Source organism: Rhinoraja longicauda, chromosome 36 (genome assembly GCF_053455715.1).
Source record: "Rhinoraja longicauda isolate Sanriku21f chromosome 36, sRhiLon1.1, whole genome shotgun sequence".
NCBI classification, from domain to species: Eukaryota; Metazoa; Chordata; class Chondrichthyes; order Rajiformes; family Arhynchobatidae; genus Rhinoraja; species Rhinoraja longicauda.
Genome location: NC_135988.1, coordinates 637,948 through 710,036, shown reverse-complemented (window position 1 = coordinate 710,036; position 72,089 = coordinate 637,948). Strand labels below are relative to the sequence as shown.

The following is a 72,089-nucleotide window of genomic DNA, read 5'->3' as shown; positions in this document are numbered from 1 at the left end:
ACACGAATTTTGAAGCAACCAATTTCACCGTCGTGCGAATAGATGGATGGGCCAAAGTATGAATGGCGTCGAAAACCTGACGACGCCAGGCTGCCGGAACAACAGGCCGCGGCTGTCCTGTGGAGATGTCACATAGGACAGTGATACCGGCGGGTCCCAAAGGAATTTCTTCGAGCACCAGACCCGTGATGGCAGTTCGGTATGCCTTCATCTCTTCGTCTGCCAGCTGTGCTGCCGCTAAAAGAGAATAATCAATTCCTGAAACCATGTCTTGAGCGGCTATCACCGCTGGGCGAGACAAGGTGTCCGCGACCCGATTACTTTTCCCTACGATGTGGCGGATGTCCGTGGTAAACTCCGAGATCGCCGTGAGTTGGCGCTGCTGCCGAGCGGACCAAGGATCTGCAACCTTGGCAAAAGCGAAGGTAAGGGGCTTATGGTCGGTAAAAGCGATGAAGTTTCGGCCCTCCAGGAAATACCGAAAATGTCTAACTGCCATATGTAAAGCAAGCAGCTCCCGGTCGAATGTGCTATATTTACATTCCGCCGAAGTTAGCTGGCGGCTGAAAAAGGCAAGAGGTTGCCAGTGTCCGTCAAAAAATTGTTCTAGTACGCCACCGACCGCAGAGTCCGAGGCGTCCACAGTTAGTGCCATAGGGGCGTCGACACGTGGATGCACTAACATCGTCGCCCGAGCCAATGCTTCTTTCGCCCCCTCAAATGCCGCCACGGTCAAGTCAAGTCAAGTCAAGTCAATTTTATTTGTATAGCACATTTAAAAACAACCCACGTTGACCAAAGTGCTGCACATCTGATTAGGAAAAAAAAAAAGAAACATACAGTGGCAGGCAGCCAAACACAACGGCGCAGCGTCGGACCACTGTACGTCCCGCCACTTGCCTGACAACAGATGAAATAAGGGCACAGTATTCTCGTCGCCTCCGGCACAAATCGGTGGTAGAATTGAACCATGCCCACAAACTCCTGCAGGCCCTGCACTGTGGATGGTCGTGGAAACCGGCGAATGGCCTCCACCTTGTCTGGTAAGGGTACCGCGCCATGCCGCATCACCCGGTGGCCCAGGAAATTGATTGCTCGGAGGCCGAACTGGCATTTAGCCGGGTTGATCACCAGCCCAAATTCATTGAGGTGACGACACAACAGCCGGAGGTGGGCGCTATGCTCCTGCCGTGAACAACTTGCCACCAGGATGTCATCCATATAGATGAAAGCGAAATCGAGCCCCCACCCAATGGTGTCCATCAGGCGTTGGAATGCTTGCGCGGCGTTTTTAAGGCCGAAAGGCATACGCAGGAATTCAAATAACCCGAAAGGGGTGATGATGGCGGTTTTCGGCACATCCTCCGGTCGCATGGGGATCTGATGGTAACCCCTGACTAAGTCGATTTTAGAAAAGAACTTGGCCCCGGCCAGATGGGCAGAAAAATCTTGAATGTGTGGGATGGGATACCGATGTGCAATTGTGGCGTCATTTAGGCGGCGGTAGTCCCCGCAAGGCCTCCAACCGCCGGACACCTTGGGCACCGTGTGCAATGGAGAAGCCCATGGGCTGTCCGAGCGTCGAACAATTCCCATGGCTTCCATCTTCTGAAACTCTGCTTTCGCCATCTGCAGTTTGTCGGGGGCCAGTCTGCGGGCACGAGCATGAAGCGATGGTCCCGAAGTGAGGATATGGTGTTGAACCCCGTGCTTGGGGTCGGTTGCGCTGAATTTAGGGGTCAGAATTTCTGGGAAATCGGCCAAAATTTGGGCGTTGATGTTATCCACCGCTGCCACCGGGTCGCTGGCTGGCACAGCGGACGCAGGAGGACGTAAGGGAATTGATTCTAGTGCAGATGCATGGACCAGGCATTGACCTCGCACATCCACCAGCAGAGATTGCGCCCGGAGGAAATCCGCGCCCAACAGTGGCTGGTGTACGTCTGCCACGGTAAATGTCCAGGAAAAGTGGCAAGCACCGAATATCAGGGGAATGGTATGGATGCCATATGTCCGTATGGGGCTCCCATTAGCGGCGGTCAATAAAGGACCCCGATTGCCAGCACATGTGTCCATCCCGGACGGAGGCACCACGCTGATTTCGGCCCCTGTATCCACCAGAAATCTGTGGCCTGACCGCCGATCCCAGGCGTATAGGCGATGGAACTTGCCGACCGCCGCGGTGATTACCGGCGGCCGGCCCCAGCATTTCCCGGAAACGTACAGGGCGGACGGCACTGGCGGGCCGCCGAGCCGCAGCGCTGATGGTAGAAACACCATGCCCCGTCACGGGTTTTTCTGGCAGGCTCGGACGGCTCCGTGGAGTCCCTGGCCGGTGTGGATCGAGATCGCCGCGTTTTCCCGGACATTGTGGACACTTGGCCTAGCACCCCATTCTCTGCCACGCGGACACCCACAGCTCGTCGGCACGCTCCCCAAAAGCCTGAGCGTCTTCGAAACTTACCCCTGCCAGGAGCGGAAACATATCTTCTGGAAGCTGCTGCAAAAAGGCATATTCAAATAACATGCAGGGCTGGTGGCCGTCCATGAGCGAGAGCATCTCACTCATTAGGGCCGAGGCTTCCGGTCACCCAGCCCGCCCATGTTGAAAATACGGGCCGCTTGTTCCATCCGACTGAGCCCGAAGGTGCGGAGTAGCAGTGCCTTGAGGCCCTTGTATTTCTCGGCTATCGGTGGATTCTGCAGGTAGGGAAGTATTCGCCCGGCTGTGTCTTGGTCAAGTGCATCGACTACGTAATAGTAACGGGCCTCTTCAGCTTTGATTTTGCGGATGTAAAACTGCGCTTCGGCCTGTTGAAACCATACCCAAGGCTGGGCGCTCCAGAAGGTAGGTCGTTTCAGTTCGACACCGTCCAGTCGGGCCTGCTCGGCGGTGGTGGCGGGCTTGTCGCTGTCTGCGTATTCGTACATGCTGAAATTCCAAAATGTCTATTTTGGACATCGGTAGGTCACCAGATGTGGCGGACATGGAGCTGTCCGTCCAAGAATGAGGCAGCACACTGAGTTATCCAACACCACTTTATTCTGTGTGTCGCACCCTCCTTCCCCACTCTCTTATCAACTGCTCTTGGACTCCTCGTGACCTCTCACGAGCCTCTCACGAGCCTCTCACGAGCCTTTTGGCGGCACGGTAGCGCAGCGGTAGAGTTGCTGCTTTACAGCGAATGCAGCGCCGGAGACTCAGGTTCGATCCTGACTATGGGTGCTGCACTGTAAGGAGTTTGTACGTTCTCCCCGTGACCTGCGTGGGTTTTCTCCGAGATCTTCGGTTTCCTCCCACACTCCAAAGACGTACAGGTATGTAGGTTAATTGGCTGGGTAAATGTAAAAATTGTCCCTAGTGGGTGTAGGATAGTGTTAATGTACGGGGATCGCTGGGCGGCACGGACTTGGTGGGCCGAAAAGGCCTGTTTCCGGCTGTATATATATGATATGATATGATATGATATGAGCCTCTCACGAGCCTCTCACGAGCCTCTCACGAGCCTCTCACGAGCCTCTCACGAGCCTCTCACGAGCCTCTCACGAGCCTCTCACGAGCCTCTCACGAGCCTCTCACGAGCCTCTCACGAGCCTCTCACGAGCCTCTCACGAGCCTCAGGTTATGTACTGTGTGTGGCCCACCACCAGGGGCCGCTACAGTTTCACCATTTTCCAAAGTGTAGATGCGCAAAGAGGGTCTGGAGAAGGATGATGGTGTCATTGTAATGATTCACCCCAAACACCTGCGTAACGGAGCACTCTCCGATTTACAAGCTGTTCCCAAGATCACATTGATGTTCCTGGATGGACGTCGAATTGTTGGAAGATCATCAACTGGACGAAAGATGCTCTTTGGTCTGCCCAAACTGGTTAGCGCTCTGAAGCTTGACGCATCTGATGCCACGTCTCCCTGGGAGGGGGATCACATTCTCGGGTCCTTCTGCTGCCAAGCATTGACGGGCAGAGTCCAGTGAGCCACCCATCAAACAAGGGAAGGGATATAATCCCAGGTGGTCACATGAGTGCTTTGATTAAGAATAGGTGCAAACACTCTTGAAAATGGATCTCGTGCACGAGTAGACAATAAAAATATATGAAAAGTTTTTGGAATTTTTTTGTATACATTTTTATTATGAACAAAGATTATGTTTGGAAAAATCTGTTAATCAATATACTAAAACTCTCGTTTGTTATTTTGTTTGTGACTGAACTTCAGCCAAAACTGTACACGATAGTGCGACAATTTTAGGCCCACCTTAGGTCACTTTAGTGATAATACAATTAGTTTTATTGAAATCGGTGTTATATTTTTAAAGTTATTCACATTTTAAAGTTTAAAAGGAGGGGAGGGGGAGGGGAGGAGGGAGGAGGGAGGGGGGGAGGGGGGAAGGGGGGAGTGGGGGAGAAGGGGGGTTGAGGAGAGAGGGGAGGGGAGGACAGGGTGCTGCACCATTGCAGGAGAGGTTTGGGCCCACCGGGTCCACTTTGTCTAGTTTTATTCTAAAAGTACAGTTTTAAATTAAACACCTATTAATTTTATTTGTAACGGCAATGTAAATATGAGATAGCTTAAATAATTCTGCTTCCAATCTAGGAGCAAAGGTTCATGAGGCACCATTTTCAGTTCCTCGAGTCTATTGGGAGTAGAGGCAATGTTTTCACTCAGCTGCTGTATTATTTTTAATACACTCCATCATCAGCGGTCCCATGTCCTTTAATATTTTCTGATATTGCATGAGTGCCTGACAGTAAGAGTCATTTTCTGTTACAAATGACGGGAAGAGGTTTATGGGCTCTGCTTTTAGAAGAAATTCTGGAATTCCAATTTCTTGAGGAAATGTTTGATTTCCAATCATAAATCTGTGAAGGCGTTTCTCATCCAAACATTTCCCAAGATACTTTAACAGATCTCTGAGCCGATGTTCCAGGTGATATTCGTGCCAGTTTGAATATGGCTGACTTAATAGCAAATGCATCAGGACAGTCTTAAAGAGATATGAGCCAAGAACACATCGCCGATCTGGTGAATGGCACAGTTTTTCAGTCAGAACGATCAGTATTTGAAGGCACTTGAGGTGACAGGAGCATTTGGGGATATTCTTGGTCATGATTTCGAGAAACCTGTACTCACAGACAGCACAGGAAATGTGCCAATAGGTAGTGGGCATTGTACTATTCTTGGTGAAATTGGAAAAACAAGGCACAAGATGGACATCGGAACCCTTCAGCCTCACAGCAGGAAAGACTTTGATGTGAATACTTCGTCCTGACTGATATTGTACTTTTATACCACAGCAACCAGTAATATTACGGAAGGTCAGTTCAAACTCATTTTGATGACAAATTTTGTTCCATGATTTGGATAATAAAGCCCTGAACCATTTCACTACCTTTTTATAATCCAAATACCACTCGGAATCCATGATAGAAGCAAGACAATTGGAATGAACATCAGATTCAGATCCTTTGCTGTGAATAAGACAAAGAATGTCCCCTTCAGGTTCTGTGGTTTCACATTGGCAGGCCAGGTCAGCGTTGTTTGCTGTAACCATGTGAATCCTTCCCAAACTCGGTTTCTCACTTGGGATGTCATAGGAACAGATCTCTGGTTTAAAACAATAACCATCCTGGAGAAAAATTGGAACCAAAACATCATATACAGATGGTGTCTTGCAGCCCCATTTTTCAAACTGACTCCCAATGCCCACACAGTCTTCAAGGATCAGCTCTGAGCTCTGACAAAGATTCCGACTGGCTTCTATAAGACTGTCCACAAAACATTCTGCAAATTCACAGGTCTCAATTGGCTCTTGGCTCCCATTTTGAATGCAGATGTTGTAGAACTGATCCAGCACATTTTGATCAGGGGTATTCAAAATGGTGTTGTGAGGTCTTCGAGGAACTTCATCTCGCATTACTTCCTGTTCTTCCTCATTATCATAGTCCTGGGGATTATGTGGCAAAATGTCACCTCTCCAGAGACCCAAGATCTGAATTATGACCAGTATGAGCGTAATATAGGTGTTCCAGTTCATCTTTGGTGATTCGTCCCTATCTGCAGCTAAGTTGATCTTTTTATTAGACTGATAGTTACCTTTTCCCTCCATTTCCCTCTGAACCTGTTCTATCTGCTGTTGGTACTGGTACTCATGCTCCCTAATTCTATTCCGGACCTCTTCTGTCTCCACTTCATCACTCAGGATGCGGGGATGGTACAAGCTTCCTGTGATCATCAGAACACACACGTTGAAAAACTTTAACGCAGTTGTCATACTATAAACAAAAAGCAGATAACAGATATTCAGAAGGTGTGTGTGTGCATTTCAAATGGAAACTTACAAATAGTACATCTATCAGAGACTCTACTGTTTTGAGATATTGCAATATTTCATCATCATTATTTCATAATTTTTGTGCCTTCCTGCTCCACAATTTGACTTTCACCGAGTGGGCAGGTGGATGGTAACTAGTGAAGTCAGGAATCAAATGATTATTATTTGAACATGAATTAACAGTGAGAAGACTCATTAGAAATAGTTAGAAATCATGGAAACATTCTCATCCGTTGAGGGTGGCAAGGTGGCACAGTGGTAGAGTTACTGCCTTACAATGCCAGAGACCCGTGTTCGATCCTGACTGCGATATCCTTAAGAGCTCTATCTAGCTCTCTCTTGAAATAGACAATAGACAATGGGTGCAGGAGTAGGCCATTCAGCCCTTCAAGCCAGCACCGCCATTCAATGCGATCATGGCTGATCCCTCTCAATCAGTACCCCGTTCCTGCCTTCTCCCCATACCCCCTCACTCCGCTATCCTTAAGAGCTCTATCCAGCTCTCTCTTGAAAGCATCCAACGAACTGGCCTCCACTGCCTTCTGAGGCAGAGAATTCCACACCTTCACCACTCTCTGACTGAAAAAGTTTTCCCTCATCTCCGTTCTAAATGGCCTACCCCTTATTCTTAAACTGTGGCCCCTGGCTCTGGACTCCCCCAACATTGGGAACATGTTTCCTGTCTCTAACGTGTCCAACCCCTTAATAATCTTATATGTTTCGATAAGATCCCCTCTCATCCTTCTAAATTCCAGTGTATACAAAAGCCTAGTCTCTCCAGTCTTTCAACATACGACAGTCCCGCCATTCCGGGAATTAACCCAGTAAACCTGCGCCGCAAGCCCTCAATAGCAAGAATATCCTTCCTCAAATTTGGAGACCAAAACTGCGCACAGAACCCCAGATGCGGTCTCACTAGGGCCCTGTACCCAGAAGGACCTCTTTGTTTCTTTTGTAAGGGGAAGTGCAGCAAAGTTAAATAATGAAGAGACATCTAGCAATATGTTTAATAAAACATGCTGGAGGGATCCTGATTGAGAAGGGAAAAGTTTCAAACTGATGTGGAAGAGGCGCTAAACGAGGGAAGGAAGGTGACGGGCCATCTGTAACCTGGCCTTAATGCAGCGGCTTGATGCCGCGTCCAGGGGCGCTCTGAGCCCGTCGCCCACCGTGGCAGGAAGGCATCATCCGCCCACCGTCTCTTACCTGGTCGCTTGTGTCTCGAAAACTCCACTTGACACAGAGCTGGGGCGTCGCTACACAGGCGCGGTTCACACTGCTGTGTGTGGGAAGCGCCGCCTGCCTGCACTCACACCGCTGACCCGCGACAATGCCGCCCCCTGTGATGCCACTGGCCGTCAAACAGCTGGGGGATCCCGGGCAACTGCCTGCAGGAGCGCCTGTGTCCTCACCTCGACGCGTCAGCAGCCCGGCTGTCATCGGCGGCTCCCCCACAGGCTGAAAGTCAATGAATCCGCGCCGCCGGTGCATCAGCTGCCCCCACATCTCGTCCAGCTTTATGCCCCCCCCCCCCCCCCCACAATCTGCATGAAGGATCCTAACCTGAAACATCCCTCATCCATGTTCTGCAAAGATGCTGCCTGACCCGTTCACCTACTTCACTAATTGGTGTAATAGGGTGGTTGCACGGCAGGCGAGGTGACGGACTCTGACCCGCGCCGTTGCCGCGCATCGGCGTCTGGAGGGCAAGCCGTGTTCTGCAGTTCAGCATTTCCCATGGACATCAGCAAAGCGGAGCCGTCTTCTGTCCCAGCAACCGTTCAGCGCATCTCTTCCAACTTTCTCACCACCACGTACAATTTGTATGACGGGTCCCGACCTAAAACATGCCCTTATCATTGATCTCAAAAGATGGAGTCTGACCCGCTAAACTCACTCCAGCAATTTGTGCCTTTTTCTATATAAACCACCATTTGCAGTTTCTTGTATCTCCCCTTGGATTTCCCTGGCAGCCCATTCCGAAACATTTGGCGATCTGTACCATAACGATATATTAAAAATATATATCAAATGGTTTTCTGCAAATGCAGTAAGATTATTTAAAGGAAACTTTTAAATGGCCAATGGCGTAATTTAATTTATGTGGGCAAATTAATCAAGTCTGCTGATTTGGAACGGAAACTGTAAAGAGGACAACAAAGACACATGACCCTCTAAGAGAAACATTTCTCCTTATCTCTGTTAACAACCGTGTTTAATCAGTGACCCCCCCCCACTTCTCCATTCTCCAACGAGAATCACCCTCTCCTCAGCACCGCAATGGCCCTTCAGGATCAAGTCCATTCTGCATCTGCTGACCCAATGGGCCAAACCTGTACTCTACCCGAACGAGATGGGATTGGTCCAGAGAAGGTAATGGACAAAATACTGAATGCATACATGATGGATATACCCTCCCCCCCAGATTGTGCTTCGTGAAAGGTTGAGAAATTGGAAATAATTGTTCCTCATAGACTTCTACATCATAGTCCAATACGTGGGTGGGAAATAGAAGGCTTACCCATCATATCTGGAGTAAGGCAAGCTCTTCCGCGTGTGTATGTTGTATATTTGCTCAACCCATCAAGAAGGATACAGGCATAGAGAGACGGCGATGACAAGTTGCAGGGGCTCTCTGGTCGAAGCTTCCCTGTACATGAAAGACATCGCTAACTTCTGCTCAGACTCAACGTCACTGTATATTTATCAGTAGAGCCAGGGTGTTTTGGCGCAAAAAATCTCTGAAATAGGCAGGTAAATAGGCATAATAACATTACAAAAAAGACACGAAAAAGGCATTTATTGACAAAAAAAGGCATAAAAGGCATGTATTTCCACCACCAAAATATGGTTAAAAATGATAATATAAAGGCATACTTCATTAAATGACCAACGTTGCCTGGTTGCACATAACTACTAGCATTATTTTCAAATTATCTGGTATTAAACTATGCCGTCTGCCGGACAGAATATGCTTCAGTTCTGAAAAACTTCGTTCTATCCCAGCTGAGGTCCGGGTGGCACCCGCAATGGCTGCCTCGCCAACAGTCCGTCTCGTCCTCTCCTATGTTGTTTTATAGTATGTGTTAGTTATGTATGGGGAGAAGTTGGGCACAGGTTACTGATTGTGGATGATCAGCCAGCCAATGAATGGCGGTGCTGGCTCAAAGGGCCGAATGGCCTCCTCCTGCACCTATTTTCTATGTTTCTATGTTAAATGTATGTTTTAGTGTTCTTTAGCTTATTTTATGTGGGGAATGGGGGGGGGGGGGGGAGGTTGAGGGAAACGTTTTTTTAATCTCTTACCCCGACAGAGATGCGATTTTTTCCCGTTTCGTATCTCCGTCCGCACTGCGGCCAAACATCGTGGAGTTGGCGGCCTCTTGCTAGAGATCGACCTTGAAGCTCCAACAGGAGCTTGCAGGACTTAACATCATGAAGCTGGCAGTCCCTGTTGGGATCGATTTTGGAACACCAACTGCGGGAGCCTGCGGACTTTAACATCGTGGCCCTCGTGGTCCCTGGTTAGAGAGACGACGTCGGGAGCTCCAAACCGCAGGAGCTTTGACCGCCTCGACGTGCGAGCTTCGATCGCCCCGACCAGGAGCTTCGATCACCCCAACGTGGGAGCTTCGATCGCTCCGACGCGGGAGCTTCGATGGTTCGCTGCGAATGGTTCGACTGCCCCGACAGCCGGAGGATAAAGAGGAAGAAGTTACATTGAGGAATGTGGGGAATCCGCTGTGGTAGATGTTTATGTTAACGTTTATGTAGTTGTGTGTCTTGTTGCCTTTTTGTAGTATGGTACATCGAATATCATTGTACCTTAATTGGTACACGTGACAATAAACAGATCTTTGAACCTTTGAAGTGTCTCAAAATCCTCCAAGAAGTTCTGATCAAGAGTCTGCTCCATCAAGCAGGATGAGACGTGCTTGTGATCCTTCTTCCAAAAGGTTCACAGAGAGAGCTCCGTGATCCACAGTCTTAAAGAGCTCGGTAACATCCTTGCAGACTGACATACTCAGGATCTGCAGATCCTTCCACGCCGGTCCGTATGACAGAAATACAGTATGACAGTGCAGCCTCTTCAATTTTCTATCCGCTATAATGAGGTCTTGGAGGACCGCAATCGGGAGTGTCCGTGTCCACTACTGACAGTGGAGGAGCTGACTGGCTCCATCCAATCCTTTGCCTTGAATAAAACTCACGGGAGCAATGGCTTACTAGTGAGGTTGTACTTGGCTCTGTGGGACTGGGTGGACCTGGACCTGCTGGAACTGTACAATGCGGTGCTGGCTCGAAGGGCCGAATGGCCCCCTGCACCTATTTTCCATGTTTCTATTCTGGCTGGCTCCATGCTTCTATTCTGGTCAGACTCCATGAGGAAGGGCATCATGACCCTTATCGACAAACAAAAGAGGAAGAAGGATGACCTCAGGAATTGGAGACCCATCTCACTGCTAAATATGAATAATGTTAGTAAGATCCTCTGAAAAACCATTGCCAACTGTGTCAATTCTGCTTTGGCACAGGTGATCCAAACCAGTGCTCTACGAGCACAAAAACCTCAGACAGCCTTATGGTGCTCAGGGATCCCATTGCTTCCGTGTGTGAGAGAGAGGGGTAGACACCTGCCAGAACATATTGAATTAGGAGAAGGCCTTTGATAGTATATCGCACACGCACATCACGGACATGCTCTCCAAAATGGGTCTTGGCGGTGAATTTAGGATTGGATCCAATCTTTCAGGCAGGGTTGCCCACTCTCCCCTTCTTGTTTGTGTGTTATGGAGAACTCTTTGCTGTAACTAGGAAAATTAACAGGGGAGAGCCGGTGGATGTGGTGTACCTCGACTTTCAGAAAGCCTTCGACATGGTCCCACATAGGAGATTAGTGGGCAAATTTAGAGCACATGGTATTGGGGTAGGGCACTGACATGGATCGAAAATTGGTTGACAGAGAGAAAGCAACGAGTGGGGATAAATGGGTCCTTTTCAGAATGGCAGGCAGTGACTAGTGGGGTACCGCAAGGCTCGGTGCTGGGACCGTAGCTATTTACAATGTACATTAATAACTTGGATGAAGGGATTAAAAGTACCATTACAAATTTGCAGATGATACAAAGCTGAGTGGTTGTGTGAACTGTGAGGAAGATGCTATGAGGTTGCAGGGTGACTTGGACACGTTGTGTGAGTGGGCGGATGAATGGCAGATGCAGTTTAATGTGGATAAGTATGAGGTTATCCACTTTGGTAGTAAGAATAGGAAGGCAGATTATTATCTGAATGGTGTCAAGTTAGGAAAAGGGGACGTACAACGATATGAGATCTGGGTGTCCTAGTGCGCCAGTCACTGAAAGGTAGCATGCAGGTACAGCAGGCAGTGAAGAAAGCCGATGGAATGTTCGTCTTCATAACAAGAGGAGTTGAGTATAGGAGCAAAGAGGTCCTTCTGCATTTGTACAGGGCCCGAGTGAGACCACACCTGGAGTACAGTGTGCAGTTTTTGTCTCCAAATTTGAGGAAGGATATTCTTGGTATTGTGGGCGTGCAGCATAGGTTTACTAGGTTAATTCCCGGAATGGCGGGATTGTCATATGTTGTAAGACTGGAGCGACCAGACTTGTATACACTGGAATTTAGAAGGATGAGAAGGGATCTTATTGAAACATATAAGATTATTAAGGAGTTGGACACGTTAGAGGCAGGAAACATGTTCCCAGTATTGGGGGAGTCCAGAACCCGGGGCCACAGTTTAAGAATAAGGGGTAGGCCATTTAGAACGGAGATGAGGAAAATCTTTTTCAGTCAGAGAGTTGTAAATCTGTGGAATTCTCTGCCTCAGAAGGCAATGGAGGCCAGCTCTCTGAATGCATTCAAGAGAGAGCTAGATAGAGTTCTTAAGGATAGCGGAGTCAGGGGGTATAGGAAGAAGGCAGGAACGGGGTACTGATTGAGAATGATCAGCTATGATCACATTGAATGGTGGTGCTGGCTCGAAGGTCCGAATGGCCTACTCCTGCACCTATTTTCTATTGTGTATTGAATCATTCAGGGAGGGCAAGAGCATGAGGTTTGACATTGCCAGGCAGCAGTGGGACTCACATTACAGCCTCCCCGTATTTGAGCAATATCACTAGTTGTGAGGTGTTGTCAGAGCTGGTGCAGTTGGCGCAGGTGTGTCCTGTCCCCAGCTTCTCTGCTTTGGCTAACACCAGTGCCGTCTTCCCCGTTATCTGCGGATTAATGATGGATTGGGACCGACCGGTCACATGTCCGCAGATAAAAGTTTACCAAGCATCACCGTCATCCTTTGTGTTTGGCTGCACCAGGTTATATATAGCGCCAAAGCACATGGGCACCAAGCGTCATTACTTGTTGACATTCTCCCTATCCCCATCGTTGCATAGGCTGAGCCTGGCATTGCTGCCCTGTATAATGTGCCATTCAGCTCAAAATTGTTGTACAACTTGTCCTTTGTGATAAATGTCTTCCAACATCTGTGACCACAGGTGCGATGGGCACTGGTCAGCATGGAACATCCTCTGCAGGTACTGCAGGACATGACTAATTCAATCCTGTAATGTTGTTCCCTGAGCAGGCTGCCTAGTTTGTCTGATGAAATGTATCTTTGTCAAACTCACTAAGAAGCACCAAGACATCACTTTGCTGGTGGCGAGAAGAGCCCGCCCAGCCAGATCCTACCTGCACAATCGGCGTATTTCTAACAGTGCAGGTTGCTGTCGGACAGCTGCCAAGGGTGTGAGACGGTTGTCCACCTCTTCACCGAGTGTGGATTTGCCTGGAGATCAATGAAAGTGATGGTTCATCCCAGACAGCAGCGGAAGAGTGGACACTATTTGAGAGGCTGTTCTCCAGGAAACATTGATGTTTCCAGATGGACATCAAGTGTTGTTGGAAGACCATTGACTAGTTTAAAAAGCCTCTTTTGTCTGTCCAAAACTTGTTGGTCTCTCAGCACAGCGAGATGTTGCCACCTGGCCCTTTCCAGACTGCAGGAGTGAGAACGGAGGGACGCACTGAAGCTCGGTGCGGCTGATGCCAAGTGTCCGTGGGAGGGGGACCACAGTCAAGACTCCTACCACTGCCGGACATCGAGGGCAGTGTCCGGTGGAGACACCCCTCAAACAAGGGAAGGGATATAATCCTAGCCAACCATATGAGTTGCCCGTGTGATTTGTTTAAGGATAGGTGCAAACACTACTGAGTATGACACAAGTGCATGTTTATACGCAAAGAATATATGTAGAATTTTGCATATAGACGTTTTTTGTATATACTTTATTAAGAACAATGATTACTTATTAACTTAAATAATTCTGCTTCCAACCTGCACCAAACGTCCCTGAGCCAACATTTGCAGTTCCTTGTGTCCACTGGGACCAAAGGCAATGTTTTCACTCAGCTGCTGTATTATTTTTAATACACTCCATCATCAGCGGTCCCATGCCCGTTAAGATTTTCTGATATTGCATGAGTGCCTGACAGTAAGAGCCATGTTCTGTTATAAAAGACCGGAAAAGGTTTATGGGCTCTGCTTTAAGAAGCAATTCTGGAATTCCAATTTGCTGAGAAAGGTTTGATTTCCAATCATAAATCGGTGGAGTCGTTTCTCGTCCAAGCATTTCCCAAGATATTTTAACACATCTTTGAGCCGATGTCCTAGGTGACATTCACGCCAGTTTGAATATGGCTGACTTAAAAGCAGATGCACCAGGACAGTCTTAAAGAGATAGGAGCCAAGAACATTTCTCTGGTCTGGAAAACTGCAGTTTTCAGTGAGAACGATCAGTATCCGAAGACACTTGAGGTGACAGGAGTTTTGGGGGATATTTTTCGTCATGATTTTGAGAAACCTGTACTCACAGACAGCACAGGAAATATGCCAGTAGGTAGTGGGCACTGTACTATTCTTAGGGTAACCCGAAAAACGAGGTACATGATGGACATCGAACCCTTCAGCCTCACAGCAGGAAACACTTTGATGTGAATAGTTCGTCCTGACTGATATTAATAATAATAATAATAATGCATTACGTTTATATAGCGCTTTTCATACAGTCAAAGACGCTTTACATGGACTTAAAGAACATAGGGAAGTGAATAAATAGATAAATAAGCAAACGAATAGAGAAAGGAGACAGAAGGTGATGTGACCTTCAGTGGTTGAAGGCAGTACTGAACAGGTGAGACTTCAGTGATGTTTTGAATGTGGTGAGTGAGGAGGAGTCTGTGACGGTTTGGGGTAGTGAGTTCCATAGGGTGGGAGCAGCGATGGAGAAAGCCCTGTCCCCCCCCCCCCCCCAGGATCTGAGTTTGGTCCGGATGTGGGGGGATAGGAGATTGGCAGCAGCAGAGCGGAGGGTGCAGGTGGGAGTGTGCCTGTGGAGGATGTCAGTCAGGTAGGATGGGGCCAGGTTATGGAGGGCTTTGTAGGTCATGAGGAGGATTTTGTACTGGATTCTCTGGGGGATGGGGAGCCAGTGGAGTTTGTAAAGGACGGGAGTGATATGGTCACGGATCGGGGTGTGGGTGAGTAGACGGGCAGCGGAGTTTTGAATGTATTGAAGTTTACTGATGATTTTTGAGGGTGCGCCATAGAGGAGGCTGTTGCAGTAGTCCAGACGGGAGGTGATGAAGGCGTGGATGAGGGTTTCTGCAGCTGTGGAGGAGAGGGATGGACGGAGACGGGCAATGTTTTTGAGGTGGAAGAAGGCTGTCTTTGTGATGTGTTTGATGTGTTTGTCGAAGGAGAGGGTTTGATCAAAGATGATTCCAAGATTCCGGATGTGAGGGGAGGTGGATACTGGGAGACCATCAATATTGAGGATGAAGTTTTGGGTGGATTTGGTGAGCGTTTTTGGACCAATGATGATGATTTCAGATTTGTTGCAGTTGAGTTTGAGGAAATTTGATTGAAGCCAAGATTTTATTTCAGTGATGCAGTTTGTCAGTGTAGAGTGTGTGGTGGTGGAGATTGACTTGGTGGAGATGAGGAGCTGGATATCATCGGCGAAGCAGTGGAAGTTGAGACCATGACGGCGGATTAATTGACCAAGGGGGAACAGGTAGAGGATGAAGAGGAGGGGGCCAAGGACTGAGCCTTGGGGGACACCTTGGGGGAGGGGAGCGGTGGGGGATTTACAGTTGTTAATGGAGATGAACTGGTGCCTGTCAGAGAGGTAAGATTTGAACCGGGATAGGGCTGTGCCGGTGATGTTAAAGGAGGTTTCAAGTCGGGTGAGGAGAATGGAGTGATTTATGGTGTCAAAGGCGGCGCTGAGGTCAAGTAGGATGAGGATGTTGAGGTTGCCAGCGTCGGAGGAGAGGAAAAGGTCGTTTGTGATTTTGAGGAGCGCAGTTTCAGTACAGTGGTTGGAGCGGAATCCGGACTGGAAAGTTTCATACAGGTTATTGGTAGAGAGGTGGTATTTGAGTTGGGAAGCTACAGCACGTTCCAAAACTTTGGACAGAAAGGGTAGGTTGGAGATTGGTCTGAAGTTGTTTGGGGTGTCAGGGTCGAGACCAGGTTTTTTCAGAATGGGGGTGACAGCAGCGATTTTGAGGGATGGCGGGACGATGCCAGTGGACAGGGAGGAGTTTATTGTTGCAGTGATAAGTGGAGAGAGAGCAGGAAGGCAGGCCTTTTAAACCAGTAATATTACGGAAGGCAATTTCGAAATCATATTGATGACAAATTTTGTTCCACGATTTGGCTAATAAAAGCCTGAACCATTTGACTACCTTCTTATAATCTAAATACAACGCGGAATACACGACAGGTTTTACTCTGACAGGGCAGGTCGGCGTTGTGGGGTGTAACCATGATAATTCTACCATAACTCTGTTTTTCAGGTGGGATGTTACAGGAACACATGTCTGCCTTAAAACAATATCCACCCTGGAGAAAAATAGGAGCGAAAATATCATATACGGATGGTATCTTGCAGCCTCATTTTTCTAACGGACTCCCAATGCCCACACAGTCTTCAGGGATCATCTCATCGCTCCACGGACAAAGATTCCGACTGCCTTCCATAAGACTGTCCACAAATCATCGTACAAATTCACACGTCTCAACTGGCTCTTGGCACACATTTTGAATGCAGATGTTGCAGAACTGATCCAACACAGTTTGATCAGGGGTATTCAAAATGTTGTTGTGAGTTCTTTGATGAACTTTGTCTTGCTTTTCTTCCTCCTCTTCCTCGTTGTTATAGTCCTGGGGTTTCCGTGGCAAAGTGTCATTTCTCAATAGACAATAGACAATAGGTGCAGGAGGAGGCCAATCGGCCCTTCGAAAGCCCAAAGATCTGAATTGTGACCAGTATGAGTGTAATATTACTTTATTACTTTAAGTTTCCTTTAATTGGTCGTGCCTCTCACATTCTCTGCCTTCTGCCGGCTCCTCCAACTACTCAGTTTAAACTTTCCCGCACTTTTTAAACTGCCAGGCCAAAAACAAGAACCGCTTACCCTTTAAACGCTGCCATTCACTGCTGCTTCTCACCTTCTCTGCCTTCTCCATCTGCCACATTAGGCAGGACTGCCACGTCTGAGTACCACGAAGAGTTGACCGTGCGGCAGACGGCCCCGTTTCTCCCTTTCCCCGATGCCTGTGTTCGGTCCATACGATGGATGGAGAAACATCCAGGCTGGACTGCTGAGTCTGGGGAACTGGGCGTCAGCGGTGTCTCTGTGAAACAGAGCAAACATCATTCTCTCAGATCCCGTTGATATAGGAGCCTTAACCTTAAGTCCTCCACTTTATTTTCCTGTGACTGAACATTGGCTGGTAGAATGGTAGGGATAGGGGGTAGTAGTCCCATGTTCTTCAGTCTTACCTGTAGTCCTGCCTGTCCGCCACCTTTCTGGACACAATGGAGACCTCTCCGGTGTTTCCAGTTACTGTACTTACTGTTCCTGCGATCCACCGCGAGGTCGGTGATTCCGCTGTGATCGGGGAATTCCCTTACAGTCAGCAGCTGCGTTGCCATTGGTAAAGGGCAACCGCGCCAATGCGTTTAAATGCATTGGCAGCTTATTAGTTACACCACTGATTTGTGCTGTTTATTTTATACAAGTAACCTCAGACCAGCTATATTTGATTATTTTCTGCTGCGCCGCTTGCAACATGTAGCCACAGACCGGCGTCATCTTAGATTATTTTAGATTAGAGTGTTTGGAGATTTTTTTGTATACATTTTTATTATGAACATAGATTACTTTTGGTAAAATCAATTAATTTTATTCTAAAAGTTTAGTATTAAAATTAAAAACCTATTATTTTTTTCTTAACGGTAATGTTAACCGTAGCTTAAATTATTCTGCTACCATTCTGGAAGCAAAGGATCATGAGCCAATATCTACAGTTTCTTGTGTCTACTGGGAGCAAAGGCCATGTTTTCAGTCAGCTGCTGCTTCATTTATAATACACTCCGCCATCAGCAGTCTCATGTCCATTAATAATCTAAATCTAAAATCTAAAATCTAAAAATATTTTCTGATATTCCATGTGTGCCTGACAGTTCTGTTCCAAATGTTCATGTTCTTTTACCAATGACTGGAAGAGGTTTACAGGCTCTGCTTATAAAGACAATTCTAGAATTCCAATTTTCTGAGGAAATGTTTGATTTCCAATCACAAATATGTGGAGCCATTTCTCAATCAAGCGTTTCCTAAGATATTTCAACACATCTCTGAGCCGATGTTCCAGGTGACATGCATGCCAGTTTGAATACGGCTGTCTAAAGTGCAGATGCATCAGGGCAGTCTTAAAAAGAGAGGAGCAAAGAACACATCGCTGGTCTGGTGAATGGCACAGTTTTTCAGTCAGAACTATCAGTATTTGAAGGCACTTGAGGTGACAGGACCATTTGGGGATATTTTTCATGCTTTTGAGAAACCTGTACTCACAGACAGCACAGGAAACGTGCCAGTAGGTAGTGGGCACTGTACTATTCCTGGGGTGCCAGTAGGTAGTGGGCACTGTACTATTCCTGGGGTGCCAGTAGGTAGTGGGCACTGTACTATTCCTGGGGTGCCAGTAGGTAGTGGGCACTGTACTATTCCTGGGGTGCCAGTAGGTAGTGGGCACTGTACTATTCCTGGGGTGCCAGTAGGTAGTGGGCATTGTACTATTCCTGGGGTGCCAGTAGGTAGTGGGCACTGTACTATTCCTGGGGTGCCAGTAGGTAGTGGGCACTGTACTATTCCTGGGGTGCCAGTAGGTAGTGGGCACTGTACTATTCCTGGGGTGCCAGTAGGTAGTGGGCACTGTACTATTCCTGGGGTGCCAGTAGGTAGTGGGCACTGTACTATTCCTGGGGTGCCAGTAGGTAGTGGGCACTGTACTATTCCTGGGGTGCCAGTAGGTAGTGGGCACTGTACTATTCCTGGGGTGCCAGTAGGTAGTGGGCACTGTACTATTCCTGGGGTGCCAGTAGGTAGTGGGCACTGTACTATTCCTGGGGTGCCAGTAGGTAGTGGGCATTGTACTATTCCTGGGGTGCCAGTAGGTAGTGGGCACTGTACTATTCCTGGGGTGCCAGTAGGTAGTGGGCACTGTACTATTCCTGGGGTGCCAGTAGGTAGTGGGCACTGTACTATTCCTGGGGTGCCAGTAGGTAGTGGGCACTGTACTATTCCTGGGGTGCCAGTAGGTAGTGGGCACTGTACTATTCCTGGGGTGCCAGTAGGTAGTGGGCACTGTACTATTCCTGGGGTGCCAGTAGGTAGTGGGCACTGTAATATTCCTGGGGTGCCAGTAGGTAGTGGGCACTGTACTATTCCTGGGGTGCCAGTAGGTAGTGGGCACTGTACTATTCCTGGGGTGCCAGTAGGTAGTGGGCACTGTACTATTCCTGGGGTGCCAGTAGGTAGTGGGCACTGTACTATTCCTGGGGTGCCAGTAGGTAGTGGGCACTGTACTATTCCTGGGGTGCCAGTAGGTAGTGGGCACTGTACTATTCCTGGGGTGCCAGTAGGTAGTGGGCACTGTACTATTCCTGGGGTGCCAGTAGGTAGTGGGCACTGTACTATTCCTGGGGTGCCAGTAGGTAGTGGGCACTGTACTATTCCTGGGGTGCCAGTAGGTAGTGGGCACTGTACTATTCCTGGGGAAATTGGAAAAACGAGGTACAAGATGGACATCGGAACCCTTCAGCCTCACAGCAGGAAATACTTTTGTCCTGACTTATATTGTACTTTTAAACCACAGCAACCAGTAAGATTACGGAAGGCATGTTCAAAGTCATATTTATGGCAACATTTTGTTCCAAGATTTGGCTAATAAAACCCTGAACCATTTCACACCTCAATTATTTTCAGGATCTCTATATTACTTTGAAGTTTGCCAAGGTTTGAGTATTCCGTTAGGTTGAGATGCTTCTTGAATTGGATGTGCAAAATATGGGGCGTAAAAACCACAAAGTCCTTCACTTGTTGGATTGTCCTCTGACTGAGACCATTTTCTGTAGCGAAACAGAGCACAACATTGGATATCTCATAACCAATATCATTTGAGCAGAGTAACAGTTTTCGTAAAACACAATATGAAACCGGGAGTTGAGAGTGTTTCACACGACAATCTTCGCTGACCTCTTACATCACGATAACTTTGTGTTTGAGATTTTGCAATCTGGCACGGAATTACTTATATCTAATTACCGCTGGGATTTAGCTCGAATGACTTGATTGTTTAACATCTGTTTTAGACACATTGAACGCTCAGCGTTATAGCGGGAAAACAGTGGGGTATAAATAGAGGACGAGCCTCAGAGATTGTATCGGAGAGTCCGCCGGCAGCTCGAAAGAAGCCTGGCTCTCACAAAACATGTTTACATTTATTGATGTGAGAAAAGTGTTTTATATGATCATTGCTGTTATCGGTGTTCCTGGTAAGAACATTGGCAAACGAACTTTTGTGATTTTTGTATGTATCTTTCAATTCATCGCATCTCCGACCGTATTGTAATAAGAAATAACCTTCACGCAGAAGTCAGGAATAAGGTCTGTTATCGTTCATTCGTCCCTTTTTGCTTTATTCTATTACTCGGCCGAAAGTACACTGCACTTGACCGGACTCTGGAATGAAAACCTGAGAGAAGTTTAGCATCGCAGATTTGCAGTATGCATTAGTTGATTGTGATTTCAATTCGCTGTGAAAAACTCTGATTCGCGGCACTGTTGGACTTTGATCGTGTCGGAATTGCGAGTTTTTCAGACTATTGAATGCTGTCCTTTATTAATAATTATCTTTAAACGCTCTCCAGTTAATAACTGTATAAGGAGCGGATGGAGCCCTGGCATTCATGATGTATAAGAAAATAACCGCAGATGCTGGTACAAATCGAAGGTATTTATTCACAAAATGCTGGAGTAACTCAGCAGGTCAGGCAGCATCTCAGGAGAGAAGGAATGGGTGACGTTTCGGGTCGAGATCCTTCTTCAGACTGGCGTTCAGGAGATCAGCGGAACGCTGGAAACACCACCGGGCGAGCAGAATTGCCAGATAGTGGATTATTAGATTGTTACTGCACATCTGTTTGCTTCTCCATCGACTTGATCGAGGAGAAAGTTAAGAACCAACAAGATTTCGTTTACGGTTTGTCGCGGCAAAAAGCGCTGGCTTTTTCCATCTGATTTAGTAAACATCGAACATTTGTAGTAAAACTGCCGGTCCGTTTCATTGCACTATCCCTTTAAATAACAGATTTGTTTAACTATTTGAAACTAATCTCGACAGTAAATTAAACGCATGTAATTTAAGCAGAGGGTGAGACAGAATCAATGGCAAGAAAAATTGGGTTGATTCAGATCCGGGAGCCTTCATTGGAGTAAAAGGCATCCCTAATTAAAAGGTCACGGTGTGAGACCGTTCACCTAGCATTATAACACTGCGCTGCCGTTAGCTTCACCATCTGTTAACCAGGGTTGAAAGGCATGATCTGTCCTGGGAGGATGGTGCTGAATGCGAGCGGCGTGTTGCGGTTGACAGAACACGCTCCGTTTTCTTTATGAAACCAAACGTTTTAACAGGACAAAATTTAATAAGGCCTCTAGAAAGCATGTATTTATTGTAAAACGTTGTGCATGTTTACTCCTGCTTTGATTACCCGAAATTCTGTATGATGCAATGGATAGGCGGATTGTCCTCATCGGCAGTTGCAGGAACCCTCCGGGCACTGGCCGTATCAAAGAAACAGATGTCCTGGATAGTAGGCAGTTGTTCTATCGGTACGCCAGCACAGCATAAGTTACATTTCAAGATATTATACAAAGGAGAAAAAAATTGTCCCATTCACCCGGAAACTGGAGCACGTAAGGTTTGCAGTAGCGCAGCCAACGGTGTGTTTACAAAAATGTGGGCACCAAGGCACCTCTGCCAAGAGCGCGGGAAAAGACGGTGGACGTTTTTCCTGTATATTGTTGTCGTTAAAGTCTCAGATTACTCTCCATTCTCGCTTCTCTCCGCTTAAACATGGATGGGCAAGGCCCTAACTGATATCGCATCAAAGTTTAATCATTGTAAATGTGAAACTCCTATCTGTCCAGGGTCTCATGAAACAATTAGCCAGTAACATCAGTCTTTGCTCCTCCAGTGAATTTAGTGGCGATTGTGATCCTGTCCCGAGGAAGGTGCGGGCTCTCCTCCTGCACCACGCGTTACCTGGTGGCCATGGCAACGTCGGATTTACTGACTATAGTTACTGAGGTTATACTGTGGCGGATCAGTTATTATTATTTCCCTGGAACATTTCTGGACATCACCCCCGTGTGCAGTCTTGTATCTGCCCTGGGATATTCAGCAATCGATTGTTCTGTATGGTTTACAGTCGCTTTCACATTTGATCGATTTGTTGCCATTTGTTGCCAGAAGCTGAAAACAAAATATTGCACCGGGAAAACTGCGAATGCGGTTCTCGCAACAACCAGCGCTGTACTCTGTTTAAAAAATGTACCTTACTATTTCGCATATGAGCCCGGGAAGATGGTCGATAACGTACCCTGGGACTGTTATCAGAAGCCGAACTATTTTATGGATCCCGAGTGGGTGGCTTTTGACTGGCAGCACACTGTTCTAACCCCATTGCTCCCTTTTGCCTTGGTCCTGCTGCTCAACGCACTGACAGTCAGGCACATTTTATTGGCAAGTCGCGTCCGTAAGGTCCTGAAAAGTCAGAACCAGAGGGAGAACCGCAGTGACCAGGAGATGGAGAGTAGGAGGAGGTCTGTAATTCTGCTGTTCGCCATATCCGGCAGCTTTATACTCCTGTGGTCAGTAAATGTTGTTGACTTCATTTATTACACTTTTGTGGTACTAGGGCGCAACAATTACAACGATTCAGAATACATGTTTTCGCAGTCCGGATATATGTTGCTGACGCTGAGTTGCTGCACGAACACGTTTATTTATGCGGTAATTCAGTCCGAGTTCAGATGGCAGTTCATGAACGCAGCAAAATGTCCGGTCACCTTAAGTTTTCATTTAATTAATAGGCTAAGGAATTAAGTGCGGCGCTGTGATGGATCACGTTTTCTCCAATTCAGATTTACCAGCAAGGGCTGAATATGAGAACGTAGCAGTGGGAAGAGTACTCGCAATTAGAGTGGAGAGATAGAGCATGGAAACAGACCCTGTGGCTTGCCGAGAGCGCGCGGACCACAATCTGGAACCCAGGCTCAGGGCCATGAAACGAATCGTCCAGAGGTGTCGTGTATTTCACCCACCGGTCACATAAAAGGGATAATGGTTTTCCAGATATTGGGAAATGAAGGTTAAAATACCTCTGTAGAAAAAAATAGGAATGACAGACTACAGGGAAACGTTGATCTGGTGAATTATTTCAATAATGTAAAATTCGCACGTTACAGTTGTGCCGCGAGGTAATTTAAACGTCTGTAGGTTCTGTGATTCATGAAAGCACTTTGGTCTCTCTCAGAGTGTTTTCAATATATTCAGTTGAGGACGTTAATAAACTGACTTGTCTCAGAAACTCACCACTGCTGTACGAGATGTGCTTTGTGTCTGTCCCATTCTGAACTATCCTAAGAAGTCAAATGGGCCCCAAGTGAAAACCAGATTCAGAGTGCAGGTCAAATGCACAATTCCTTCCAAATTACACTGATGCGGTTTGCCCACATTCGGACCAGAGCCTTCTATGCCTTGCCTTAAGTGCAAGTCGAAATGGCTTTAAAAGGAGAGATTCTATCTGATCCCCCTCTGTATTACATTCCGGATATTGCCATTCTCTGTCTACAAAACATAATCATAATCATAATCATAATTTATAAGCCAAGTATGTGTGGCAACATACGAGGAATTTGGTTTGCCATACAGTCAGTCCAAAAAAGCAACAAGAAACACAACGACATAAAAAATTGACATAAACATCCACCACGGCGGCTCCTCCATATTCCATAGGAGATTAGTGGGCAAAATTAGGGCACATGGTATTGGGGGTAGGGTACTGACATGGATAGAAAATTGGTTGACAGACAGAAAGCAAAGAGTGGGGATAAATGGGTCCCTTTCGGAATGGCAGGCAGTGACCAGTGGGGTACCGCAAGGTTCGGTGCTGGGACCCCAGCTATTTACGACATACATTAATGACTTAGACGAAGGGATTAAAAGTACCATTAGCAAATTTGCAGATGATACTAAGCTGGGGGGTAGTGTGAATTGTGAGGAAGATGCAATAAGGCTGCAGAGTGACTTGGACAGGTTGTGTGAGTGGGCGGATACATGGCAGATGCAGTTTAATGTAGATAAGTGTGAGGTTATTCACTTTGGAAGTAAGAATAGAAAGGCAGATTGTTATCTGAATGGTGTCAAGTTAGGAGGAGGGGGAGTTCAACGAGATCTGGGTGTCCTAGTGCATCAGTCAATGAAAGGAAGCATGCAGGTACAGCAGGCAGTGAAGAAAGCCAATGGAATGTTGGCCTTCGTAACAAGAGGAGTTGAGTATAGGAGCAAAGAGGTCCTTCTACAGTTGTACCGGGCCCTGGTGAGACCGCACCTGGAGTACTGTGTGCAGTTTTTGTCTCCAAATTTGAGGAAGGATATTATTGCTATGGAGGGCGTGCAGCGTAGGTTCACTGGGTTAATTCCCGGAATGGCGGGACTGTCGTACGTTGAAAGGCTGGAGCGATTGGGCTTGTATACACTGGAATTTAGAAGGATGAGGGGGGATCTTATTGAAACATAAAAGATAATTAGGGGATTGGACACATTAGAGGCAGGAAACATGTTCCCAATGTTGGGGGAGTCCAGAACAAGGGGCCACAGTTTAAGAATAAGGGGTAGGCCATTTAGAACGGAGATGAGGAAGAACTTTTTCAGTCAGAGAGTGGTGAAGGTGTGGAATTCTCTGCCTCAGAAGGCAGTGGAGGCCAGTTCGTTGGATGCTTTCAAGAGAGAGCTGGATAGAGCTCTTAAGGATAGCGGAGTGAGGGGGTATGGGGAGAAGGCAGGAACGGGGTACTGATTGAGTGATCAGCCATGATCGCACTGAATGGCGGTGCTGGCTCGAAGGGCTGAATGGCCTACTACTGCACCTATTGTCTATTGTCTATTGTCCCCAATGTGATGGAAGGCAATAAAGTCTGCTCTTCTTTCTTCCTTTCCTCCCGGTCGGTGCAGTCGAACCATCCGCAGCCGGCGATCGAGCTCCTATGTCGGGGCGGTCCAAGCTCCCGCATCGGGACGGTCGAAACTCCTGCGGCTTGGAATCCCCGAAATCGGTCCCTAACCTGGGACAGCGAGCTTCACGGTGTTAAAGTCCGCAGTTCCCGCAGGTTGGAGCACCAAAGGCCGAACCCTGGCAAAGGGATAGCCCAATCCGAGATGTCAATATCCGCAGGCTCTGCGGAGATACCGCGAAGTCCCAAACAAGAGGCCGCCAACTCCACGATGTTAGGCCGCAGTGCAGGCGGAGATACGACAGGGACAAAAGGCGCATCTCCGTGGAGGAAAGAGATAAAAAATGTACTTGGTGAGCGTTTTTGGACCAATGATGATGATTTCAGATTTGTTGCAGTTGTGTTTGAGGAAATTTGATTGAAGCCAAGATTTTATTTCAGTGATGCAGTTTGTCAGTGTAGTGTGTGGTGGTGGAGATTGACTTGGTGGAGATGAGGAGCTGGATATCATCGGCGAAGCAGTGGAAGTTGAGACCATGACGGCGGATTAATTGACCAAGGGGGAACAGGTAGAGGATGAAGAGGAGGGGGCCAAGGACTGAGCCTTGGGGGACACCTTGGGGGAGGGGAGCGGTGGGGGATTTACAGTTGTTAATGGAGATGAACTGGTGCCTGTCAGAGAGGTAAGATTTGAACCGGTATAGGGCTGTGCCGGTGATGTTAAAGGAGGTTTCAAGTCGGGTGAGGAGAATGGAGTGATTTATGGTGTCAAAGGCGGCGCTGAGGTCAAGTAGGATGAGGATGTTGAGGTTGCCAGCGTCGGAGGAGAGGAAAAGGTCGTTTGTGATTTTGAGGAGCGCAGTTTCAGTACAGTGGTTGGAGCGGAATCCGGACTGGAAAGTTTCATACAGGTTATTGGTAGAGAGGTGGTATTTGAGTTGGGAAGCTACAGCACGTTCCAAAACTTTGGACAGAAAGGGTAGGTTGGAGATTGGTCTGAAGTTGTTTGGGGTGTCAGGGTCGAGACCAGGTTTTTTCAGAATGGGGGTGACAGCAGCGATTTTGAGGGATAGCGGGACGATGCCAGTGGACAGGGAGGAGTTTATTGTGCAGTGATAAGTGGAGAGAGAGCAGGAAGGCAGGCCTTTTAAACCAGTAATATTACGGAAGGCAATTTCGAAATCATATTGATGACAAATTTTGTTCCACGATTTGGCTAATAAAAGCCTGAACCATTTGACTACCTTCTTATAATCTAAATACAACGCGGAATACACGACAGGTTTTACTCTGACAGGGCAGGTCGGCGTTGTGGGGTGTAACCATGATAATTCTACCATAACTCTGTTTTTCAGGTGGGATGTTACAGGAACACATGTCTGCCTTAAAACAATATCCACCCTGGAGAAAAATAGGAGCGAAAATATCATATACGGATGGTATCTTGCAGCCTCATTTTTCTAACGGACTCCCAATGCCCACACAGTCTTCAAGGATCATCTCATCGCTCCACGGACAAAGATTCCGACTGCCTTCCATAAGACTGTCCACAAATCATCGTACAAATTCACACGTCTCAACTGGCTCTTGGCACACATTTTGAATGCAGATGTTGCAGAACTGATCCAACACAGTTTGATCAGGGGTTTTCAAAATGTTGTTGTGAGTTCTTTGATGAACTTTGTCTTGCTTTTCTTCCTCCTCTTCCTCGTTGTTATAGTCCTGGGGTTTCCGTGGCAAAGTGTCATTTCTCAATAGACAATAGACAATAGACAATAGGTGCAGGAGGAGGCCAATCGGCCCTTCGAAAGCCCAAAGATCTGAATTGTGACCAGTATGAGTGTAATATTACTTTATTACTTTAAGTTTCCTTTAATTGGTCGTGCCTCTCACATTCTCTGCCTTCTGCCGGCTCCTCCAACTACTCAGTTTAAACTTTCCCGCACTTTTTAAACTGCCAGGCCAAAAACAAGAACCGCTTACCCTTTAAACGCTGCCATTCACTGCTGCTTCTCACCTTCTCTGCCTTCTCCATCTGCCACATTAGGCAGGACTGCCACGTCTGAGTACCACGAAGAGTTGACCGTGCGGCAGACGGCCCCGTTTCTCCCTTTCCCCGATGCCTGTGTTCGGTCCATACGATGGATGGAGAAACATCCAGGCTGGACTGCTGAGTCTGGGGAACTGGGCGTCAGCGGTGTCTCTGTGAAACAGAGCAAACATCATTCTCTCAGATCCCGTTGATATAGGAGCCTTAACCTTAAGTCCTCCACTTTATTTTCCTGTGACTGAACATTGGCTGGTAGAATGGTAGGGATAGGGGGTAGTAGTCCCATGTTCTTCAGTCTTACTTGTAGTCCTGCCTGTCCGCCACCTTTCTGGACACAATGGAGACCTCTCCGGTGTTTCCAGTTACTGTACTTACTGTTCCTGCGATCCACCGCGAGGTCGGTGATTCCGCTGTGATCGGGGAATTCCCTTACAGTCAGCAGCTGCGTGGCCATTGGTAAAGGGCAACCGCGCCAATGCGTTTAAATGCATTGGCAGCTTATTAGTTACACCACTGATTTGTGCTGTTTCTTTTATACAAGTAACCTCAGACCAGCTATATTTGATTATTTTCTGCTGCGCCGCTTGCAACATGTAGCCACAGACCGGCGTCATCTTAGATTATTTTAGATTAGAGTGTTTGGAGATTTTTTTGTATACATTTTTATTATGAACATAGATTACTTTTGGTAAAATCAATTAATTTTATTCTAAAAATTTAGTATTAAAATTAAAAACCTATTATTTTTTTCTTAACGGTAATGTTAACCGTAGCTTAAATTATTCTGCTACCATTCTGGAAGCAAAGGATCATGAGCCAATATCTACAGTTTCTTGTGTCTACTGGGAGCAAAGGCCATGTTTTCAGTCAGCTGCTGCTTCATTTATAATACACTCCGCCATCAGCAGCCTCATGTCCATTAATAATCTAAATCTAAAATCTAAAATCTAAAAATATTTTCTGATATTCCATGTGTGCCTGACAGTTCTGTTCCAAATGTTCATGTTCTTTTACCAATGACTGGAAGAGGTTTACAGGCTCTGCTTATAGAGACAATTCTAGAATTCCAATTTTCTGAGGAAATGTTTGATTTCCAATCACAAATATGTGGAGCCATTTCTCAATCAAGCGTTTCCTAAGATATTTCAACACATCTCTGAGCCGATGTTCCAGGTGACATGCATGCCAGTTTGAATACGGCTGTCTAAAGTGCAGATGCATCAGGGCAGTCTTAAAAAGAGAGGAGCAAAGAACACATCGCTGGTCTGGTGAATGGCACAGTTTTTCAGTCAGAACTATCAGTATTTGAAGGCACTTGAGGTGACAGGACCATTTGGGGATATGTTTCATGCTTTTGAGAAACCTGTACTCACAGACAGCACAGGAAACGTGCCAGTAGGTAGTGGGCACTGTACTATTCCTGGGGTGCCAGTAGGTAGTGGGCACTGTACTATTCCTGGGGTGCCAGTAGGTAGTGGGCACTGTACTATTCCTGGGGTGCCAGTAGGTAGTGGGCACTGTACTATTCCTGGGGTGCCAGTAGGTAGTGGGCATTGTACTATTCCTGGGGTGCCAGTAGGTAGTGGGCACTGTACTATTCCTGGGGTGCCAGTAGGTAGTGGGCATTGTACTATTCCTGGGGTGCCAGTAGGTAGTGGGCACTGTACTATTCCTGGGGTGCCAGTAGGTAGTGGGCACTGTACTATTCCTGGGGTGCCAGTAGGTAGTGGGCACTGTACTATTCCTGGGGTGCCAGTAGGTAGTGGGCACTGTACTATTCCTGGGGTGCCAGTAGGTAGTGGGCACTGTACTATTCCTGGGGTGCCAGTAGGTAGTGGGCATTGTACTATTCCTGGGGTGCCAGTAGGTAGTGGGCACTGTACTATTCCTGGGGTGCCAGTAGGTAGTGGGCACTGTACTATTCCTGGGGTGCCAGTAGGTAGTGGGCATTGTACTATTCCTGGGGTGCCAGTAGGTAGTGGGCACTGTACTATTCCTGGGGTGCCAGTAGGTAGTGGGCACTGTACTATTCCTGGGGTGCCAGTAGGTAGTGGGCACTGTACTATTCCTGGGGTGCCAGTAGGTAGTGGGCACTGTACTATTCCTGGGGTGCCAGTAGGTAGTGGGCATTGTACTATTCCTGGGGTGCCAGTAGGTAGTGGGCACTGTACTATTCCTGGGGTGCCAGTAGGTAGTGGGCACTGTACTATTCCTGGGGTGCCAGTAGGTAGTGGGCACTGTACTATTCCTGGGGTGCCAGTAGGTAGTGGGCACTGTACTATTCCTGGGGTGCCAGTAGGTAGTGGGCATTGTACTATTCCTGGGGTGCCAGTAGGTAGTGGGCACTGTACTATTCCTGGGGTGCCAGTAGGTAGTGGGCATTGTACTATTCCTGGGGTGCCAGTAGGTAGTGGGCACTGTACTATTCCTGGGGTGCCAGTAGGTAGTGGGCACTGTACTATTCCTGGGGTGCCAGTAGGTAGTGGGCACTGTACTATTCCTGGGGTGCCAGTAGGTAGTGGGCACTGTACTATTCCTGGGGTGCCAGTAGGTAGTGGGCACTGTACTATTCCTGGGGTGCCAGTAGGTAGTGGGCACTGTACTATTCCTGGGGTGCCAGTAGGTAGTGGGCACTGTACTATTCCTGGGGTGCCAGTAGGTAGTGGGCACTGTACTATTCCTGGGGTGCCAGTAGGTAGTGGGCACTGTACTATTCCTGGGGTGCCAGTAGGTAGTGGGCACTGTACTATTCCTGGGGTGCCAGTAGGTAGTGGGCACTGTACTATTCCTGGGGTGCCAGTAGGTAGTGGGCACTGTACTATTCCTGGGGTGCCAGTAGGTAGTGGGCACTGTACTATTCCTGGGGTGCCAGTAGGTAGTGGGCACTGTACTATTCCTGGGGTGCCAGTAGGTAGTGGGCACTGTACTATTCCTGGGGTGCCAGTAGGTAGTGGGCACTGTACTATTCCTGGGGTGCCAGTAGGTAGTGGGCACTGTACTATTCCTGGGGTGCCAGTAGGTAGTGGGCACTGTACTATTCCTGGGGTGCCAGTAGGTAGTGGGCACTGTACTATTCCTGGGGTGCCAGTAGGTAGTGGGCACTGTACTATTCCTGGGGTGCCAGTAGGTAGTGGGCACTGTACTATTCCTGGGGTGCCAGTAGGTAGTGGGCACTGTACTATTCCTGGGGTGCCAGTAGGTAGTGGGCACTGTACTATTCCTGGGGTGCCAGTAGGTAGTGGGCACTGTACTATTCCTGGGGTGCCAGTAGGTAGTGGGCACTGTACTATTCCTGGGGTGCCAGTAGGTAGTGGGCACTGTACTATTCCTGGGGTGCCAGTAGGTAGTGGGCACTGTACTATTCCTGGGGAAATTGGAAAAACGAGGTACAAGATGGACATCGGAACCCTTCAGCCTCACAGCAGGAAATACTTTTGTCCTGACTTATATTGTACTTTTAAACCACAGCAACCAGTAAGATTACGGAAGGCATGTTCAAAGTCATATTTATGGCAACATTTTGTTCCAAGATTTGGCTAATAAAACCCTGAACCATTTCACACCTCAATTATTTTCAGGATCTCTATATTACTTTGAAGTTTGCCAAGGTTTGAGTATTCCGTTAGGTTGAGATGCTTCTTGAATTGGATGTGCAAAATATGGGGCGTAAAAACCACAAAGTCCTTCACTTGTTGGATTGTCCTCTGACTGAGACCATTTTCTGTAGCGAAACAGAGCACAACATTGGATATCTCATAACCAATATCATTTGAGCAGAGTAACAGTTTTCGTAAAACACAATATGAAACCGGGAGTTGAGAGTGTTTCACACGACAATCTTCGCTGACCTCTTACATCACGATAACTTTGTGTTTGAGATTTTGCAATCTGGCACGGAATTACTTATATCTAATTACCGCTGGGATTTAGCTCGAATGACTTGATTGTTTAACATCTGTTTTAGACACATTGAACGCTCAGCGTTATAGCGGGAAAACAGTGGGGTATAAATAGAGGACGAGCCTCAGAGATTGTATCGGAGAGTCCGCCGGCAGCTCGAAAGAAGCCTGGCTCTCACAAAACATGTTTACATTTATTGATGTGAGAAAAGTGTTTTATATGATCATTGCTGTTATCGGTGTTCCTGGTAAGAACATTGGCAAACGAACTTTTGTGATTTTTGTATGTATCTTTCAATTCATCGCATCTCCGACCGTATTGTAATAAGAAATAACCTTCACGCAGAAGTCAGGAATAAGGTCTGTTATCGTTCATTGGTCCCTTTTTGCTTTATTCTATTACTCGGCCGATAGTACACTGCACTTGACCGGACTCTGGAATGAAAACCTGAGAGAAGTTTAGCATCGCAGATTTGCAGTATGCATTAGTTGATTGTGATTTCAATTCGCTGTGAAAAACTCTGATTCGCGGCACTGTTGGACTTTGATCGTGTCGGAATTGCGAGTTTTTCAGACTATTGAATGCTGTCCTTTATTAATAATTATCTTTAAACGCTCTCCAGTTAATAACTGTATAAGGAGCGGATGGAGCCCTGGCATTCATGATGTATAAGAAAATAACCGCAGATGCTGGTACAAATCGAAGGTATTTATTCACAAAATGCTGGAGTAACTCAGCAGGTCAGGCAGCATCTCAGGAGAGAAGGAATGGGTGACGTTTCGGGTCGAGATCCTTCTTCAGACTGGCGTTCAGGAGATCAGCGGAACGCTGGAAACACCACCGGGCGAGCAGAATTGCCAGATAGTGGATTATTAGATTGTTACTGCACATCTGTTTGCTTCTCCATCGACTTGATCGAGGAGAAAGTTAAGAACCAACAAGATTTCGTTTACGGTTTGTCGCGGCAAAAAGCGCTGGCTTTTTCCATCTGATTTAGTAAACATCGAACATTTGTAGTAAAACTGCCGGTCCGTTTCATTGCACTATCCCTTTAAATAACAGATTTGTTTAACTATTTGAAACTAATCTCGACAGTAAATTAAACGCATGTAATTTAAGCAGAGGGTGAGACAGAATCAATGGCAAGAAAAATTGGGTTGATTCAGATCCGGGAGCCTTCATTGGAGTAAAAGGCATCCCTAATTAAAAGGTCACGGTGTGAGACCGTTCACCTAGCATTATAACACTGCGTTGCCGTTAGCTTCACCATCTGTTAACCAGGGTTGAAAGGCATGATCTGTCCTGGGAGGATGGTGCTGAATGCGAGCGGCGTGTTGCGGTTGACAGAACACGCTCCGTTTTCTTTATGAAACCAAACGTCTTAACAGGACAAAATTTAATAAGGCCTCTAGAAAGCATGTATTTATTGTAAAACGTTGTGCATGTTTACTCCTGCTTTGATTACCCGAAATTCTGTATGATGCAATGGATAGGCAGATTGTCCTCATCGGCAGTTGCAGGAACCCTCCGGGCACTGGCCGTATCAAAGAAACAGATGTCCTGGATAGTAGGCAGTTGTTCTATCGGTACGCCAGCACAGCATAAGTTACATTTCAAGATATTATACAAAGGAGAAAAAAATTGTCCCATTCACCCGGAAACTGGAGCACGTAAGGTTTGCAGTAGCGCAGCCAACGGTGTGTTTACAAAAATGTGGGCACCAAGGCACCTCTGCCAAGAGCGCGGGAAAAGACGGTGGACGTTTTTCCTGTATATTGTTGTCGTTAAAGTCTCAGATTACTCTCCATTCTCGCTTCTCTCCGCTTAAACATGGATGGGCAAGGCCCTAACTGATATCGCATCAAAGTTTAATCATTGTAAATGTGAAACTCCTATCTGTCCAGGGTCTCATGAAACAATTAGCCAGTAACATCAGTCTTTGCTCCTCCAGTGAATTTAGTGGCGATTGTGATCCTGTCCCGAGGAAGGTGCGGGCTCTCCTCCTGCACCACGCGCTACCTGGTGGCCATGGCAACGTCGGATTTACTGACTATAGTTACTGAGGTTATACTGTGGCGGATCAGTTATTATTATTTCCCTGGAACATTTCTGGACATCACCCCCGTGTGCAGTCTTGTATCTGCCCTGGGATATTCAGCAATCGATTGTTCTGTATGGTTTACAGTCGCTTTCACATTTGATCGATTTGTTGCCATTTGTTGCCAGAAGCTGAAAACAAAATATTGCACCGGGAAAACTGCGAATGCGGTTCTCGCAACAACCAGCGCTGTACTCTGTTTAAAAAATGTACCTTACTACTTCGCATATGAGCCCGGGAAGATTGTCGATAACGAACCCTGGGACTGTTATCTGAAGCCGAACTATTTTATGGATCCCGAGTGGGTGGCTTTTGACTGGCAGCACACTGTTCTAACCCCATTGCTCCCTTTTGCCTTGGTCCTGCTGCTCAACGCACTGACAGTCAGGCACATTTTATTGGCAAGTCGCGTCCGTAAGGTCCTGAAAAGTCAGAACCAGAGGGAGAACCGCAGTGACCAGGAGATGGAGAGTAGGAGGAGGTCTGTAATTCTGCTGTTCGCCATATCCGGCAGCTTTATACTCCTGTGGTCAGTAAATGTTGTTGACTTCATTTATTACACTTTTGTGGTACTAGGGCGCAACAATTACAACGATTCAGAATACATGTTTTCGCAGTCCGGATATATGTTGCTGACGCTGAGTTGCTGCACGAACACGTTTATTTATGCGGTAATTCAGTCCGAGTTCAGATGGCAGTTCATGAACGCAGCAAAATGTCCGGTCACCTTAAGTTTTCATTTAATTAATAGGCTAAGGAATTGAGTGCGGCACTGTGAAGGATCACGTTTTCTCCAATTCAGATATACCAGCAAGGGCTGAATATGAGAACGTAGCAGTGGGAAGAGTACTCGCAATTAGAGTGGAGAGATAGAGCATGGAAACAGACCCTGTGGCTTACCGAGTGCGCGCGGACCACAATCTAGAACCCAGGCTCAGGGCCATGAAACGAATCGTCCAGAGGTGTCGTGTATTTCACCCACCGGTCACATAAAAGGGATAATGGTTTTCCAGATATTGGGAAATGAAGGTTAAAATACCTCTGTAGAAAAAAATAGGAATGACAGACTACAGGGAAACGTTGATCTGGTGAATTATTTTAATAATGTAAAATTCGCACGTTACAGTTGTGCCGCGAGGTAATTTAAACATCTGTAGGTTCTGTGATTCATGAAAGCACTTTGGTCTCTCTCAGAGTGTTTTCAATATATACAGTTGAGGACGTTAATAAACTGACTTGTCTCAGAAACTCACCACTGCTGTACGTGATGTGCTTTGTGTCTGTCCCATTCTGAACTATCCTAAGAAGTCAAATGGGCCCCAAGTGAAAACCAGATTCAGAGTGCAGGTCAAATGCACAATTCCTTCCAAATTACACTGATGCGGTTTGCCCACATTCGGACCAGAGCCTTCTATGCCTTGCCTTAAGTGCAAGTCGAAATGGCTTTAAAAAGCAGAGATTCTATCTGATCCCCCTCTGTATTACATTCCGGATATTGCCATTCTCTGTCTACAAAACATAATCATAATCATAATCATAATTTATAAGCCAAGTATGTGTGGCAACATACGAGGAATTTGGTTTGCCATACAGTCAGTCCGAAAAAGCAACAAGAAACGCAACGACATAAAAAATTGACATAAACATCCACCACGGCGGCTCCTCCATATTCCATAGGAGATTAGTGGGCAAAATTAGGGCACATGGTATTGGGGGTAGGGTACTGACATGGATAGAAAATTGGTTGACAGACAGAAAGCAAAGAGTGGGGATAAATGGGTCCCTTTCGGAATGGCAGGCAGTGACCAGTGGGGTACCGCAAGGTTCGGTGCTGGGACCCCAGCTATTTACGACATACATTAATGACTCAGACGAAGGGATTAAAAGTACCATTAGCAAATTTGCAGATGATACTAAGCTGGGGGGTAGTGTGAATTGTGAGGAAGATGCAATAAGGCTGCAGGGTGACTTGGACAGGTTGTGTGAGTGGGCGGATACATGGCAGATGCAGTTTAATATAGATAAGTGTGAGGTTATTCACTTTGGAAGTAAGAATAGAAAGGCAGATTATTATCTGAATGGTGTCAAGTTAGGAGGAGGGGGAGTTCAACGAGATCTGGGTGTCCTAGTGCATCAGTCAATGAAAGGAAGCATGCAGGTACAGCAGGCAGTGAAGAAAGCCAATGGAATGTTGGCCTTCGTAACAAGAGGAGTTGAGTATAGGAGCAAAGAGGTCCTTCTACAGTTGTACCGGGCCCTGGTGAGACCGCACCTGGAGTACTGTGTGCAGTTTTGGTCTCCAAATTTGAGGAAGGATATTATTGCTATGGAGGGCGTGCAGCGTAGGTTCACTAGGTTAATTCCCGGAATGGCGGGACTGTCGTACGTTGAAAGGCTGGAGCGATTGGGCTTGTATACACTGGAATTTAGAAGGATGAGGGGGGATCTTATTGAAACATAAAAGATAATTAGGGGATTGGACACATTAGAGGCAGGAAACATGTTCCCAATGTTGGGGGAGTCCAGAACAAGGGGCCACAGTTTAAGAATAAGGGGTAGGCCATTTAGAACGGAGATGAGGAAGAACTTTTTCAGTCAGAGAGTGGTGAAGGTGTGGAATTCTCTGCCTCAGAAGGCAGTGGAGGCCAGTTCGTTGGATGCTTTCAAGAGAGAGCTGGATAGAGCTCTTAAGGATAGCGGAGTGAGGGGGTATGGGGAGAAGGCAGGAACGGGGTACTGATTGAGTGATCAGCCATGATCGCATTGAATGGCGGTGCTGGCTCGAAGGGCTGAATGGCCTACTCCTGCACCTATTGTCTATTGTCTATTGTCCCCACTGTGATGGAAGGCAATAAAGTCTGCTCTTCTTTCTTCCTTTCCTCCCGGTCGGTGCAGTCGAACCACCCGCAGCCGGCGATCGAGCTCCTATGTCGGGGCGGTCCAAGCTCCCGCATCGGGACGGTCGAAACTCCTGCGGCTTGGAATCCCCGAAATCGGTCCCTAACCAGGGACAGCGAGCTTCACGGTGTTAAAGTCCGCAGTTCCCGCAGGTTGGAGCACCAAAGGCCGACCCCTGGCAAAGGGATCGCCCAATCCGAGATGTCAAAATCCGCAGGCTCTGCGGAGATACCGCGAAGTCCCAAACAAGAGGCCGCCAACTCCACGATGTTAGGCCGCAGTGCAGGCGGAGATACGACAGGGACAAAAGGCGCATCTCCGTGGAGGAAAGAGATAAGAAATGTACCCCCCCCCCTCCCTCACCACCACCCCTCACAAATACAAAAGTAAAGATAACTAAAACATACATTTTACAACAAACTAAAAACACAAAGGAAAAAGACGAAGACAGACCATCGTGCGGCGCCCCCTGGTAGTCCCTTTAAAATTCCTTCCTTATATTATTTTGTTTTCTCATGTTTCATAACTCTTTCTTTCCATACCACTGCCACGGAGAAAGTGTCTGAAGAAGGGTCTCCACCCGTAACGTCACCCATTCCTTCTCTCCAGAGATGCTGCCTGACCGCTGAGTTACTCCAGCATTTTGTGTCTACCTTCGATGTTTCTGTCTATATTCGCGATCAACTCTTCTCAAATTCTGTGCATTCTCATCGGACCACGACTGTTTCATTGGCTCCACGAAAAAAAGCCCATTTGATCCAATCTCTCCCACAACTAAACTTCCTAAAACAGGTCAAGAAGATATGCCTTTATTAACCGGCGAAAATTATAGGGAAGATTCCGTACATTTTTAACACAACGTTGGGTCACAGCTGGAGTACGGGTGCTCATCTTGTAAACAAGCTGATCAGATTGCACTGGGGATGGCGCACTGGAGTTCCATCAGAATGAATCATGAAATGACAGGTGTTTATGAAGGGAAACTAAGCCGGTTGTTTATTTTCCTTGGTACCGGGGAGGTTGAATCGAATTCAACAGATACATTCAAAATAATAAGAACCATAGATATGTCGGAGGGGAAAACACATTTCCTCACGGCATGCGTGACAATGACCGAAGGATTTAAATAGAATATACAACGGTTCAGCAGAGGAACAAGATCATTCGTTCACATTAACTGTGATAAGATCATAAGGCCATGAGGTCATAGCGATGGGAGCAGATTTAGGCCATTCCGCCCATCACGTCTACGCCATTTAATCTCGCCATTTAATACGCTGGTCTATCCCTCCCTCCTAACCCCATTCTGCCGCCTTCTCTCCATAACCCTTGACACTCGTACTAATCATAGAAACATAGAAACATACAAACATAGAAAATCGGTGCAGGAGGAGGCAATTAGGCCCTTGGAGCCACACCGCCATTCATTGTGATCATGGCTGATCATCCACAATCAGTAACCCGTGCCTGCCTTCTCACCATATCCCCTGATTCCACTAGCATATGGAGCTCTATCTAACTCTCTTTTAAATTCATCCAGTGAATTTGCCTCCATTGCCTCCCGTGGCAGAGAATTCCACAAATTCACAACTCTCTGGGTGAAAATGTTTCTTCTCACCTCGGTTTGAAATGACCTCCACTTTATTCTTAGACTGTGGCCCCAGGTTCTGGACTCCCCCAAAATTGGGAATATTTTACCTGAATCAAGGATTCATCGATCTCTGCCTTATAAATATCCATTCTTCTGTGGCAAAGAATTCCACAGATTCACCACACTCTGACCAAAGAAATACCTTTGCCTTCATGTAGTGAATGTGTATACCCTCAGATTGCAAATTGTCTATATAATAATATATTGAGCAGTGTACATATGTGAAAATGGAAATGAAAAGTGCCTGTATATATAGTTGTATGAATTGTATGTCGAGAGGCTTCCTGTTAGTTTTCTTTTGTGTACTCTTTTGTGTTTTTAGGAACCTTCCTAAAGGAACGTCCATTAATTCTGAGGCTATGACATCTATTCCGAGACTCACCGACGAGTGGAAACACCCTCTCCACATCCACTGTAACCAGCCCTTTCACTAATCGGTAAGTTTCAATGAGATCCCCTCTCGTCCTCCTAAACTCCAGTGAGTACATGCCCAGTGCCATTAATCGCTCATCATACGTTGACCCACTCATTCCTGGGACCATTCTTATAAACCTCACCTGGATCCTCTCCAGAGCCAGCAACATCCTTCCTCAGATATGGTGTCCAGAATTTCTCACAATACACTAAATGCGGTCTGGTCGGCGCCTTGTTGAGCCTTAGCATTTCTTCCCTGATTTTGTATTCTGGTCCTCTTGAAATAGGCGTTTGTCTTCCTTACTATCGTTTCGACTTGCAGATTAACTTTTTGGGACTCCTGCACTAGCACTCCCAAGTCAATTTGCACCCCCAATTTCTGTATTCTCTCCCCATTTAGAAAATAGTCTACGCGTTTATTCCTACTACCAAAATGCATGACTCCACACTTTGCTACACTGTATTCCATCTGCCACATCTCTGTCCACCCTCGCAACCACCAGCAATGGCTGCCTCGCCAACATTCTGTCTGACCCTTTCTTTTTCGTTGTTTTTTAAAATAAATGTATGTTTTTAGTGTTCTTTAGCTGGTTTGATGTGGGGGTGGGGGGTGAGGGGTGGGGTGTGGGAGGTTGGGGGAAACTTTTTCTAATATCTACCTTGACGGAGATGCGATTTTTTCTGTCCGCGCGGGGAGCACACGGCACTTTACCATCGCGGAGCCCGCGATCGCTTTGCCAGGGACCGACCTCTGGGCTCCAACCCCGGGAGCCTGCGGACTTTAACATCGTTGAGCTCGCGGTCTCTGGTCAGGGACCGACGTGGGGAACTCCAAGCCGCGGGAGCTTCGACCACCCCGACGCGGCAGCTTCGATCGCCCCAACGCGGGAGCATCGATCGCCCCGACCCGGGGGCTTCGACCGCCGGTTGCGGAAGCTTCAATCGCCCCGACGGATGTTTCGACTGCCCCGGCCGCGGGAGAAATATGAGGGAAGAAGCTCAGACTTTATTGCCTTCCACCACAGTCAGGAATGTGGGGAATCCGCTGTGGTGGATGTTTATGTTAACTTTTATGCAGTTGTGTGTCTTGTTGCTTTTTTAGTATGGCTGTCTGGTAATTCGCATATCACTGTACCTTAATTGCTGACTTGACAATAAAAGACCTTTGAAAACTTTGAAACCTTTGAACTTGTCCAAGTCCTTCTGCAGAGTCCCTACTTTCTCTATACTGCTGATCTCTCCACCTATTTTCGTATCACCTGCAAACCTGGCCACAAATCCTTCAATCCCATCATTCAAACCATTAACGTGAAGAGTGGCGGCTCCAGCATCGATCCCTGCGGAAGGTCGCTGCTCACTGTTAGTCAACCAGGAAAAAGCTCCCTTTATTGCCACTTTTTGCCTTCTACCATCCAGCCAACCAGCTACCCATGTTGGTATCTGCTTTCTGATACCATGGGCTCTCATCTTCCTTAGCGGCCTCACGTGTGGCACCTTATCAAAGGCTTTCTCTGGATTTAGGTAAACAACATCCACTGACTCTCCTTTGTCTGTCCTACTATTTACTTCTTCAAATAATTCCAGCAGATTCTTCAGGCAAGACCTCCCCCTCGCAAAACCATGCTGACGTCGGCCTATTTTATCATGAACATAGTACTCCGCAACCTCATCCTTTATAATCTTACCAACCACAGAAGTTAGACTAACCGTCCTATAGTTTCCACTCTTCTGCTTTGCTCTCTTCTTGTACAGCGGGATGATATTGGAAAATTTCCAATCGTCTGGAAACACCCTAGTGATTTTTGAAATATCACTATGAATGCCTCCACAATGTTTAATGCCACCTCTTTCAGAACCCTGGGGTGCAGTCCATCGGGCCCAGGTGACATAACCAGCTTCAGACTTCAAGTTCCCCAAACACCTTCTCCTTAGTAATACGCACTCCACTACCATCCACCCCCTGACTCGCTTGAATTTCAGGCACGTTGCTGGTGTCTTCCACTGTGAAGACTGATGCAAAATACTTATTCAATTCCTCTGCCATTTTTGTTTCCTCATTACCACTTATCCCGCATCATGTTCTAGCGGTGCAATGACAACTCGCACCTCTTTTTAAATGGGAAGAATCTCTTACTATATTCTTTTCTATTATTGGCTTGCATCTTTTCTCTCCGTAGTCTTTTTAGTTACGTTCTGTTGTTCTTTAAAAGCATCCAAATCCTCTTGCTTCCCACTATACTTTGCTATGTTATACGCCTTCCATTTTAGTTTCATACTGTCCTTGACGTCCGTTGTCACCCACGGTCGCCTCATTTTTCGCCTCAGAGTATCTTTCTTCCTCTTTGGAATGAAAAGATCCTGCATCTTCCGAATCATTCCCAGAAATTCCTGCCATTGCTCTTCCACCATCATTCCTACTTGGGCCCCTTTCCTGTCAGCTTTGGCCAGCTCCTCCCTCGTGCCTCTGTAGTCCCCTTTGCTCAGCTGTAATATTGACACATCAGATTTCACCTTCTTTCTTTCAAATTGCAGGTTGAATTTTATCATATTGTGGTCGTTACCTCCTTTATCCGGTTCCTTTACCCTGAGCTCCCTTATCAAATCCGGTTGATTACACAATATAGGTAGGCTCTACTTCAAGCAATCATCTCGGAGGCACTCTGTTGGGTTCCAGAATCAACCTGATTTTCCCAGTCCAGCTTCATATTGAAATCTCCCATGACCACCATAACATTGCCTTTCTTACATGCCGATTGCGTCTCGTGATGGAATGTACCATATATCCTGGCTTCTGTTTAAGGGCCTGTAAATAACTCCCATTTTGGTAGTTTTCTCCTTCCAATTTCTCAGCTCTGCCCAGAATGATCTACATCTTCTGATCCTATGTCACCCCTTGCTAAGGACTAAATTCCATTACTTAACGGCAGAACTACCATACCCCCTCTATCCACCTGTCGGTCTTTCCGATAGGACTTGTAACCTTGAATATTTAGCTCCCGGCTCGGATCCTTTTAGTTTAGCTGAGAGAATCAGGGCGGAAACTGGCCCTTCGGCCCACGAAGTCCACATCGACCAGCAATCCCCGCACATTAGCACTATCATACACACAGTAAGGACAGTTTTCATTTACACCAAGCCAATTAACGTACAAATCTGTACGTCTTTGGAGTGTGGGAGGAAACCGAGATCTCGCGGTCACGAGGAGAACGTACAAACTCCGTACAGACAAGCACCTGTAGTCGGGATCGAATCCGAGTATCTGACGATGTAAGCGCTGTAAGGCAGCAACTCTCCCGCTGAGACACCGTGCAGCCACCTCTCCGTAATGGCCACAACATCATACCTACCAATGTCTAACTGTACTATAAGCTCATCCACTTTGTTCTTTATACTACGCGCATTCAAATATAGTAGTGTTAAATCGGTGTTCGGTACCCCTCAACTCACATCGATTTTATCCGACCTTACTCTCTTAACCCTTCTTATACTTTCCGTCCTATTACATCTGGAGACATCTGGTACCTTTTCCTGCACTCCCTTTCCCTTTAACTCCACTCATACATTTCCAAATTTTGACCCGCCCCCCTCCCCACTTTGGACCTGCTCCCCAAGACACCTCTGTACTTCAGTGTTCCTTCGGGTCCTGCCATAAACTGCATACTTCTCTTCTCTTACATTTTATCTCCCAAGTGCAAGTCCTCACACTAGCCCGTTATAAACCCCATCTGTACTTTCTCTGCTCATACTTCCATCTGGTCTACTCATCCTACTCAATTCATTGGCAATGGTTCTCGCTACCCACAATTCCGACAATCTTTGTGTCGCGTGCAAACTTATTAATCAGCCACCTACAATTTCGTCCAAAGCATTGGAACATAACACATTCACAAAAGCACCAACGCTGTTCCTCGTGGAACGCCATTGGTCGCAACCCCAACAGTTAGAATAACACGTCTCGGTCACTCCGTCAGCACCAGCCACCCACAGAGTGGTTTACCCTTCATAGAACCACGTTCTGGTCACGCCGAACGCCAAAGACCATCAAAGATAAATACATTTGTGATGCTTCGTGTTTGGTGTAAAGCTCTTGCTTTTCATTTTTTTTGCTGCCAATTGCTTTTGTGCTCTCATCTTGCCATAGTCCACCGCTGACTCAACCCTTCCCTTTCGGATCTCTCCTTCTCCATCTCAGGATATAAGTAAATCTCAAGCATGCGCCACAAACTCACCGACTACCTCAATTACTTTGAATATACTTCCTCCCACTCTTCATGTGACATGAACTATTCTATCCCTCCCGACTTGGTCACATTACGCCGACTTGGTCACGTTGTCTCCAATGATGATTATCCCGCATTCCTGCATCTGAAATGCTTTCCTTTATCCAGTGCCATTGATTTTCCTTCACCTTCGTCCTCAGAGAATCATGTTTACCGTTTTCTCTCCTCTAACCCTGGGTAGTACAAGAATAGTCGCCTCCGTCCTTAATTTCCAGACCTTGAATTAGCCTTCGCATTCAAGTCATGATTTGGCGAAGTTTCTATCAACTTCAATGAGATTTAATCGCCAGAAACATACTCCCCTTCCCCTTTGACGATTTCGAAGTCATTCCCTACTTCCCCGACTGCTGATTCGCCGCACCAACAACTGTAATTTCAGCTTTCTTTTCCACAAAGCAGTGACTAAAACAGTCCTTGACGGAACAGCAGAATTTCGCTTGTACTTCCAATCTACTTTGCACTGTTCAGTGTTCACACAGTAACGTCCTTTACAGATGATTAGAGTTTAGAGTTTACAGTTTAGCGATATAACTTCGGAAACAGGTCATCCAACCCAACGAGTCCGCGCCGACCAACCACACCCGTACACTATGCACAATTTACAATATTTACCGAAACCAATTCGCCTACAAACCTGTACGTCGTTGGAGTGTGGGAGGAAACCGGAGCACCCGGGAAAGCCCACGCGGTCACGGGGAGAACGCACAAACTTCGTACTGACAGCACCCGTAGTCAAGATCGCACAGGGGTCTCTTGCGCTTTAAGGCCACCATGCACTACTTCCCGGAACACTTGTTTTCAGTCAAAATGTGCTACTTTGAGCTTCCCGTTGCTATTATTATTATCATTTACCACCTCTTTTTCATTCCGTTATCTGTCCGTAACCAGGCAGCCGGAAAAGACAGGGAGATGATGGAGTCGTGAGTTGCAGACAAGACGCGGGAGAGATTGATGTGACAAATAAATAGCCGTGATACGGTAAGGTTGCCCGGCTATGGGTTGACCGACTGAATTCTTCACTGGAGGGACTTGCATCCGCAAGTGGTGCAGTATCTGTCACTTCAGGTCTGTCTTTTCCACCATCCAGTGACCTAAACAATGAGAAGCAGAATTTCACTTCCACTTCCTCTATTCTACTTTACAATATGTACATTTTTGCTACATGTCATTGATTGGTGACAATGACGTTTCCTTCCATCATACTCCCGCATTTGTCCCACACCCTGCAATTCGCAACAAAGACAACGACAAACGACAACATTATGGTGACAGGCAAAAGGAAACTACCAGTCACTTCCAGTGAACAGTTTGGTCGGTTAACCCAGAGCTGAGGGAATCTTGCAGTATCATATCTATATATTTGTCGAAACAACCTCTCCCGCCATTTTGACTGTTTTTCCCAGGTTCCTGGGCTATTCATGTTTCTGGTAGTTTCTATTTCTTTTCTATGTATTTTCTTTGCACGATATCGTTCGCATTGATAAACGGGATGTATAATATCAACGTATTGGCTTGAATTATAATGGTGAGACGAACGCATTTACCATGTAAATGGGATGGATGGTTTCGGCCATGATGAGAGGCTGCACAGGCTTCGTTCATTTTATTTAGTGAAGGATACGTGTGCTGAGATTAAGCTATACAACATTAGGAGTAGTGTGGAAGGAGGGAGGCTAATCCTGTTTAGTTGATACGACATGAGGTTAAGGAATTTAGAGGTGATTTCTCACCTAGTACCTATTCACCCAGTGTCTGCGGTAATTGAAACTTGCTTCCTGAGGGTTGTTGGAAGCCAAGGCTCTCACGATACCTATCAAGTATTTTGATGAATACGTGAATCTCCACGGTACAAAAAGATACGTGTGGAAGTTCAACATAAGACTCGGACAAATGGATAATTGATCGCTCTAAAATGACCCTCCCACACGGCACCTTCCAAAGTTCAGTTAATTGGATCAATGAGACCTGACTTGTGTGCTGCGGATACACGCACTCACATACACACACTCACGAACGCACACACGCACACACACACACACACACACCCACACGAACGTACACACGCAAATACACACACACACACGAACGCACACACACACACACACACACACACACACACACACACACACACACACACACACACACACACACACACACATATAGTGCTAAGTGCAGAAATGTTTTAATAAGTAAAACCCACGGTGGGTATATTTTCCCCACCATTAATAAATATTTAATGGTCCCGACATGTACCGTCCCCCTGTCCATACCCTACACAGATACTTATAGTGTTTTGTTCAGGATTCCAGCATCTGCAATTTCCTTTGTCTCTATGTGGATAGCTATTTGGCTAACAGGCGGTTGAACGTAGAGAGAACGGGAATGCATTCGGTGTTCAATGGGGATCGATAATACGAACCCAGTAGTACCTACGTCGGGGTTTTTGTGTGAACTAAACGCAAAATTAGAGAAGCTATGTTTAGGTTATGTAGAACTCGGTAAGACCACATCCATTCTGAAGAGTGCGCCGTTTAGAACCCTGTTGAAATGATATTCTTTCATTCAGAAGTTGGTGAATCGTTGGATTTCTCTCCTTGAATGGCGTTGAGGGCTCGGTCGCGGAGTATATTCAGGACAGAGATAATAGATATATGGACATTAAAACAATCATCGGCCCAACTCCTGGAGCTGGCGGCCTCCAGGGCTCTGGTTCGCAGAGCCCGCGGATCGGACTTACCATCAGCGGAGCCGGCCGTCTTCGGAGGCTGCGGGAGAGGCTGCGACTCGCCTTAGGATCGGGCCGCGTGGATGCCGACATCGGGAGTTCCGGCAGCGGCAGCGTGTTCGCCCGCCCCGGATCGCGGGGCTTGGGTCGCGGACATTTCACCGTCCGGCGCGGCCTAAAATAGGCCGCGGGATTTTTCTCTGCTGGGCGGGGGCTTCAATGTCGGGAGCCACGACTGCCCCGACGTGCAGCAACAGCGGCAGCGTGTTCGCCCGCCCCGGATCGCGGGGCTTGGGTCGGCCCGCTGCGGACCGTCCGGCGCGGCCTGGAACCACAACAGCCTGACCGCGGGAGAAGACGGCAGGGGAAGGGAAAAGACATTGTGGCCTTCCATCACAGTGAGGAGAGGACTGGAGGGGACTCACTGTGATGGGTGTTTCTTTTTTTGTGTGTTTTTGGGGTTGTGTAATTTGCCTATTTTAATGCTTTATTGTGTAATCTGCCTATTTTAGTGCTTTTATTGTTGGACTGTGGGTGACTGAATTTCGTCCAAAAAACTTTTTTGGATGACAAATAAAGCTATCTTGAATCTTGAATCTTGAATCTTGAATCTTGAATCAATGTACATTAAATTTGAACTCGAAGATTATGTCAAGGTTACATATCCATGGCATAATTGAAAAACAGAGCAGGTTCCAGGGGCCGGATGGCGGGAATAATATGTAGAACGAGGGGAGAAATTGTATGCGATAGGATCTTGACATATTGAGTGATTTGCAAAAGGTTAAAACACGATTACACCACGAAAGTATACAAGCTATCAGTCCGATCGCAAGAGTTTTGAATTAAATGATCAAGTAAGTAAGTAGACTACGTTTATGTAGTCTTTGGTGAGATCGCGTGCAACACGACTACGGACAGCGGGAATGTGGACAAATTTAAAAAGAGATGTGACTTCTTCCTACCCTGTTGCCTGTAAAAACTCTATCCCCTACTCCCAATTCCTCCGTCTACGCCGCATCTGCGCCCAGGATGAGGTGTTGCATACAAAGGCATCGGAGATGTCCTCATTCTTTAAGACACGGGGGTTCCCCTCTTCCATTATAGATGAGGCTCACACTCGGGTATGCTCAATATCCCGAAGCTTGACTCTTGGTCCCCCCCCCCCCCCACTCGTAACAAGGACAGAATCCCCCTTGTCCTCACCTTCCACCCCATCAGCCATCGCATACAACATAATATCTTGCAACATTTCTGCCACCTCCAACGGGATCCCACTACTGGCCACATCTTCCCATCTCCACCCATTTCTGCTTTCTGCAGAGACCGTTCCCTCTGGAACTCTCTGGTCCACTCGTCCCTTCCCACCCAAACCACCCCCTCCCCAGGTACGTTCCCCCAGCAACCGCAAAAGATGCAACACTTGTCCCTTTATCTCCCCCTCGACTACATCCAAGGACCAAACAGTCTTTCCAGGTGAGGCAGAGGTTCACCTGCATCTACTCTATCCACTGTTCCAGGTGTCAACTTCTCTACATCGGCGAGACGAAGCGCAGGCTCGGCGATCGATTCGCTGAACACCTCCGCTCAGACCGTCTTATCCACCCTGATTTCCCGGTGGTTCAGCGTTTCAACTCCCCCTCCCATTCCCAATCTGACCTTTCTGTCGTGGGCCTCCTCCATTGTCAGAGTGAGCCCCAGCGCAAATTGGAGGAACAGCACCTCATATTTCGCTTGGGTAGTTTACACCCCAGCTGTACCAACATTGACTTCAGATAGTCCCTGCTTTCCCTCTCTATCCCCTCTCCTTTCCCAGTTCTCCCACCGGTCTTCCTATCTCCGACTACATCCTAACTTTGTCCTGTCCCCTCCCTTGACATCAGTCTGAAGAAGGGTCTCGACCCGAAACGTCACCCATTCCTTCTCTCCAGAGATGCTGCCTGATCCGCTGAGTTACTCTAGCATTTTCTGTCTCCCCAAGAGATGTGACCGAAACGGTTTCGTGCACTATGGTTATGCAACTGGTTGTGAGAGTGAAAGTTTATAATATCCAGCGTGTGTATATTGGTCTAAGTGGAATCCAAGCGTGTGTTCCGAATTGCCTTTGTTAATGTAATGAGTTTGATATGGTTATGTTTAACTTGATCTTTTAACTTCTTGATTCCACCGCATGTTAATATGCTCCCGTTCAAATATGTGTACCGAAAGAGTCCCCAGCGTCCCCTGTAGTATCGTACGACGAACAATATTGCGGAATGACGGCCAGATGAGAGGGGGGACGCTTCAAAAGCTGTTTGAAGTATATTCCTAGTATTGTGCGAATGTGATCTCGAATGTCACCCGTGAGTGATATCATATTTCTGTCTCGTGTTTCGCAATTAAGTGCCTGCAACAAACACAAATTCACGCATCAGGGATTTCACGGTGCTGTCGTCATCTCATTGTACCTGTTACTTACTTTTAAATCTTTTGAACCCTCAATACCCCGAGGAGATCTCACTACGTTGATAAACTCGGCCAACACATCTCACTTTCATTTGGAAACATCTGCCGGCAGCATAAAGGCACACGCACTTCATGGAGAAAATGTGGGAAACATACCGCCGTATGGACAGAATATTTTATGTGCTCATTGCTGGCATAGGGGTTCCTGGTAAGTATGTTCGGTGATTCAAGTTTACATCTGTGTGAAAATGTTATAATTTGGAATAGGTAAAAGGTACATTGAGTAAACGTACACTTGCGTTCATTTTAATGGAAACGGGCACGAAGCGAGACTGAATGAGCAAGGCATACAGAAGTATGGAATGAACGAATGTAGGTGGAATTATAAAGATAGCCTGCGGTTCAGCTTAGACCCTGAGGGCCGCAAAGGCTGTTTCCACGCTGAACAACTCTGAATCGAAAACCAGTATTCCTCGAGAGAGGAAGAAAGAGAGACGGAAAGGGAGAGAGAGGGAGATACAGAGAGGGGGAGTGGGGAGAGGGAGAGAGAGAGAGAGAGAGAGAGAGAGGGAGATTATGTTTCTCTCTGCTCCGGCGGTTGAGAAGTATTACGGAAATGTCAGTATTACAGTGGAGCAAAGGGAATTACAGACGCATTAGGAGCTGGCTGGAATTGACTGGAAGGAGGCCCTTGCAGGGAAGACGGTGGAAGAGCAATGGCAGGTATTCCTGGGGATAATGCAGAAGTTGCAGGATCAATTTATCCCAAAGAGCAAAGATTCTAAGGGGAGTAAGAGGCACCCGTAGCTGACAAGGGAAGTCAAGGACAGCATAAAAATAAAAGAGAAGAAGTACAACATAGCAAAGAAGAGTGAGAAGCCAGAGGATTGGGACTCTTTTAAAGAGCAACAAAAGATAACTAAAAAGGAAATACGGGGAGAAAAGATGAGGTACGAGGGTAAGCTAGCCAATAATATAAAGGAGGATAGTAAAAGTTTTTTTAGGTATGTAAAGAGGAAAAAAATAATCATGGCAAATATGGGTCCCTTGAAGACAGAAGCAGGGGGATTTATATGGGGAACAAGGAAATGGCAGACGAGTTGAACCGGTACTTTGGATCTGTCTTCACTAAGGAAGATATAATCTCACAGATGTTCTATTGGCCAGGGAACCTAGGGTGACGGAGGAACTGAAGAATATCCACATTAGGCAGGAAATGGTGTTGGGTAGACTGATGGTACTGAAGGCTGATATATCCCCAGGGCCTGATGGTCTGCATCGCAGGGTACTTAAGGAGGTGGCTTTAGAAATTGTGGACGCATTGGTGATCATTTTTCAATGTTCTATAGATTCAGGATCAGTTCCTGTGGATTGGAGGGTAGATAATGTTATCCCACTTTTTAAGGAAGGAGGGAGAGAGAAAACGGGAAACTATAGACCAGTTAGTCATACATCAGTGGTGGGGAAGATACTGAAGTCAATTATAAAAGACGAAATTGCGGAGCATTGGGATAGCAGTAACAGGATTGTTCCGAGTCAGCATGGATTTACGAAGGGGAAATCATGCTTGACTAATCTTCTGGAGTTTTTTGAGGATGTTACTAGGAAAATTGACAGGGGAGAGCCGGTGGATGTGGTGTACCTCGACTCTCAGAAAGCCTTCGACAGGGTCCCACATAGGAGATTAGTGGGCAAAATTAGAGCACATGGTATTAGAGGTAGGGTACTGACATGGATAGAAAATTGGTTGACAGACAGAAAGCAAAGAGTGGGGATAAATGGGTCCCTTTCAGAATGGCAGGCAGTGACTAGTGGGGTACCGCAAGGCTCGATGCTGGGGCCGCAGCTATTTACAATATACATTAATGACTAGGCTGAAGGGATTAAATGCACCATTAGCAAATTTGCACATGATTCAAAGCTAGGTGGTAGTGTGAACTATGAGGAAGATGCTATGAGGTTGCAGGGTGACTTGGACAGGTTGTGTGAGTGGGCGGATGCATGGCAGATGCAGTTTAATGTGGATAAGTGTGAGGTTATCCACTTTGGTGGTAAGAATAGGAAGGCAGATTATTATCTGAATGGTTCAAGTTAGGAAAAAGGGACGTACAACGGTATGTGGCTGTCCTAGTGCATCAGTCACTGAAAGGAAGCATGTAGGTACAGCAGGCAGTGAAGAAAGCCAGTGGAATTTTGGCCTTCATAACAAGAGGAGTTGAGTATAGGAGAAAAGAGGTACTTCTGCGGTTGTATAGGGCCCTAGTGAGACCGCACCTGGAGTACAGTGTGCAGTTTTGGTCTCCAAATTTGAGGAAGGATATTCTTGCTATTGTGGGCGTGCAGCGTAGGTTAATTCCCGGAATGGCGGGACTGTCATATGTTGAAAGACTGGAGCGACTAGGCTTGTATACATCGGAATTTAGAAGGATGAGAAGAGATCTTATTGAAACATATAAGATTATTAAGGGATTGGACACGTTAGAGGCAGGAAACATGTTCCCAATGTTGGGGGAGTCCAGAACCAGGGGCCACAGTTTAAGAATAAGGGGTCGGCCATTTAGAACGGAGATGAGGAAAGACTTTTTCAGGCAGAGAGTTGTAAATCTGTGGAATTATGTGCCTCAGAAGGCAGTAGAGGCCAATTCTCTGAATGCATTCAAGAGAGAGCAAGGATAGCGGAGGATAGCGGAGTCAGGAGGTATGGGGAGAAGGCAGGAACGGGGTACTGATTGAGAATGATCAGCTATGATCACATTAAATGGCGGGGCTGGCTCGAAGGGCCGAATGGCCCACTCCTTATTCTTAAACTGTGGCCCCTGGTTCTGGACTCCCCCAAGTCTGTTGTCTGTTGTCTATTGTCTATTGTCTTCACAGGGGTCTCTAGGATCACGATTCCAATGAAAGTGAGGAAATTATATTACACAGAATTAAATAATAACGGCCTTGTAGCAATGAATGCTACTGAAAGCTGATAAACCACATGTAGTCATTGGAAGACCGCATGTTTTCTTTACCATTTTCCAAAAATGACTATCGGTCTTGCATGCTGACTGGGCAAATCGGTTAGGAAAGAATTGGTATTGCCTAGCTATTATTGTCACCCACATCGAGATTCGTGAAATCATACCGCCAATGAGAACGATCAAACCATGCATGAGAACAAATTGTGCAAACAGCGAACGGAAACAAGGTACATATCATAGTGTTACAGATCTAGAATATAATGTTACAGACACCACAATTAATTTTAAGTGAAGGTGGTAGATTGGGAGTGTAAGAAAATAACTGCAGATGCTGGTACAAATCGAAGGTATTTATTTCACAAAATGCTGGAGTAACTCAGCAGGTCAGGCAGCATCTCAGGAGAGAAGGAATGTGTGACGTTTCGGATCGAGTCCCTTCTTCAGACTAGATTGCGAAATCGGAGACGCATTTATAGCTTATGGAAGGCCTACTGAATAGTCCGATAACAGTGAGACGAAGCTGTTCTTGAATCTGATGGAACCCGATTTCAAATTTGTATACTTTGCCGAAGGTATAGGGGAGAAGAGGAAATGAAAGAGAAACTTCGTGATGTTTAATAGAATTAATTGGATATCGATATATAAATGGGAATTAGTTTCGAGGTTTCGAAAATCGGGATTTTGTGTATAAAGCAGAACAAGCAGATGCGACGAGGTGTATTTCCAGTCTGCCTTTGATACATATCCACAACGGACCGGAGTTCAGAATTAAAACGCACGGAAATGTGCGCGTGGAAATTAGTCGAAGCAGAACAAGTGGAGAGTGGAAACAAATGGAGTAGGTCAAGAACCAGTGCTTTTCACTATTACTGTAGAATGGTATTCAGTTTGACCGCAGGATTTCACCAGAGAAAGAAAACGCGGCTGATAAACTGGGCTCAGGAAGAATATTTCTCAGCTGCGTTGCGGGTCGAGAAACAGCAAACAATCTCGTGATATGGGATGAGGTCCTTACGATTGAGGTGAAGCGACATTTATTCAATTAGAAAATTGGGAGAGTGAGTGGGGTAGAGAGAGAGATGGGGAATGGGAGAGAGGGAGCTCGAGAGAGGAAGAAACAGAGACGGAAAGGGAGAGAGAGGGAGATACAGAGAGGGGGAGTGGGGAGAGGGAGAGAGAGAGAGAGAGAGAGAGAGAGGGACGTTATGTTTCTCTCTGCTCCGGCGGCTGAGAAGATTTGAAGCAACCTTTTAAAGTTTTTGTCGAAGAAAGAGGGACAGAGGCAGTGGGAGTTCGAAGTTTGATTGAATATTGGACTTCGGAAACTTTCCTTTGTTGAAGGATTTCTCCATTTAGTGATGAATTCCAGCGCTTTTCTGCTGTGTTGTGGGAGCGGCAGTGGCTGGCGAGTTGCCAATCGTACCTGGAGACCGGGAGTTGGAAAGATACGGTGTTTTGTGTTTCTAGCACCCTAACCCAGCTTCCATACCGTTTTGCCCAGACCAGGCCCTCGGGTTCAACGAAGAGAACGTACTTTTCGAATATGGCAGTTTCGGGGGGGGGGGGGGGGGGGGGGGGGCCTTGAAAGGCCTCACAAAGCCCCCAAAAGCTGCTCTCGGCAGTGAGGATAAGCGTGGGCGTATTCGCTTACTCGACTGGAGAGAACTGCTTCTGCTGCTCTTTAGACTGAGACTGACTATGAGATCGTTCTTGAGCGAAGACTGCTGTTGTCTTTGGTGTTGTTCTGTACCCCTGTCAGGATGGCAGCGGCTCGGGCTCCGGCTCCGGCTCGGAGCTACGCAGCTGTGGCTTCGGCTCCGGCTCGGAGCTACGCAGCTGTGGCTTCGGCTGCGGCTCTGGGGTCACTCGAGGAGGAGCCCTATGTCGACATAGGGGGTCTCAAGCATGGGATCACGGTCCAAACCGGGGACCGGTGGTCCAAGGAGGAATTAGCGGAGATTCTGTTTGATCTTTTCCAGAAAGACGAGATTGTCTCTGCCGAGGTTGGATGGGGTAAATGTCAGTTCATCCTAAAGGAACAGCAGGATGTGGCCCTAGCTTTGGAGAAGGGGCTTATAGTGGGTGGGATCTTTGTACCGGTGGAACCATGGGTGTCCACCGTGAGACCGGTTCTCCTGCGCAACGTTCCCACTTTCATCCGGGATGCGCTCCTTCGCCCACACCCGGCAGAGATTGGGGAGGTGCGGTCCAGGCTGACTAGGCTCATGCAGTCTTGGCGCAACCACCGTCTCAGAGGGAGCAATAGGTTTAAGAGGCGGGTGTTCGTGGAAGTAGGAATGGGGACGGGCGCTCCACTACCTCATGAGGATGAGGGGCTCCACTACCGCATGTATTGGAGTTGGGGGCAAGCACGGTGTCATGTGTGCAAAGAGGTCGGGCACTTCCGCAGGGATTGTCCCAATGGCCGGGCTGCTGCGAGATATCGCAACGCTGCAGCCCAGGAAAGCACCCGGGGCTGCCAGTTCTGCCTCAGTGACCCGGGGTGAGACTGCTGGCCCATCCGAGGCTGCCGTTTCCACCTTGGCGGACCAGGGCAGCACTGCCCCATGTCCCCCACGTCCTGTACCTGCGCCGGAGCTTGACGGCGAGGGGGAGGGCGAGGGGGAGGGGGAGGGGGGAGGGATGCCAGACGCAGAGGGGCAGGAAGGCCAAGAGGAAGAAGAAACATCTTAATGTGGATCACCCGCAAGCGGATGAGCCCACGCCCACACCTGAGCCCACCCAAAGGGTGCCTGTTGGGCCCGGAGAGGTCCCGGGGGCACCTGGCGGGGCTCAGCAAGGAGCTAAGGAGGTTCGGAAGGGGGCGGGGGAGTTCCAGTTGGGATCTGCGGTGGCCGAACAAAGGGATGAGAGAGAGGAAGCTGGTAGTGTGGAGGTGGAGAACTCCTCCTTTATGGAGGTCACCGTACCACCGCACATCATTGGGACAAAGAGAAGGCGTGGGCCGCTTAAGGAAGAGCACGGCCCTGGGCCTAAAGACAGGGTGCTACCTACCACGAGACCCTCCATTCCTGTCGAGGCTGGTGGTCCAGGATTAGTGTCCTCTAGGCCGGAGGTTGTCCCTTCGTCCCAGAGGTCTTCTGAGGATGTTATCTCACCGGTTGTTGGGGTTGGCTGCCCTGGAAATGTGTCCCCTGGGATGGAGGACAAGCAGAGACAGAAGGGGGAGTCTCGGTTGTAGGGGTGGTTTCCCAGCCTGTGCTCCTCTTTAGAGCTACGAGAGTGGCCGAGGGGAGTGCTGCCCTACCGGCTGAGGAAGTAGGGGAGACTCCAGAAACACCGGCTCCTTCAGTGGGCCACAGTGAGGTTACTGCCCTGGTGGTGGAGGCCCCACCGGCTCCTTCAGTGGGCCACAGTGAGGTTGCTCCCCTGGTGGTGGAGGCCCCACCGGCTCCTTCAGTGGGCCACAGTGAGGTTGCTCCCCTGGTGGTGGGGACTCCAGAAACACCGGCTCCTTCAGTGGGCCACAGTGAGGTTGCTCCCCTGGTGGCGGGGACTCCGGAAACACCGGCTCACTCAATGGGCCACAGTGAGGTTACTCCCTTGGTGGTGGAGGCTGGGGATTTCTCTGGGTGTTGCTGGGGGAGTGGGCTCCCTGGGTGCGGGGGGGGGGGGATTGTTGCGGGTCGTGTCCCTCTGTCGGATTCCGAGGGTGACTGCGGACGGCGCCCTGTTTTTGTTCTTCCCCAGGCCCAGTTGTAGGGGACGGGGAGAGTATGCAGGAGCTTGGGCATTGATTGGCCGGCTCATCGCTGTCAGAGGCGTCAGGACTCTCCCTCGACACTGATCCTGGGGGTGGGATCATACCGGAGGGGGAGGGGGGGGTTGATGGAGCCAGCTTACACAGTGAGGAGAGCGAGCTGGCAGCCAGCGGCAGTCTGCCCAACCTGGACCATGACCTTGAGTGCAGTGGGGGGGGGGGGGGGAGATGTTGCTTCAGGTGTCGGTGGGTTGGCAGAATGCCCGGATTCCGGAGCTGTGCCTCGAGCGGCCAATATCTAGGAGATTCGAGAGTTTTTGAAGGAACACCAGCATAGTAGGAGCAAAGTCCGGAGAGCTGCCGAACCGTGGCCAGACCCTGGGGGGAACTATCTTGACACTTAGTGCTATCCTACACAGTAAGGATAGTGGTCTTCTTGATCCTGAGAACCGTCAATTCAGGGAATATTTGAAGCTCCTAAGAGGGAGGGGCTCCACTCCCACAAGGAGTGTGAGGAAAAACCGCAGTGTTTCTTCAGGTTCACAGTAGCTAGCCTAAACATAAACGGCGGAATGGGGGACCTTCGTAGATTTCACCATCTATCAGTCCTCAGAGAGGGGAAGTATGCAGTGAGTTTTCTACAAGAAACGCACACTGTTGTTAGTGATGAGCCCACCTGGGTCCTAGAGTGGGAGGGGGGGTCTACATGAGACACCTCAGCACAAATTCAAGTGGGGTGGCTTTCCTGTTGGCTCCAACTTTCCAGCCAGAGATTGTGAAGGTGCAGGAAGTTGTGCCAGGCCGTTTGCTCTATCTGGCCGTGATCCTGGATGGCGTGCCGTTAGATTTCATTAACGTGTACGCCCACAGCACCGGCACGATGCAGGCGCGTGTACTTCAGGAGGTGACTGCTCTGCTGAGCACTATTGATTGCGGAGAGTGCGTCTTCATTGAGGGGGATTTCAATTGTACCCTTGAGGTGCGAGATCACTCTGGTACTCAGTGTGCCCCTGCAGTGGCGAAGAAGTTGAGAGGTGTGATTGAATCGTGTGAGCTGGTTGATGCGTGGCGGAATCTCCACCCTGATTCCAATGCGTTTTCGCGGAGGTCTGAGGGGGGTGGTTCCCGTATCAATCGTGTGATCGTGTGTACATCTCCAGAGCGTTTGTCTCCCGGGTCTCGGCGGCCGCTATGCGGCTGGTGCCATGTTCGAACCACTGCCTGGTGCGAGTGGACTTTATCCCAGCGCGCACACGGACTGGATCTGCGTACTGGCACTTTAATAACCAGCTACTGGAGGATCGCCGATTCCAGGGGTCTTTCAGGCGGTTTTGGGTGACATTGAGAGAGAGGCAGTGGTGGGATGTGGGAAAGGCTACATGCATCTTTTTTGTCAGGAGTACACGTGGGGGGCGACCAGAAGGCGGGACGCGGTGGTCGAGCGACTCGAGAAGGAGTTACTCGATGCAGAGTCTCGCTTTGGTCGAATCGGTGAGGAGTCCTGTGAGTGGGGAGAGTTTCAGGAGAGGAAGGAAGCGCTGGGGGTCCTGCAGCTTGAGCGGTCCCGAGGTGCTTACGTGAGGTCGCGAGTCCAGATGCTGCACGATCTGGACCGAGCTTCACCTTTCTTTCTCTCTCTGGAGAAAGGGCGAGGAGCCCACAAACAGCTCGTCGAGCTGCTCGCGGACGATGACTTCACTGTCATAGATCCAGCGGGGATTAGTGCGTTAGTTCGGTCCTTTTATGGAACTCTGTTCTCCGCGGATGGTTTCAGTGGGGAGGCTCTGCGGGTTCTGTGGGAGGGGCTACCGACTATAGAAAGAGAGGCGTTTGAACAGCTTGATGACCCCTTATCATTGGAGCAGTTGACTGGTGCCCTGCACCAGCTCAGGAAGGGCAGGGTGGGCTGGATTGGCTGACGGTTGAGTTTGTTAGATCCTTCTGGGATGTCCTGGGGGGTGATTACATGAAAGTCCTGAGTGAGAACCTGGCGACCGGGGAGATGCCCCTCTCGTGGCGCAGGCCAGTTGTTGTCCTGCTGCCCAAGAAGGGCGAACTCCGCCTTTTGAAGAACTGGCGCCCGGTCTCTCTCCTCTGTACAGAGTATAAAGTCTTTGCACGGGCAATGGCAAATCGCCTGCGCTCCATTCTGTCCCAACTGATCCACCCAGACCAGTCCTATACAGTCCCTGGCCGGTCCATCCAAGATTACATCCACTTGGTTAGGGACCTGATCCATCTGTCCCAGGGGACTGGTCAGTCAGCTGCTTTTCTATCCCTCGATCAGGAGAAGGCTTTTGACAGGGTGGATCATGATTACCTCTTCGGGACACTGCAAGCGTTCGTATTTGGACCGCATTTTGTGGCCCCGGCCTGGCTTTTGTACACCGCAGCAGAGTGTCTCGTGAAGGTTAACGGTGCGTTGTTGGCTCCCATTCGCTTTGGGAGTGAATACGCCAGGGGTGCCCCATGTCTGGTCAGTTGTACTCGGTCTGTGTGGAGCCATTCCTGTGTCTTCTTCGGAGGTGGTTGGCAGGCCTGGTTCTACCAGGACCTGGGGTGGAGGTGGTTCTCTCGGCCAATGCCGATGACGTTCTTCTTACGTTTACTGATCCTGTTGACCTGCGGAGAATGCGCGGATGCCAGCAAGTTTTCTCGGCTGCATCGTCCGCTAGGATCAACTGGAGTAAGTGCTCCGGACTTCTAGTGGGCTAGTGGCAGGTGGACTCCCTGCCGGAGGAGATGATAGATTCTGCTTGGAGCACCACGCACCTCCTCTACCTGGGGGCCTACCTGAGTCTCACCGAAGATGCTTTGCCGTCGAAATGGCAGGAGCTAGAGACAAAAGTCGTCACCCGGCTGGGACGCTGGTCAGGCTTGCTAAGGGTTATTTCTTTCCAAGGTAGGGTGCTGGTCATAAACCAGCTGGTGGCCTGCATGTTATGGTACTGGCTGGCAACTCTTGTCCTGTCCTTTATCTTTGTAACTGCTATACAGAAGATGGTGGTGGATTTCTTTTGGGAGAGAGGAAGCATTGGGTCTCCGCAGCAGTCCTGAGTCTGCCGTTAGAGGAGGGTGGCCAGTCCTTGGTATGCGTGCGTACCCAGGTGGCGGCTCTCTGTCTCAGGACTCTGCGGAGGTACGTGTACGCGGAGCACCCCCCCAGGTGGCACGCTCTGGCCACGTATTCTTTCCGCCTAAGGGGGGCTTTGCAGCTCCTGGTGGCGGGCATCAGTCGACCCGCCACATGGAACCTGCTAAGGTTTTAATAGAATGTGTTAAGAGTGAGGAATTTGGTCATCTTCAGTCAGCGCTTTGCTCCTCGGGGGGGGGGGGGGGGTGTTGTGGGGGTGTGGGGGGGGGCGGTCCTCACCCTGTCGTGGCGGGTGTCGGGGAGCGGCGTGTGCTTGGAGTGATTCAGGCCGAGCTTACCCCCGCTGGGATTACGGAGACATGGCTCCAGGGTGACCAAGGCTGGGAGCTGAACATCCAGGGATATTCAATATTCAGGAGGGATAGGCAGAAAGGAAAAGGAGGTGGGGTAGCGTTGCTGGTTAGAGAGGAGATTAACGCAATAGAAAGGAAGGACATTAGCTTGGAGGATGTGGAATCGATATGGGTAGAGCTGCGAAACTTTAGGGACGCAGAAAACGCCAGTGGGAGTTGTGTACAGGCCACCTAACAGTAGTAGTAGAGTTGGGCATCAAACAGGAAATTAGAAATGCGTGCAACAAAGGTAAAACAGTTATAATGGGTGACTTCAATCTACATATAGATTGGGTGAATCAAATTGGCAGAGGTGCTGAGGAAGAGGATTTCTTGGAATGTATACGGGATAGTTTTCTAAACCAACATGTAGAGGAACCAACGAGAGAGCAGGCTATTCTAGACTGGGCATTGAGTAATGAGGAAGGGTTAGTTAGCAGTCTTGATGTGCATGGCCCCGTGGGCAAGAGTGACCATAATATGGTTGAGTTCTTCATTAGGACGGAGAGTGACTTAGTTAATTCAGAAACAACGGTTCTGAACTTAAAGAAAGGTAACTTTGAGGGCATGAGACGTGAATTGGCCAAGATAGACTGGCAATTGATTCTTAAAGGGTTGACGGTGGATATGCAATGGAAGGCATTTAAAGACCGCATGGATGAACTACAATAATTGTTCATCCCAGTTTGGCAAAAGAATAAATCAGGGAAGGTAGTGCATCCGTGGCTAACAAGGGAGATTAGGGATAGTATCAAAACAAAAGATGAAGCGTACAAATTAGCAAGAAAAAGCAGCCTACCAGAGGACTGGGAGAAATTCAGAGTCCAGCAGAGAAGGACAAATGGCTTAATTAGGAAAGGGAAAATAGATTATGAAAGAAAACTGGCAGGGAACATAAAAACTGACTGCAAAAGGTTTTATAGATATGTGAAGAGAAAAAGATTAGTTAAAACAAATATAGGTCCCTTGCAGTCAGAAACAGGTGAATTGATCATGGGGAACAAGGACATGGCAGACCAACTAAATAACTACTTTGGTTCTGTCTTCACAAAGGAAGACATAAATAATCTGCCGGAAATAGCAGGGGACCGGGGATCAAATGAGATGGAGAAACTGAGTGAAATCCAGGTTAGTCGGGAAGTGGTGTTAGGTAAATTGAATGGATTAAAGGCCGATAAATCCCCAGGGCCAGATAGGCTGCATCCCAGAGTGCTTAAGGAGGTAGCCCCAGAAATAGTGGATGCATTAGTGATAATTTTTCAAAACTCTTTAGATTCTGGAGTAGTTCCTGAGGATTGGAGGGTAGCTAATGTAACCCCACTTTTCAAAAAGGGAGGGAGAGAGAAAACGGGGAATTACAGACCAGTTAGTCTAACATCGGTAGTGGGGAAAATGTTAGAGTCAGTTATTAAAGATGGGAGAGCAGCACATTTGGAAAATGGTGAAATCATTGGACAAAGTCAGCATGGATTTATGAAAGGTAAATCATGTCTGACGAATCTTATAGAATTTTTCGAGGATGTAACTAGTAGAGTGGATAAGGGAGAACCAGTGGATGTGTTATATCTGGACTTCCAGAAGGCTTTCGACAAGGTCCCACATAAGAGAATAGTATGCAAACTTAAAGCACACGGTATTGTGGGCTCAGTATTGATGTGGATAGAGAACTGGCTGGCAGACAGGAAGCAAAGAGTAGGAATAAATGGGTCCTTTTCAGAATGGCAGGCAGTGACTAGTGGGGTACCGCAAGGCTCAGTGCTGGGACCCCATCTATTTATAATATATTAATGATTTAGACGAGGGAATTGAATGCAACATCTCCAAGTTTGCGGATGACACGAAGCTGGGTGGCAGTGTTAGCTGTGAGGAGGGTGCTAGGAGGCTGCAACGTGACTTGGATAGGTTAGGTGAGTGGGCAAATGCATGGCAGATGCAGTATAATGTGGATAAATGTGAGGTTATCCACTTTGGTGGCAAGAACAGGAAAGCAGACTATTACCTGAATGGTGGCCGATTAGGAGAAGGGGAGATGCAACGAGACCAGGGTGTCGTAGTACACCAGTCATTGAAAGTAGGCATGCAGGTGCAGCAGACAGTGAAGAAAGCGAATGGTATGTTGGCATTCATAGCGAGGAGATTTGAGTATAGGAGCAGGGAGGTTCTGCTGCAGTTGTGCAGGGCATTGGTGAGACCACACCTGGAGTATTGCGTACAGTTTTGGTCTCCTAATCTGAGGAAAGACATTCTTGCCATAGAGGGAGTACAGAGAAGGTTCACCAGATGGATTCCTGGAATGGCAGGAATTTCATATGAAGAAAGACTGGATAGACTCGGCTTGTACTCGCTGGAATTTAGAAGATTGAAGGGGGATCTTATAGAAACTTACAAAATTCTTAAGGGGTTGGACAGGCTAGATGCAGGAAGATTGTTCCCGATGTTGGGGAAGTCCAGAACAAGGGGTCACAGTTTAAGGATAAGGGGGAAGTCATTTAGGACCGAGATGAGAAAGTTTTTTTCACACAGAGAGTGGTGAATCTGTGGAATTCTCTGCCACAGAAGGTAGTTGAGGCCAGTTCATTGGCTATATTTAAGAGGGAGTTAGATGTGACCCATGTGACTAAAGGGACCAGGGGATATGGAGAGAAGGCAGGTACGGGATACTGAGTTGGATGATCAGCCATGATCATATTGATCATATCGAAGGGCCGAAAGGCCTACTCCTGCACCTATTTTCTATGTTTCTATGTTTCCATGCTCCGCCGGAACTGCTCAACGGGCCCAGACACCGGAATATTTCCCAGGTGCCGGCCCCACACACCTTGAGCCGCCTGTCCCGGATGCCCATCTCCGTGGTGCAGGGAGACGTTTACTGTATAGGCTGCTTCTACACACTCTGCATCTCCTCGCCTTTTTCTTTCATCCGGATACGCCTTGGCGGTCCGTGTTGCCAGCTGACGGCAGGGGTGGTCCCCAGTGGAGGTCCCTTTACATCGGGGATGGAGAGTGTTGCACAGAGCTGTGGTTTGTAATAATTTTTTGAGCCGGTTCACGGACTCGCCGGCCGCTTGTATTTACTGCGGCGAGGAAGAGTCCGTGTTCCACATGCATATGGAGTGTGTGATGTTGCTGCCCCTGTATGAGTATCTGAAGTGGTTGCTCCTCAAGTTTTGGCTGCAGTTCAATCCTACGATCCCGGTGTTTGGGCACAGGGCTGGGAGTGGGGAGGGCCGATCGGAAGGGCGGGATCTCCCTGTCGGTTTGCTCCTGGGCCTGGCCAAGATGGCCATTCGTGGGTCTAGGCAGCGGGCGGTCGATGGTCACACCAGAGTCGGCTGCCTACCCATCTTACGGGCCTATGTCCGTGCTCGCGTGACCCTGGAGAGGGAACACGCGGTGTCCATCGATGGCGCGGTCCAGTCCAGTCGCCGTCGTGGTAGCTCTGCGGGAACTGTGCGTTTTAAACTGGTATGTTTACTTTAAAATTATCCCTAAGTGCTCTAGCGTGTGCTAGCACTTAGCATTAACCAATGTACGACCGGGAAACGCTCGTAAAATTAAACTCGAGCGCTACAGGAGCACTATTAAACAGAAATCTACTCACCGATATACCGATAGAGATCATCAAAGGAGCGCACCGCGGCAGCAGCAGTGGGAGCGCAGGTCAGTGGGAAAGTCGGAAAAAACACCGAGGGAAGCGAGGGGGGGTTCGGAACAGGCTGAGAACCCAAGCCTTACGTCCACCTCTGCCCAGCATACTTCTGGCCAACGTCCAGTCCCTGGAGAACAAGCTGGATGACCTGAGGGCAAGGATCAGATTCCAGAGGGACATAAAGAACTGTAACATCCTTTGTCTGACTGAAACATGGCTGACCCCGCTGGTGCCTGACCAGGTGATCTGCCCATCCGAGTCCTTCACTGTTTTCCGGGCGGACAGAACGAAAGAATCTGGGAAATCCAAGGGCGGAGGAGTCTGCTTCTTGACCAATAATAACTGGTGTAATCCTGGGAATATTAAGACGCTTTCTCGTTCCTGCTCACCGGACCTGGAACATCTAACTATCCTATGCCGACCATTCTACCTACCCCGGGAGTTCAGCTCGGTGATCATCACAGCCGTCTATATCCCACCGCATGCGGACACCGACGTGGCACTGTCCACCCTACACGATGTGTTGTGTCAACACCAAAACAAGAACCCTGATGCGGCTGTGCTGGTGGCTGGAGACTTCAATAGGGGAAATCTCAAAAAGGTCATGCCCAACTTCTACCAACACATCACGTGTGTCACCAGGGGGGAAAGAACTTTGGACCACTGCTACACGCCGTTCAGGAAAGGCTACAAGGCCGTTTCTCTCCCTCCTTTTGGGAAATCTGACCACGCTGCCATTTTCCTGCTGCCGGAGTACAAACAACAGATAGTACGGGAAGCGACAGTGACGAGGGACGTAAAGCGGTGGGCTGACCATTCAGAGGCCATGCTGCAAGATGCACTGAGCGAAGTCGACTGGAACATGTTCCAAGCAAGTTCCAGAGACGTAAATGAGTTTGCGGAAGCGGTTACGGACTTCATTGCCACAATAGCCGATACCATCATCCCCACGGTAAGGGTCAGTATCTTCCCTAACCAAAAACCCTGGGTGGACAGGTCTATTCGCGTGGCCTTGAATGCTCGCACCGCTGCTTACAACTCCGGCCTGGCATCCGGCAACATGGACGACTACAAGGGAGAGTCCTACCGACTGCGAAGGGCAGTGAAGGATGCAAAAAAGAGGTACCGGGACAAGATGGAGTCACAGATGGAGCAGCAGGACACCAGGCGCCTTTGGCAGGGGCTACGGACTATAACTAGCTACTGGTCTAGCACCCCCTCAACCGGAAGTGCCGGCTCCTCCTTAGCTGATGACCTGAACTCTTTTTACGCACGGTTTGAGACGGGTAACACCACCAGCTCGCCGTCTAAAAACAGCACCGAAGGGGCGCTGGCTAGCGAGGCTGGAGGGGGATCCACCGCCGGGGATGTGCACACATTCTCGGTGTCCGAGCATGAGGTGAGGTGGGCTCTGACGCGTGTGAACACGAGGAAAGCTGGAGGCCCAGATGGTATATCTGGGCGAGTACTAAAGTCTTGTGCTACTCAGCTTGCTCCAGTGCTCACCACAATATTCAACCTCTCCTTGGCAAAGTCCGTGGTCCCTGCATGCTTCAAAAGATCCATCATTGTACCGGTGCCAAAGAATGCCTCTCCAGCGTGTTTAAATGATTACCGACCGGTGGCCCTCACCTCGGTTGTCATGAAATGCTTGGAGAGGCTAGTCAAGAAGCACATCTGCGCCCTCCTTCCTCGCAACATGGACCCACTACAGTTCGCATACCGTCCGAACAGGTCCACGGATGATGCGGTCTCCCAGGTTCTACACACCGCTCTCTCTCATCTGGACAGCCAGGGGGGCTATGTGAGGATGCTGTTCATTGACTTTAGTTCAGCATTCAACACAATAGTCCCCAGCAGACTGGTTGAGAAGCTGCTGGAACTGGGGCTTAGCACCCCTCTGTGTGCCTGGGTCCTGGACTTTCTCACTGCCAGGCCCCAAGTGGTCAGGATGGGGGAACACACATCTAGCTCCCTCATCCTGAACATAGGATCCCCCCAGGGCTGCGTCCTTAGCCCCCTACTGTACTCCCTGTACACACATGACTGTAGGGCCAGGTTCAGCTCAAACTCCATCATCAAGTTTGCTGATGACACTGTGGTGGTGGGCCGGATCTCCAACAACGATGAGAAGGCCTACCGGGAGGAGGTGGCTGATCTGGCACTCTGGTGTCAGGACAATAGCCTCCTCTTGAATGTCACTAAAACAAAGGAGCTGATTGTTTACTTCAGAAGGGCTAAACATCCAAGGACGTACACGCCACTGGAGATAAATGGGTCTATTGTGGATAGGGTGAGCAGTTTCAAATACTTGGGAGTCCGCATCGCAGAGGATCTGACGTGGGCAACGCACATTGCCGCACTGGTGGGTAAGGCTAAGCAGCGCCTTTACCACCTTAGACAACTGAGGAAATTCAGAGTGTCGCTGAGGATCCTTCATTGCTTCTACTCTGGGGCTGTAGAGAGCATCCTGTCCGGCAACATTACAGTCTGGTTTGGGAATAGCTCTGCCCAGGACAGGATGGCCCTGCAGAGAGTAGTGCGTTCGGCAGAACGCACCATGGGAACTACACTCGTCCCCCTGCAGGACCTATACATCAGGAGGTGCAGATCCAGAGCAAGCAAGATCATGAGGGACCCCTGCCACCCCAGTAACGGACTGTTCCAGATGCTACGGTCAGGCAAACGCCTCCGCTGTCACGCTGTGAAAACGGAGAGGATGAGACGGAGCTTCTTCCCACAGGCCATCAGGACTGTCAACTTTGATAACCCCAGAGACTAAATTTTTGTCGACACTTTTTGTGTTATGTTTAGTAACTTATTAACTTTATTTATATGCTGTAACTGTAATTATTTTTGTGCACAACCCGCAGGCATTGCCACTTTCATTTCACTGCACATCGAGTATGTGTATGTGACAAATAAATTTGACTTGACTTGACTTGACTCTGGAGGCCTTCGGTGAACGCTGGTCGCCGCGGGGATCGAGGCTATTGTAAATAGAGATTGCACCATTGTACTGTAATGATTGATTGATGTATTGTGACCATTGAGTGTTTATTTACTTTTGGCACACTGTATTATGTATTTGTTGAATAAAGTCCTTGGAATGGAAAAGAGAGAGAGAGAGAGAGAGAGAGAGAGAGAGAGAGAGAGAGAGAGAGAGAGAGAGAGAGAGAGAGAGAGAGAGAGAGAGATTAGTCACAATTGTATTGCAATTGTATTTGAGACTTTTCTATGCATTGATGAACTGGCTTTTCTCCACTTATGCGGAGGTCGCAAGCTGCTCCAATGGAGCCCTGATAATATCGCCCCTGGTCTTCGGAGTACCGATTTCAAGGATGACATCTTTCTAGGAATGTATTACTGGGACGATTTAATGCTTCAGAATTTGTTCGCTTGTAAGCAACTCTGCATGCCACATCACATGGTAAAGGAATAGCACATGATCTCGCGGCAACGAATTAAGATAGAAACCTGTGACATTCATTGACTATTTTGGACACCCCGTTAGGGACAGTGTAATTGTTTGGCTCAGATGATTCGTGACTCATCTTCCACTGAACAATCAGTGAGTGTGTATGGTGAAATGGTACCAATATGTGCCATTCACTGCACTAATAGCTGCGAGAGTCACTGAGAACGCCTGTTTATCACAGCATGGCCTCAGTTTGGCACTTATGCAGCATCAGAATTATTCTGACGCCACAATTCATTGTATTTGTTACTTCACAACTCATTGCGCCTTCTTTTACCGCGTCCAGCATCATTATTCACCAATTACATCTGGAAAACATGTTAATAGACAATAGACAATAGGTGCAGGAGGAGGCCATTCGGCTCTTCGAGCCAGCACCGCCATTCAATGTGATCATGTTGCGCAAGAGATCTCCAGCAACATTAAAACATTAGACAAAGTGGGCAGATTTTCCAGTTCGTTTGCACTCCAGGTTTAACATCAGTTATTTCGTCCTATTTTACCTCGATCCAGTCAGGAATGGGGGAGTTTAGCGCTCTGTTTTGGAAAAAACCCGGCAATAACTGACTAAAACTCCAAACGGACTCTGACTCACCCTGGATTTATTGTGTTCGTAATCTTCAACGTTTATTGTCTTATCTTTCCCCAGTGAATTTAATCGCGATTTTGATCCTGTCCCGGGGAAAGTGCGGCTTATCCACCTGCACCACTCGCTACCTAGTGGCCATGGCAATTGCTGATTTACTGCTCATCATCACCGAGGTTATTTTGAGTCGCCTCAAATATCATTATTTCCCAAAGTGTTTTCTGGACATAACTCCCATCTGCAGCGTCGTCCTTGCCCTACGGAGTGCGGCCACAGACTGTTCTGTCTGGTTCACCGTCACTTTCACCTTTGATCGATTTGTCGCCATTTGCTGCCAGAAGTTGAAAACAAAATATTGCACCGGGAAAAACGCAGCAGTGGTTCTCTCAACAACCGGCGTTCTGCTCTGTCTAAAAAACGTACCCATGTACTTCACTTATGAACCTGCAGAGATCATCGACAATATTCCGTGGGGCTGCTCTATGAAGTTAAGTTATTTCACTGACTCCGGGTGGGTGGGATTCGATTCTTTTGATGTAACCTTAACTCCTTTACTCTCGTTCGCTGTAATCTTGCTGCTTAACACTTTTACAATCAAGCATATTTTAGTAACCAGTCGGGTCCGTAAAAAACTGAGGGATCAGAACAAGGGGGGGAACCGCAATGACCCAGAGATGGAGAGTAGAAGGAGGTCTGTTGGTTTACTCCTCGCTCTATCCGGTAGCCTGATAATCCTGTGGCTGACGAATATAATAGAATTCTTCTATTATCAAACGAGTCCAAGAGGCTTAGAGTGGACTGATTTTGACCTTATCTTTAACAACGTCGGATATTTGCTGAGAAATATCAGCTGCTGCACTAACTCCTTTATTTACGTGGCGACGCAGTCACGGTTTAGAGAACAATTGGAGAACGCAGTGAAATATCCTGTTACCTTGGTGTTTCAGTTCACTCGCAAAGCTACTCAGTGAGCGTAGGCCAACGTCAGCTTTGTTGTCCCGAGTTGGGGTTTAAGCTCTTACCTTTCGTCGCCGCGACCACAATGCTGAATAGTTATTCGCAGCCAGCTCTGTGATATCCGTTCTACCATCCAGATTGCTCCTACCACAGGAGGGGGCTAACATCTCATCAAAACGGTCCCAGGAATCGTTAAACCACCACTCACAATCTCCAGCGACCATAAATGCCCAGGGCTGTGATCATATACCTACGGTCACAGTTGATGGGTCCGTCTGGCCACGTGGGGCTAAGACACAAAATGCCCCTGTCCATCAATCCATAACCCTGACGTCTCTGGCAGTCTACCTACAAATCCCCTGTTGGATGACTTTTCAACACGAAATCCACGTGCGCCGCTGACCCCAGAGTACTCTGACACCGTTAATTAAAGGTTTGTCTCAGGCATCGCCAGACATTTGCGGCAACCAGAGTTGCACTGCCCTAAATATGGCCAGACATATGTGCTACATTTTGTAGACATTAGCGTTCGTTTCCCACCTTTCCTTTTAATAATGTTGTGAGCATCTCTTTCAACGGGTTACGTTATATTTCATTCTTCAATTGCTATCCAGGTATCATCGATATTTCACTCTTGTTGTTGATAAGTCTTGTAACTTTGCTAGCCGAGAGGTTCATTCAAGAGGAATTGAGGAAGTATGCCCAAGGGAAATGACGAAAGGGCGAAAAGCACTGGCCTTCGGGATAGGTAAAATAAAAATGATGATTTGTTATTCAACCCCAGGCATTCGGTTATGCGACATGGCTCGAAGTTTTCATAGAAACACAGAAATAGAAAATAGGTGCAGGACCTCCATTTAGTCCTTTGAGCCAACACCGCCATTTATTGTGATCATGGCTGATCATTCACCCGTGCCAGCCTTCTCTCATATCCTTTGATTCCACTAGCCCCTAGAGCTCTATCTTACTCTCTTTTAAATTAATGCCGTGAATTGGCCTCCATTATCTTCTGTGGCAGAGAATTCCACACATTCACAACTCTCTGAGTGAAAAAAATTCCGCTCCCTCAGTTTTAAATGGCCTCCGCTTTATTCTTAGATTGTGGCCCTTTGTTCTGGACTCCCCCAACATTGGGAACATTTTTCCTGCATCAAGCTTGTCCAGTTCTTTTATAATTTTATACATCTCTATAAGATTCCCTCCCATCCTTCTAAACTCCAGTGAATACAAGCCCAGTCTTTCCAATCTTTCCTCATATGATAGTCCCGCTATCCCAGGGATTGATCTCATGCACCTACGCTGCACTGCCTCAATAGCAAGGACGTCCTTCCTCAAATTAGGAGACCAAAACTGCACACAGTACTCCAGACATGGTCTCACCAGGGCCCTATACAACTGCAGAAGGACCTCTTTGCTCCTATACTCAAATCCTCTCGTTATGAAGGCCAACATGCCATTAGCTTTCTTCACTGCCTGCTCTACCTGCACGCTTACCTTCAGTGACTGGTGCACAAGGACACACAGGTCTCGTGGCACCTCCCCTTTACCTAATCCTGGCAATTGGACCAAGATCATTTGAGCCCACGACTCCTGTTTGAACTGATTAAGGTCACAATGTAATAAATAAGTGATCTTCCATATTGCAAATGGTCTCCCAGGTGGGAGCTCGGCACTCAGGTCCTTGAGAAAAATTGGTTACGATTCTACACTCGATTCTTTAATTTACTTTAGCGATACAGCACGGAAACAGCCCCTTCGGTCCAGCGAAACCGCACTGACCAGCAATCACCGCGTATACTGGCACGATCCTCCTCACTTGGGACAACGTGCGATTTTTTCCCGAAGACAATTAACCTACAAACCTGTTGGTGATGTGTTATATCATTCCCCAACAGCGAGAACATTCTGCTGGCATTAATGTTTTGAACACTCTAGATCTCGGGTCAATATGATCCCACTAATGATCCCATGTTATTTTACTGAAATAAAATCTTGGCTTCAATCAAACTTCCTCAAACTCAATTGCAACAAATCTGAAATCATCATCATTGGTCCAAAAATGCTCACCAAATCCACCCAAAACTTCATCCTCAACATTGATGGTCTCCCAGTATCCACCTCACCTCACATCCGGAATCTTGGAATCATCCTTGATCAAACCCTCTCCTTCGACAAACACATCAAACACATCACAAAGACAGCCTTCTTCCACCTCAAAAACATTGCCCGTCTCCGTCCATCCCTCTCCTCCACAGCTGCAGAAACCCTCATCCACGCCTTCATCACCTCCCGTCTGGACTACTGCAACAGCCTCCTCTATGGCGCACCCTCAAAAATCATCAATAAACTTCAATACATTCAAAACTCCGCTGCCCGTCTACTCACACACACCTCGATCCGTGACCATATCACCCCCGTCCTTTATAAACTCCACTGGCTCCTCATCCCCCAGAGAATCCAGTACAAAATCCTCCTCATAACCTACAAAGCCCTCCATAACCTGGCCCCATCCTACCTGACCGACCTCCTCCACAGGCACACTCCCACCTGCACCCTCCGCTCTGCCGCTGCCAATCTCCTATCCCCCCACATCCGGACTAAACTCAGATCCTGGGGGGACAGGGCTTTCTCCATCGCTGCTCCCACCCTATGGAACTCACTACCCCAAACCGTTAGAGACTCCCCCACACTCACCACATTCAAAACATCGCTGAAGTCTCACCTGTTCAGTACTGCCTTCAACCACTGAAGGTCACCTCACCTACTGTTCATTTATTTATTTACTTATTTATCTATTTATTAATTTCCCTATGTTCTCAAAATCTCTGTAAAGCGTCTTTGAGTATATGAAAAGCGCTATATAAATAAAATGTATTATTATTATTATTATTATGTTCCAGTGAAACGACTATCGGGTCTAAATTCCAGAATAAAAGAGCAAATGTAGCTTTCTGCATGGGCGATGGTGAGAGAGGAGGGCTATTAGGAAGACGTTGACGAAGAAGCACAGCGATATAGACAGAACAAAAAGAATCTTGGCGACATGCGCAAACGGAGAGATGAGAGGAGTGGAGGTTAGAATACGGAGAAAAGACAGAAACCCATTGATCAGAGGCGAGTAAGATGACACAGAGAATCACTTAGATGAAGGGAAACGTGGCTTATCTGAGGTATTGGGAAGGTGACGAGGTGTTGAATAAGGTTGATGAGGGTTGGGAAGTGAATGTCTACATGGATATTAGTAGGGTATTTAATAAAGCCCCAACCCCCTCCCTCCCTATTATGCTATACCAGAACACGAGGATTTGAGGGAACGTTTGAAGACGGAAAGTAGTGGTGGAAGTGTGGATAGAAACATGGAGACATAGAAAATAGGTGCAGGGGGAGGCCATTTGGCCCTTCGAGCCAGCACATGATTCATTGTGATCATGGCTGATCATCCATTACCCGTGCCTGCCTCCCCCCCCCCCATATTCCTTGATTCCGCTAGCCCCAAGAGCCCTATCTAACTCTCCTTTAAACTCATCGACATCTATGAATACCTGTGCTCTGTGGGGATCTGTGCAGGGACCTCCGTTGCTTGGATTAATATAAATGACTGGAAGTAAATCTTGATTCGGTTAGTAGGTTTGCAGACGACACAAACATATATCGGGTTACAGGCAATAAGCAAGTTTGTCAAGAGTGACAAATAAGGTACAGCAGCGTGTGAACCCGTTGCGGATATGGGCGGATAAATGCAACTTGGACCTGCATGCGAGGGTGATGTGTGGCACTTTAACAGCTCATTTGTAAGGGGCGCATATACCGTTAATGCCGTCTCTTAATAACGTTGATATACACGGACGAGTCTTGCGGTGTACGTCCATAGCTGCCACAATGTGGGAACAACAGTATCTATAAAGGTAAAGAAGGCGTAAGTAATGTTTGCCTTCATCGCTCGGGGTATTGAGTGTAAGAATAAGGAAGTCATGTTGCGGCTATAGAAAGTTATAGAAATCAGGCTATGAATATTTGATTATTGTGTGCAGTTTTAGTCGCCCCATTGTTGGGCGGACGTGGAGACTGAAGAGAGGGTACCCTTATATTCGACCTCCATAAGTGCAACACCTTACATTTGCTTGGAATAAACTGCATCTACCATTCTAAATCTCTGCCGATAAAATAGATCGTCTGCTCATGTTGTTGTGTGAATAATAATAAATCTAAATGTTACAAATGTCGCCTTCTTAAAATAGACACTAACCGTAGACATAAAATGCTGGAGTAACTCAGCGAGACGAGCAGCATCTCTGGAGAGAAGGAATGGGTGAAGTTTCCGGTCGAGACCCCTTCTTCAGATGTAAACATTCGATTTAAACAAGCATCTGCAGTTCTTTCCTAGACACTAACCGTGTTCTGCTAAATGCACGGTAATGTTATTTTCACTTTCTGTCCACGTATAATGTGTTGATATTGAAACGCAAAAATAATTGGAAAGCCAATTGATTAATTACGTGTCTGAATCATTTTGAAGATGTCCCATCCCGAAACGACACCTATGCATTTTCTCCACAAATGCTGCCCGACCTGCTGATTTTGTATTTATCTTTGATTAATTATGTGTACGTTTATTTTGCTAACAAAGCAATTCCAAATAAATCATGACCAAATACATTATATCCAGTAACGGATAAACGGATACAGTCTATAGCCATTTAATCGAAATAACACCTATCTACATAGGAAGGGGAGGGGGGAGTTAGGGGGGGGGGTGTGGGGGGGAGGGGAAGGGGGCGGGAATGGGGAAGGGGAGGGTGCTATTCCAATGCAGGAGAAGTTTGGGCCCAACGGGTCCAATGATTAAAAGTCAATAATAAAACGTTCACGTGTGCAGTTGAGGTCCTGCAGGGTCTGTGAAGAGAACCGACTGAGCATATCTCGGGCCTGGACCCTGCTTCAAAATAATTGAGAGGGGGGGCAAAACACTGCCAAAGGGCAAGATAAAGAAAGCCTTAACCAACCCGATCTCCCGGTGGCTGAGCACTTCAACTCCCCCTCCCACTCCCAGTCTGACCTTTCTGTCATGGGCCTCCTCCAGTGTCATAGTGAGGCCCACCGGAAATTGGAGGAACAGCACCTCATATTTCGATTGGGCAGCTTACAGCCCAGCGGTATGAAAATTGACTTCTCTAACTTTAGGTAGTTCCTCTGTCCCTCTCTTCCGCTCCCCCTTCCCTGTTCTGCCACTTTCTTCCTGTCTCCACCTATATCCTTTCTTTGCCCCCCCCCCCGCCCCTGACATCAGTTTGAAGAAGGGTCTCGACCCGAAACGTCACCCATTCCTTCTCTCCTGGATGCTGCCTGATCTGTTGAGTTACTCAAGCATTTTGTGTTACAAGGAACTGAGTGAGAGCACCAGGAAACTGGAAAATATGTGTATTACCACATGGAAACTGTCAGTGGGCATCAGTAATTGGGGAAACTGGGAATTACAAAAGGAAATGTGAACTGGGGAGGATGACAGTAAATACGAACTACGCAGGGCATCGTTAAATAGGGAACTGGGCGCCATAATAAATTGTGAACTGGGGCAACGGCAAATGGGGATTTGGTGAGTGTAATGGTGAATGGGGAGCAAATAAATGGAAATCCAGATAGGACGAAAGTAAATGAGCACCTGGCTAGGGCCATAGTAAATAGGTAAATGGGGGAGAAATACTTAGAAAGGAAACAAGCAATAGTAAAGTGGAGGAGAAAGGTATTGAATGCAGTGCCGGATTAAGCTAGTGCGGGGCCTGTAGCTTG

General features: G+C 47.8%; 1 protein-coding gene and 2 pseudogenes across 1 annotated transcript; all 3 read right to left on the bottom strand.

The window, feature by feature from the left end:
* Positions 1-4,661: 4,661 nt before the first annotated feature.
* LOC144610242 (inositol 1,4,5-trisphosphate receptor-interacting protein-like) lies at positions 4,662-6,275 on the bottom strand. The gene has a single exon (XM_078428835.1). It carries the CDS (start codon positions 6,273-6,275, stop codon positions 4,662-4,664), a length of 1,614 nt encoding a protein of 537 aa, XP_078284961.1.
* A 7,481-nt stretch (positions 6,276-13,756) lies between these two features.
* LOC144610241 (inositol 1,4,5-trisphosphate receptor-interacting protein-like) lies at positions 13,757-17,356 on the bottom strand (annotated as a pseudogene).
* Positions 17,357-17,765: 409 nt separating this feature from the next.
* Positions 17,766-27,505, bottom strand: LOC144610240 (inositol 1,4,5-trisphosphate receptor-interacting protein-like 1; annotated as a pseudogene).
* Positions 27,506-72,089: the final 44,584 nt, after the last annotated feature.

Coding starts and splice junctions, on each gene's coding strand:
- LOC144610242 (XM_078428835.1), bottom strand. CDS start 6,275: ATGACAACTGCGTTAAAGTTTTTCAACGTGTGTGTTCTGATGATCACA.